The sequence below is a fragment of the Ceratotherium simum genome, chromosome 7, assembly GCF_057802395.1.
Source record: "Ceratotherium simum simum isolate JZ-2026a chromosome 7, ASM5780239v1, whole genome shotgun sequence".
Taxonomy (NCBI): Eukaryota; Metazoa; Chordata; class Mammalia; order Perissodactyla; family Rhinocerotidae; genus Ceratotherium; species Ceratotherium simum.
In genome coordinates this window covers 16,768,087-16,821,559 of record NC_141906.1, presented here as the reverse complement: position 1 = coordinate 16,821,559, position 53,473 = coordinate 16,768,087, and the positions used below count along the sequence as shown (strand labels likewise).

At 44.7% G+C, this 53,473-nt stretch overlaps 1 long non-coding RNA gene across 1 annotated transcript; it reads right to left on the bottom strand.

Annotated features, from left to right (window-relative positions):
- Positions 1–11,647: 11,647 nt before the first annotated feature.
- On the bottom strand, positions 11,648–53,248 carry LOC147916555 (uncharacterized). The gene is made up of 4 exons (XR_015552785.1): positions 53,155–53,248; positions 16,329–17,387; positions 14,916–14,969; positions 11,648–11,937 (listed from the first exon to the last, which is right to left on the bottom strand). It is a non-coding gene; the product is annotated as an uncharacterized LOC147916555 (long non-coding RNA).
- Between the last annotated feature and the right edge of the window lie 225 nt (positions 53,249–53,473).

Sequence of the window (53,473 nt, the reverse complement as noted above, 5' to 3'; positions counted from 1 at the left end):
TTTTTTCTTCCCATTACATATATGAAGTTCTTAATGTAATGACTAGCACATAATAAACATCCAATGTATAGGAAAGGAAGACCTGAGATCAGGAAACTGGAAAAATAAGACTAAAGATCTGGGGCCAGAATCAGCTGATGAAGCTTAAGAAGGAAGGAATGGGGCTGTAAAGAGGGGGGAAAGGATTGGGGTTAGCAAGTAATAATAACGTGTCTGCCTCTCCTGAAATCCAGGAAAAAAGTAAAAAGTAACTCCTTTTGTCCATCCTCCTCTGTTGATGAGGGGTGAAAAGTCCCAGGAACTGTGTGACACTGCAGCTATTGCTTAAAACTGCCAGATTCTGGAAAGGCACATTCTACTTCATTGCTTTGCATGCAAAGTGTGCGCAAGCCCCAGAGCTCCATCTCTCCCCACTGCCTGGCCTTTCCTGTTCTCAGGCTGGATTGGCTCCATTTTGAAAAAGACTCTGCTTGTGCACCCCGGCGTCCATGCTCCCCTCTTCCTCCTGCGCACACACCTACACTGTGCTTCTCTTGCAGTTAAATGAAGACCTGTGACTTGGACTCTGGACAATGGAACATGAGCAGAAGTGATGGAGACCACTTACAGGTCGACCCATAATAAATCCCCCACCTGACACTCTCTCCATCTGCTGGCTGCACAGAGAGGACGCCAGGGACCCTATCAGGCTGAAGCCTCAGGATGAAATAGCCTGAATAATGCTGGAGGTCCCTCACCCTGCCTATCTCTAAGTGAGAAATAGACTTACGCATCATGTTAAAAGTTTGGGGCTGTCTTGTTGCAGTTAGCTTCTCCTGACTAATTTAGAGACTGCGGTTTCCTGACCCTGCAATCTCTCTTCCCGATCTCTCAGGACCATTTCTCCTCACACAGCTGTCTCGTGGCCCACAGCCTCCCCCATCTAAGGCGGCTTGACTTTAGAAGAACTCCAGGAGCCCTCATTACATCTCCCTTTTTCCTTCTATCCCATTCCAGTAACTAATCAGCCATAAACCAGAGGGGTTAGGTGACATGAGAGTGGAAATCCATTCCAGACATGTCAATTAAGCTTCCTGGCCTAGAAATTCCACTCGTGGGGATTTATCCTGAGGAGATTAATCAACAGAAGCAAAAGGATGTTCATTAAAGCATTAAGCATACTAACAAAATAATTAGAATCTGCCCAAATAATCAGCCATGGGGGAAAAGATTAGCAAATTATGATCAATTCACTCATCTAAATATTAGGAAGTAATTAAACATGACAATTAGGAAGTTTATATAACAAGATGGAAATTTTATTAATGTACTGTTAAGTGCAAAAAGCAGATTATAAAATTGTGTTTTCACAATAGTTAGCACTATGTAAAATTACATCTGCATGTGGATAAGATAAGCAGGCCACAGAAAAATCAAAACTTGATTTTTCAGGGTGCTTAAAATAGGGGTGTGCTTTTTCTTTCATTCCGATAACTGGTAATGCATCTGTAATGCTCTTCATGTATTAAATTAAATTAAGCTTTTTCCTGAAATGATATCATTGTGAGTTAGACAACATGATTATCAAATCAAAATAATTCTTGGGGCATTAGTTTCCTGGTAGGTATTTATGTTTTTTAAGGGTGTTTCAAATTGATAGAAAGCATGGGGATATATCTTTAGGCAGGGAGACCTGTTCTTTCTGTTTTTACTTCCTGGAAATAAAGAACAGTTTTGAGTCATAGGGGCAGAAATAAGACCCCAGGATCCTTAATTTGCCTGGACTACTTCAGCAAGCATTCAATAATGCAGGAAAAAGACAAAGTTCTAAGTTCTCAGTCCAGCGCATAGGACAAAGCCAGGCATCTTCGACTGGTCGGGAAAACAGAGATACCGTCCTAGACATTTTAAGCAGAAAGAGATTTAGTCCAGGGAATTTGATGCTTGTGAACAATTGAAGGGGTTGAAGAGACAAAGCTCAGGGAAGGCCATGGCTGGCTCTCAGACTTACTCCTAGGTCTCAGCAGCAGGAAATCACAGCAGCCAGAGGAAACAAGCAGTGATCGTGGCTGCCTGTGCCCCAGGGTCGGTGATTCACAGAGGAGAGCCTGGACCTCTGCAACACTCACATCTGCTAAAGCCACATGTCTGTCATCACTGCCAGAGGAGCAACACAACGGCCTCCACCTGTTTTCTGCATTCCAAATCTTGCTCAAGTACCTCTGATGAGTGGAATCTAACACAGAATTGTGGCAAGGGATTCTGGAATATTCTAGCACTCAGGTTCCAGCCCTCACAGTACATGGGACAGTAGATTAGTGGGGGATGATGTTGAGCTGCCAATAGACAGTCCAGCATAACTGTCCTGGCAGTAGGAGGAACGCATCTTCAACCTCTCAACCCAAGAGTAGTTCAGAGAAAGCTTTCCTGACATTCAAGACCTTAAAATAAAAGCTCTTTGCTTAGATCTAGTTCTCAGACAGGAAATACGGTAAACCCTCCCACTCTCTTCCTCTCCTATTAGTGCACGGGCAAACTTATGTTAGCACTTCCATGACTGTTGGATCTTCTCATGCAGAAAAGACTGGATGCAATGGCAGATGTTCTTCTCTGGACCCATCCCGGCTGGCTGGTCCTGATGGGGTCACTTTCACTAACTCAGAACTTGAATGGAGTAGCAGGGTTCATTCCGACCCATTGTCTCTCAGGCAGTTGAGAGATGACAACCACTCTTGATTCGAACAACTGGCTATTCCTTTGAACCTGCACATTTTAAAATCAGAAATGAGGTTGGGAGTATGTCAGGTTCGTCATTGCACAGCCCAGGTTGTGCTCAGTGATGAGGGGCCCTGCCCCAAATTGTCAGTTTATCTTTGATCCATTCTTAGAAAGACTCAGATGCTTTATCAATAAAAATAAAACTATAGCATCATAGCTAATATTTCTGAGAGCTTACCAGGCACAGTGCTAAGTTTTTTATGTGTATTTCATTAATTTTGGAAACAACCTTAAGATAGGCACCATTGTCACACCTGTTTGAGAAAATAAAGACTTTAGTAATTTGCCCAAGATCCTACCGCAAGTAGCAGAAGGACCACTTTGGAACTTCATTGATCTTCTTCTAGTTTGTGCAACAGGACTTTTGATTCTCTTTTCACTTCCCCACATACATTTGCCTGACTGAGGGCGTTCCAAAGCATAATACAATGGGATCTTAATGTTCACTAACACTATCCAGCAATACACTCAGGAAAAAATTAATGATAGGTTATTCCCATGAGATGCATTTCTGTGTGCTGTGAGGGAGGAGTGGTTCCTATGTTCACTGCATCTTATTCTAGACTAGGAGCTCCAGGAAGTAGACAAGAACCTGGCCTCCATCCAGCCAAGGTTAAATACAAGGACAACTGTGATAAATTTCACGCCCTTGAGTCCATCTACACTCAATAGAATTTGAGAAGTATTCCTAGTGGACTGTAAATGGAGGCGTTGGATCACAGAGTCTGGTCAACACAGTCCTTGATGCCCCAAAGCCTTCCGTTGGCACCATCAGGAGGGTGTGTGTGGTGCCGCTGTATTCCTGTGCTCCTCTCCCCACTCCAACCACAAGCACACACATTTGTATCTCCTCAGCCTTGAAGGGGACCTGCCCCAGAGCTTGGGGTGAAGGGCCCCACATTGCATAACTCCAGGAGGGGACATTCACATCCTAGTCCACATGCACGGCATCCCTGTGAGTTGTGCGGTCCATTGCTGGGCCCTGCCAGGATGGATTCATTCCGTGAGGCATCCAGATGGCCAGCCAGACCACAGCCACAAACAAGCATCTGTCCTTCTCAGCTGTCCGGGACAGTTCCTTGTAGATGGGTCCATACTCCTTCCTGGACCTGCACCCACAGAGCACAGTGCCATTCCAAGGAAGAGCCCTGGGCCAGCAAGGAGAACTCTGTGGAGGAGTAGCTGACTGATTTGATGTGCCAGGAGAAATGATGAAAGGCAACTTGGTATTCTCCACTAACCAAAGGTGGAAGAACACAAAGTCACATCCCTCCCTCAGGTACAGCGGGGACCCAATGGAAACCACGTGTGCGCGATGGCCTGTGTCTTTCCCTCGCAGATCAATAATAGGCCAGAAAGGGCATTTGCTCTGTCTCCCCTGAAAACGACGAGGCCTTTCCTGTATCAAAGGTCCAGGAACCAAGCTACGCCCCCAGGACATAGCCTTGGAGAGGCGATCAGTGCTGTGCACAACAGAGACCCCTCCTCCTGGCTGCCCTGGAGTGAGGTTCATATTTGGATCAGGGCGAAACCAGAATTAAGTTCTGTGCCTACCTAGGGTTGCACCAAAGACCAGACCAAGGGGAAGTATTTATGCCGAGAGTCCAGAGGCAGTGGAACATCTTTGCAAAGGAAGCAAAAGATGAGGGACTGACTGTCAGGTGTGACAGAGGAAGAAGACAACTCACGGGGTGAGACGGCAGGGGATTAGGAGGAAGGTGGGGAGCAGAGACAGGGCAGACAGGAGGCTCAGGCCTGGAGCTGTGAGCACAGCAAGAAGGGGAGCGGGCAGCGGGCAGTGGGTGCTTCCAGGAGGTGTGAATTCTGTGGTGCAGGGCCGGGCTTGGCCACTGGAGAGGCATGCGGATGTGGACACTTGCCTCATTAGCCTCACACCCCATCCTCCCTGCGCATAGCCTGCACCCCAGTCTGAACACACACGCCATCTCCTGCCTCTGCCCCTTGTCTGCCTGCTGAGCTGCTTCCAGCTCTGTGAGCGTTCCCCAATGTTCCCTCCACCCAGCCTAGCCCAGTCAGGGACGTCCTGCACTGGGTCCCCACAGTACCATCCACAGACCTCGCTAGAGCAGCTATCACAGAGCTGTAATGATTTTAAATGCCTGTCTTCCCTGCTAATCCAACAGCTCCCTGGGGCAAGGGCCATATTCTATTCATCTTTTCACCCCTTGCATGGGGCCTGATATATAATAGGCATTCAAAAAGTCAAGTGAATGAATTAAAAAAAAAAATTTCCTTGGGTTCCACTGAAAAGGCAATTGCTTTAATTTGAATTGTGCAGTTCCCATTTCGTTGTCTTTGAAAAACAGTTCCACTTTCCTCCTACTCCAGATGACTCATTCCTGGGGCAGATAATGCTTTTCTGAGGCACAGAACTTCACTACATAAAGTCTTTTGAAAATCTGTTTGTGAGTGTTCTTGTCTAAAGAGAAAAACACGACGAGCTTTCGTAATCCCTCAACTCGGTGTCGAGTGATGGGTACTAGAGATCTTTTGGAACCCCTCTGATCACTGCCAAGCATCCAGACAGGAATGCTGGGTGAATAATAAAAATAACAATACTAACATTGGCCACATGAACTGAGTGCTTAATAGATGGTAGTGAACGTCGGACATTTGGTAAGTGATTGGTGTCCCTGATCTCAGTCAATCCATATATAGAAGCTTAGGAGGTGGGCGGGATTGTCTCCACACAGGTGAGAAAACTGAGACTCAGAAAATGTTGGTAACTTGCAGCAAGGTGGCAGAGACGGGATTTGAACTCAGGTCTGTCTGATTCCCATGTGGTGCTGTTTACAACGATGCCCGTATTTCTTCCGGACTGAGGAGAGAAGGCACACACTGAAGTTGGATGCTGATTTTTGACAAGACAGTGTGAGGGCAGGAACCCGGCACAGCACTCCCACCCATGCATTCCTGGGCATAAGTGGTTTCAAGCGGACAGAGGGGAAGACAAACATCTTACCCATGAAACTCACATGCTAACCAGCCAGCTCCACCCAGCTGCCCCTCTCTGTCCGCCCGCACATAAGGGCATAAAGACCCTTTTCTGCCAGGAGCAAAGATTCTAGCTCACTGCTTAATTACAATGTGCTGCTCCCTGTCCCAGCAGTACCATGGCAACAAGTAGCACTGGTACAAGAACCAAAAGGGAGAAGTGTTGCCTAGCAACAGAGTAGTAGAAAGAGCTTTAGGATTCTGGAGGCCTGAGTTCTGGGTCTATTCTGACTACCTGGAGCACTGTGGATAAGACCCAACTCTTCTGAGCCTCAGTTTATTGTCATCTGTAAAACGGGGTAATACCAACAGTCTCAGAGTGTTGTTGCAATGACTATATGAAAAACAAATCACATGTAGGATTCCCACAAATGCATGTAGGATTACTGTCAGAATCATTATTCTTGAGAGAAAAACATTATGCACGTGGACAGGACTTACTGTCCATGTAAAATAAGTCTATGACTTATTTTAGCCACTCTATAAGGATAAATATAAACGTCAGTCACAATTTAAATGTGGGTCCCCTTTGACTCAGCAACTTCCCTTCTAGGAAATACCTGCACACGTTCATAAAGATGGGTATACAAGGCAAAAAACTGGGAACCACCTGAAACGTCCGCTAAAGAGGGACCATGATAGGCCAACACAACAGACACCGTGCGGAATTAAAAGAATGAGGCAGGTCCTGATTCACCAACATGGAGAGATTTCTAAAATATAATGGTTAGTGAAATGAAAGGAAGTCACAGACACACACGTGCTTCCATCTACAAATATACACACAAAAATGCATCTCAAATGTCTGAAAGGATCTATAACAAACAACAGTAGTTACCAACATCTTGCTGCTCCCAGAACAGGCTGTGGATGTTTTTGGCCTCCGTGCTTTTGCATATGCCGTTCTATCTGCCTAAAATGGTAGTCCTCCTTCCACCTGTGAGCCCCTGCTGGTCCCTCAGAGCATAGGGAAGCATCCCCCTCTCTCTGAAGCCCTCCAGGTTCCCACCCCTGGACTTCACGTTTCCCTCCAGGTCTGTATTGTCTCTATCGTGACATTGGCATTTTAATTATTTGTCTGTCTTACTCCCCCACTAGACCATGAGATCCTTGGGGAGAAGAATCACCTCTCACTCATCTTTGTTACTCCAGGGCCTACTTGGGGCCTGATAGTGCATTGAATTGAAACAAGCAGCTAAAATATTGCCAGAAATAAGAAATACAGGTGGAAGCTCTGAGCCCCAGTTGTCCAAAGTCACCCTCCCAGGCGATGCCTTTGTGTCCATTCATAGCTCAGGAGGTGTGCTGGAGGAGGAAAGGAGAAGAAAGTCAGAAATATGGAAAGAGCTGGGTAGAAATTGCTTGAAACAAACAAAAATCTGGAGACATTGACGTCGGCAAGCCATTCCCCAATCTGGACAGCAGGTGGCGGAAGTGACCTAGATTTCATCTTTCTTAGCCAAAGGAAGTCACAAGGTAAGGTTTTGGAAAAATCGGGAAGGTGGGAGCAACATCTTGAGCCTGTCTTTTCCATGCCCTATTGTGGTACAAGACATAAAGGCAGATATCAGTGTTCTCCCCTAGGATTTCAGCTCCTAGATATCTGGCTTTCCAGCCTCTGTGCTCTACCCCCTTCAATCCGCCCTTACTATGGCCAGTTTTGGTTTTTGAAAGCCTACCTTCCTTTTTGAGGGGAAATGAGTGCTTCTATTTCCACCAGTGGTTGTGAATATTAGTAAAACCCCTTTGAAGGGCAATTTGGCAGTGTCTGTGAAAAGAAGACCACTTAGCCTAGAGGAGACAGGCAATATAACTCAAGAGTTACTTAAAAGATTGCACTGCAATTACAGATGAGATGTTTATCACTATTTGAATTTCCTCTTCTGGGGGCAATTGATTAGTCAATTATTTTAATGGTAGATAAGCAAACAAACAAGTTACTGCTGATTATAGTGAATGTTCAATTTTATATATTAATTAGGGTAAGGTAGTTATTTTGGTAAATTTGGTAGTTATTGTTATAATTTTATGTAATGGATTTATTTATGGCAAATACAGGCATGCAAGTACATAATAGCTAGATGGGTTAATTAAATACCATACTCTTGCTGGGGAGAGTTGTTATGTTATTGCACAAAATACATTTCCAGTAGTCCCCGCTTATCCATGGTTTCACTTTCCATGGTTTCAGTTTCCTGCAGACAACCTCGGTCCAAAAATATTAAATGGAAAATTCCAGAAATAAACAATTCATAACTTTTAAATTTCATGCCTTTCTGAATAACATGATGAAATCTCGCACTGTCCAGCTCTGTCACAAGCCCAAAGGGATGTGAATCATCCCTTTGTCCACTGGATCCACACTGTATATGTTAGTCACTTAGTAGCCATCAGGGTTATCAGATCCACTGTTGGGTATTGCAATGCTTGTGTTCAGGTAACCCTTATTTGATTTAATAATGTCCTCAAAGTGCAAGAGTAGTGAAGCTGGGGACCGGCCCAGTGGCGCAGTAGTTAAGTGCACGCACTTCGCTTCGGTGGCCCAGGGTTCGCGGGTTTGGATCCCAGGCGTGCACCAACACACCACTTGTCAAGCCATGCTGTGGTGGCGTGCCATATAAAGTAGCGGAAGATGGGCATGGATGTTAGCCCAGGGCCAGTCTTCCTCAGCAAAAAGAAAAAAAAAAAGAGTAGTGATGCTGGCAATTTGGATATTCTCTTACTGTGCCTAATTTCTAAATTAAATTTTATCATAGGTAAGTATATATAAGAAAAAACATAGTATATGTAGGGTTCTGTACCATCCCACAGTTTCAGGCATCCACTGGGAGTCTGGGAACATATCCCCTGTAGATAAGGGGGGACTACTGTATTCTTTCAACAAATATTTATTAAACACTATTTATGCAAAAACTACTTATGGGGTGACTACCACATGCTAGGCACTGTTTTAGTTACTAAGAATAAAATACATTGGTGACAAATTCTCTGCCATTGTGGAACTTTCAATCTAGTGAGGGAGATAAGTAAACACATCTATGGTGATTGGCTATAACTGCTATGAAAAAGAATAAAGCTGTAAAAAATAAAGAGTGATAGAAGCTGTTATTTTAAATTGGGTGCTCAAGTTCTATATTATATGTTGGAGATTCAATGTTGATCAAAATCAGACATGATTCCTGCCCCCCATAGAACTCCCATGTCAGTGAGAGGGAAAACCACCACTCAAATAATGACATGTATAATTGTCTATTGCTATTACTGCTGTGAAGAAGTACATGTATGGCCTTATGGAACCTTATTAACGGGAAATTTGACCTCTTTGGGGAGGTCAGGAAAGATTGCCCTGAGAAAGTGATGCTTGCACTGATATGTGATGTATAAGTAGAAGTTAACTAAGCCAGGGGTATGGAGAATATTCCAGGCAGAGGGAACTGCCATGCAAAGGCCCTGGGGCAAGGAGGGCAACAAAAGAGAATGGGGAAGGGAAAGATGGCAGTGTAGCTAACGAGGGGAGAATGAGATAAGGGAAAAGATGAGAGAAAACCTATAGGTCTTGTGAAGGGTTTTGTCATTGTCCTAAAAAAATGAAAAGTCATCATGGGTTTTAAGCATAGGATGATATAATTAGAGGACCACTTTAAAAAGATGCATACAGGTGCTCCACGAAGACTGGACTGGAGGGACTCAGATTAAGTATGGCATAGCCCAAACTATAGCAATAGTCTTTGCAAATGATAATGTTGACTTGGACGAGGTCATTGAGTTGGAGATCAAGAGCAGTAGGTGGATTTGAGAAAGTTTTAGGAGGGAAAAGAAACAGTCCTTGGTGATAAATTGAATATAGGGTATGCAAGATAAGGAGATACCAAGGACGACTCTTAGATTTCTGGCCTGTGCCACTCGGTGGACAATGGTGCCATCCTCTGAGACAGAGAACACTGAGAGAGGACCAGGTGTGTGAGGGAAGATTGTGGGCTTGGTTTGGAGCCTGTTGAGTTTGAGCTGCATGGAAATATCAAGTCAAGAGCTAGATCTATGGGTCTGGAACTCAGAAAAGAGGTTGGATCTGGAGATGTAAATTTCCACATTCTCTACAGAGAACTGAAGCTGTGAGTAAGGATGTGGTCACCTAGGAAGAGACTACAGAGGGAGAAGAGGAGAGGGACATTGGCATTTGATGGTGAGAATGAGGAGCATAGACCTGCAAAGGATACAGGGAAACCAAGGAAGATACTAGGAGAATATTTTGTCTCTAAAGCCAAGAGGAGAGTGTTTCCAGAAGGAGTGGATGGTCAACAGTGTCAGTCACTGCTGAGAGGGCAAGTAAGACAAGGCTGGGAAAATGTCACTTGAATTTGATGATACAGAGGTGATCGTGACCTAAGTTGGTGGCATGCAGGGCCAGCATCCTGCTTAGAGTGGCTGAGGGGAGAGTTGGGGAGTAAGGAAAATGAGACAGTAAGTAGAGACAACTCTCTGGAGGAGCTTAACTGGGAAGGAGAAGGAAGAAATGGATGGGGCCACAGTGTTGGATGAGCCATCCACGCAGACACTGAAGTCAACCAGGTTAAAAGCAGAGATGGGAGCATAAAGGGAGATGACCACTCAGGTGCTTAACCTTCAGTGGATGAAAGGTCATGATGGTGGGCTGAAGATGATGGTGACACGGAGAGGAAAAGAGAAGTGGAGCTGAACAGTATGGCCCTCAAAGGGTAGAGAAACAACACTGTGGAAGCAGCGTTTGGGAACAGGGACAGCAGCAACACCTTCCAACTCTAAGACTGTGGGTGTGGAGGATGAACAGCCATGACCAGAGAGGGGTGCAGGGTGTGTGGTGGTGTCCTCAGGACAAGCCAGCCTTCATTACGAGTAAGGAGTGGGAAGGAGCACTCACAGAAAGAGTTGAAGATCTCGGGGGGTTCGCCGGTTGTAGAATAAGCAATTCCAAAGAGCTCAGTCATAAGAGTTTGGGAGATCAGGGCCTAGGTCAAAGGCAAGGAGGTCCAGGGCATGATGGAAAGGATGGAACATCAGCAAAGTGATGGCTGGGATGACTTATACTTGCGTTATTGACTGATGAAAACAGGGATGACCTGGAGGATTTTGTATCAACTACCCGTTTGACGAGGGTGGGTACCAGATCTATACTGGCTGCGGATGGGGTGGTCTGCTACCCCCTGAAACTCCAGGAACATCAGGCTAGACAGATGGGCTGATAGCAGCTACAGGATTGCTGACCACATGCTGTCCAGCCTGGGTGATGGTAGACCCAGGAGAGGGATCTCCAAGATAGAGATACTGCTCAAACCATCGTTAAAAAAACTCACCTGAAACCTCACCATCTCACAAATCAGAGCTTTTTTGTTTCTTAGCTTGCCTTCCTTCCAGATTTGCATTGACTCTTTATGTGCTTATAATGTACACATAGCTTGGGATTTTGTCTTTTTTTCCTCTTAACATTACATCAAGTATTTTCCACTTTGTTCCATCTTTATCACAGTTAACCTTCAATATGGTGGAAATAATCATCACTCTCCCCAGGGATATTTTATTTAACGTGAATATATAAAGCGCCTCTGCCCATAACACACGCACGCACACACACCACATGCACAGACACACACAAATAATAAATTCCCCATGCAGACATGCACCCCTGCCTGCATCATGGATTATCCACAGCTCACCAATGTGTCTCAAGATGTGTTGATCCCTTAATCTTTTTTCTTTAACATTTGGAACAATTGTCAGCAAGCTAGCTGCAGGCCTATCCCTTTCTCGCCTACTCGGGAAAACACACAAGTGAGTTGAAAATGACATTATTATAAGAATAACCTTGAATCTACTCCAATGTATAACAAAAGCCGCTCATTCGAAAACTTTGGTGCTTTTACTATTAGTAGTGCAAATTACTTGCCACACAATCCAGGCCCAAGTGTAACACGCCGGTGAATCCTGCCACTGTGTTGAGGGCTGCTGGCTGACTGGGGAAGATAGACGTTAATGCAGGGGGCCAGGAGCGTGGGCAGCACCCCACAGTGGGTTATGGAGAGCACATGTCTTCTCAGAGGAAGTGACCTCAATGCATATTCCTCTCCTGCCATCATCCAACGTGGCCCTGGAAGGGTTAACAGCACAGACCCAATAGTCACCAAGCAGGAGCTGCAAAAACAAAGGATGTGGAGGGAGAAGCTGGTGGGTGTACTTCCAGGCAGAGAGGGAGGTAGGATGAGATGCTACCCATTAAAGCTGACTAATTCCACTGGAATTATGTGTAGGACAAAGGAGGTTCATTCAATGAAATCTCTGGAGTGCTTCAAAGAAACGCTATGTGTGCAGCGAGTCCCATTCCAAAGCTGGGCTGCCTCCTCTGGCAGGGGCGGGATGGCAGTGGCTGTGACATGGGGCTTCTTAACAATGCCCTGAATTCTAGTCAACATGAGCTGCTTCCCCTGGCACCAAGGGGAGGGAAGCCGGCCGCGGGCCTGGGCAGGGCAGGCTTCCCCGCCACCCTCCAGCTGCAGGCTGCAGTGCTGGGTTTGGGGAGGCTCCGGAGACTCCGTGGCCGGCTGGATCGAGTGACAGCCCACGGCTGACTCATGGCCGAAGAGGCTGGCAGCTAGCTCGCAGCAGACCGGCGGGCGGCCCAAGGGTGAGCTCATTAACCACAGGGATCTGAGCAATGCCGTGTCACCAAGGCCTGCTCAGTCTGTGGGGCAGAGCCCCCATCCCCACGACCGCACCCTGCTCTCCTTAAAGACCACTGGCTCTGGGGGTCCAAGGACCACTTGTCCCTATATCGCTGGGTGTTCCCAACCTTCTGCCATTTTACCTTCCATAAAGGCAATTCATAAAATGGCTAATGACAGGTGACGTCATTTTGCACCTTGGCGAGAAGATCACATGGCCACATTCATAAAGCAGAACTCAGTGCTCGGTCAGACACCGTGCCCCATTTGGGGTTTGGAAAACATGGTTACCGTCAATACGCTAAACTAAGGCCTTCCTGTCTGTGGTAGAAAAACCCACCAGGCATGGCTTGATTAACCGAAGAAAAGTACCTCCAGCGGTCCTGCCTCGCCTGCAGAAATTCTGCCCCTTCCTGAGGCAGACAGCAACCGAGAAACACTCACTGAACACATGCACACAGAGTATCTATAACACCAAAAACATCCTCCTGAAGAAAAGGAAACCATCTGAGTTTTCGTTCATCTTGGTTGGTCAATTTGGGTCACAGACTAATGGAGGAGATTAATGATAGCATTCCCAAACACCCTTCAGAAGAAGGCGCCTGTTGGATGTGGGTGATTTTTAAGTAACCAACCCTCATTATGACTTGCTGTTCAGGGGAAGTGTGTCAGGACTCAGGTGACTAAATCTGTTGCTGGCTTATATACCTGGGCTCTAGAAGCTTTTCTTACTCCCAAGGGTTTCCCCGTCAGCTCGTGATGTTCTGGAGTTTCCCATTAGTGAGGCTTCCTTACATTCAAGGTTTGACTCCCAGAGCCCCCTTTCAAAACATTTACATAATGTAATATTTCCATTACCAGTGCTGAGCGAGTTGAAAAGACAGCTGAATACTATATCCTGCTGGATTTCTCCTCCTTTATTTCCTTCATTCCTTTTTTTCCTCTCTTCCCCTCTTCCTCCATCCCTCCCTCCCTCCTTCTTTCGCTCCTTCCCTCCTTCCTCTATTTCATCCGTTTATTTATTCCAGAAGTATCTAATGAGCACATACCATGTGCGGGAAGGGTGTGTGGAGCCATGTCTAAGAGTCTGGGGACATGGGTCCAGGTCCTTTGCTTTCCTCCTCTACGATGTAGACATGGCTTAAGACTCAGTTTCCTTATCAGCCAAAAGGGAACCATAATGAGACCTGCTTCCTAAGGTTGTTGAGAGATGACATGACCTATAATATGTAAACACTTTGCTCCGTCCCTGGTTCTTCCCACATGTTGCCCCAATGTTATCATCATTGTTAAAATAATACAGAGTACAGGCTCTGTAGTTGAACTTCTCAGGTTCAAATCTTGGCCCCTACCTGCCAGTAACATGACCCTGGGCAAGTAATTTCTCTGTGCCCTAGTCTCTTCATCTGTAAAATGGGGCTAATAATAGATGTCTACTTCACAGCAATATTGAAAGGATTTACTGGGATAATATTTGTAAGGTACACGAAACAGTGCCTGGCACTCAAAAAGACTAGCTATTATTGTTGCTGCTATTATTATTGGCGATTTCAGAAACATGAAAATGAGAAATAAGAAAAAAAACCCTAGTAAGGAAAGCCAGGCGTGTAAATGAATAATGGCAACACGGTGGGATGAGTAGAAAAGCAGAAGTTTATACAAAGCACAGGAGTGAGGTTTAACTTTTGGAGAGAAGGATAAAGAAGGCTTTGGGAGGTGCCCAAACAGGACTTAATAGGACACATGTAAAAATTCATTAGGAACCACTTCGTTTTCTTCATCTTTCCTAATTTATTCATGAGTCTCATCTCAAGTCCAAATATCTCTGGGCAGCTTTGAAAGCTGTCTATAGTCTGGTCCAACTCTATTTTCCTGCACATTCTGACAAGTCAGCCTGCCCTGCCGTTGAATGTGTCCCTCAATCTGACCTTCTGACCTTTCAGCCAGCAGTTCCCATGTTCTAGAATGCCTTCCCTCTTATGTCCACCCATATACAAACCCTACTTGACCTTCAAAATCCTGCAAAAATCCACCTGCTCTTTGAAACCTCAACTCCACAGTGCTCTGCTCCTCCTCTGCCCGCTTTGCACTCTTCAGAAGCCTACACCTGGCCTTGTCCCATCCCTCCGTTGTGTTTCTCAGCCGGGCTCCTCATTGGTCTTCCGTAACTGACTCTCTATTCTTGGGGTCCCCATTTCTGACATTTTATACACCCCCTGCTCCTCACTTCCAATCAACCCCTCGTCCTGCCCTTTCCTCCCCCACTGTGACATCACACCAGCTCCCTCGCTCCTTCCCAACGGCCAGCACTCCCTCCTCACACCCTCCCGGGCTCTCACGCTGGCCTCTGAGCTGAGCGTCTGACTCCATCTCCCTGTCCCAGTCTCTCCCACACACTGTCGCCGCCCCAGAGATTAGTCGAGGCCCAGAAGAGGTAAAAAAAAGACTTACCTTTCACTGTCCACTCTGAGATCTTTCAAGTTTTGCATCATGTGCATGGATAATCTGTTCATAAAAAAGGAAAGAAATTTCAAAATAAATGAATCCATTGAAATAAAGCCTATATTCCTTATCCATTTTGTCCCATCTGAGTCGGCAACTCTCGGGACTCTCCCCAACCTAGGGTCCAGAATCTCGTGGCTCTGCCATAGAATGTGCTCCTTCTCATGGGGCACAGACAAGATGGCTCCTTGGCCACCTCACGCGGGTCCACGTGCTCTTCCCAGAGAAAGGCTGCGATATGCTTTGAGAGAAGAGAACTGGTGACGTCAGCAAATCCTCTGTTTGAAGTCCCTCCTTGTTTAGAAATCCTGTTTCCTTGACTTTTAAGTTCTTGAGAAATAGGAAGAAACTTTTTCATCCTTATCCAGATAGGGCAAGAGAAAGTTGTGTCACTACGCGCTTGTAATTTCCTCTCTTCCCCGAAGAAGCCCTGCCAGGTCTGGGGTCCAAGCTAGGGGCAGGAAGCAGTGTGGGTAAGGCTGGCGAGTAGTCGGCATTGCTTTCGATAGGAAACCAAGAGAGTGTGAGGCCTTTGACCCATCTGCTCCTTGATATTCACAAATTCCTATTTCTTTGTGATCCAAAGGCTCCTAAGAGTGTGGAGGCAGCCACAGTTTAGTAGGTCCTAACACAGCTGACTAAAGAGATCACATAATTGCCAGATCTTTATAAAAGATCTGCACAATATTAAACACAAACAGACTAAACAGCAGTGCGTCTCAGATCCCACTGCTGAGTATGGAGATGTTGAACGGCATCCTGTGGGCAGTGCCCTGGTGCTGGCATGGGGGATACGGGACTGCCTTCTGCTCCTGACCGAAGCCCAGCTCTTCCCAGACCCAGCTTTCTGCCTCCAGCCACAGTGGAGCCCCAGGGCCCACCTCTAACCCTAGTGTTCGGAAAACAGAGGTCTGCTAGCGCCAAACTACGAGCCGAGAGGCTAAACAGGGTGCAGGATGGAGTCACGGGAGACGACAGAAAGAGGTCAGCGGTGGGACACAGGTTAGAGGTGGGATCAGGGCCTGGAAAAGGTCCATAAGAGAGTGATCTGAGCTGAAATCAGCAAGAAACTGTTCTAGCAACCTCCCTCCCCTCTGCCTCCTAATCCTTTGCAGGTGCCGGTTTATCTCCAGTCTTCTCGCTGAGTTGCCACCTGACGTTTGTCAATCCAATTCTGGGTCATAGACTTTAGCCAGTTACAAGCAATTATCCCTGCATTGAGGGAAGATTTGATCCAATTAATGGGTCATTTAAAGGGGCTCTTTGGCTTCCAAACAAGGTTTTCATCTCCCATTGCTGAATGCTTAAAATAATTTTTTGAAACCAGTCAAAGTAGCAGCTCCCGTGGGAGTGCTGACTGACCTGAAGAGGGTGGAGGGAGGGCTGCCCTCGGTCCTGAGACCGTGTGCGCATCGCACATCCGGGAACTGAGGGATCAAATGGCAGGAGCGCAGCTATTTCAGTGATGTGAAGATATAGCTTCTACCCAGATCTTCTTTACTAAGGCAAAAAAATTCAAATTAGTGTTTGTTTTCTTTCTCAATCAAGGACTTTGCATTTTCTAGTGAAGTGCTTTCTACCAGGAGGAATTTTATAATCCAATTCAAGGGGATTTCAGCACATGAAAGAGGATTAGGAGCCATTGGGTAAATGACAAGTGCCAGCATAGTTCTTATCAAGAGCCTCTTAAGGTTTTTTCCCCTGTCTGGGAGCTCTGCTCTCTTTCCTGTAAGAAGCTCGGAAGAGACACGTTAGAGACTCAGGTAGGCCTCTCTTCTGAGTGCCCCCACCGCCTTCTCTTGCTCTTTGCCGCACATCATTTTAAAAGTCCTTGTTGCCTCTTCACACTTTGAGGCAAAATGAAGTTGTCTGGAAAATGAACGCCAAATTATAACCAGTCCTCGGGCCCCTGGGCACAGGTAGTAAAATGAACAGGATCTGAATTTAATCTGTTTCTGATTGCTATGTCTCCACTGGGCCAGCCACCTCATCCCAGAAAAGGGTGAGATGAGAACATTCTTTCTCCACAAAGAGCAGCAGTGTTCCACGCTAGCTTCTCAAGCAGGAACTACCAACCGAGGTGCAGAGACGCCTTCAGCAGGACCCAGGCAGCCAGAGCCCAGCTCCCCGGCGGCTGCCCGCCCAAACCTGGCTCTACCCCAGGGCTGGGGCTCCCATGGCAGTCTTCTGAGAGACGTGTAAGCTGGGAGGCAGGGTGAGAAGACAGCCCTTTCCAACCTCTGTCTGACTCACAGGACAAAGGAGGGCTAATTGTTTCTCTCTTGGATGAGCATGAAGACAGTTAAAGAGGCCGCCTAGTGAATAGGAGAACTTGGACTTGGAGTCAGTCGCATCCGGGGTCCAGTTCTTGCTCTGCCACTTTCTAGCAGCGAGCACTTCTCCAAGCCTCATATTCTTCACCTGTAAAGGGGAAGAGGGATAATAGCAACTTAATGGATCATTAGCAGGATTAAAGGAAATATGGTACAGGCAGGGCCAGACTCAATAAATGTTTGCTCAATTGGAATCACCAGTTATGTTCAGTGGGCAGATTCAGGAATTACAAGCCTAATTTGCATAATTCAGAGCTGCATTTATTTTACTTTATTTTTATGGTTCCTAACTCCTTTGTTAAAAGGAGTTAAAAGAAGATGGAGACTTCCTTCTAGATTTCTTCAACTTCTAAATAAGGCTCCTGTTAAACTCACAAGGAGAAAGGCCATTGTCTAGACAATATCCTCTTGGCACCCTCTAGAAGGCCACTCGATTCGTATGATCAAATTATCCTCACATCCAGGTTAATCTTCTGGCTCCCAAGAGCCAGGGTGATCATTTCAAACTGCCCTGCCCTGAGTTGAGGTGAGATGTTCATGTTTTGGTCCCCAATCCCATCAGGCCTTTCTCTGTCATCCCCCAACCCCACCCCAGATGGGCTCTGAGCTGAGGATGCTCCTTTGAGTCTAGGATGTTCAGGATAAAGTGCTCCCTGCCTCCCAGTGCCTGCTCTGGGGCTCAGCTACAGCCAGGACCCAGAACCTCCCTCTTCTTGGGCAGAGATTCTGAAGCAAGCCACCCCCCTGCCTGCAGCTGAGGTGGAAAATGTCCCACCGTTACCAGCAGAGTGATCATATTTTTACTCCCTTGTTTTCCTCCCTGGCGTATCTCCACCAACGCTTTCTGAAAGGAACATTTTAAAAAATGCTTTTCTGCTGTAACTCCCTTGCCTCGTTTTTCCTTTCCCTTTCCCTCTAGCGTTTTTGTTTGGTCGTTTGGTTTGGTGACTATTATAGAGCAGTAGTAGCCTAGTCACTAGTAGGGGTATCGAAGGGACACCTTCCCTGCTGCAGGATAAATGAAGAGTTAGAATAAAGAAGCCGCGGTTTTTCACTCGAGCATTCCGGCACGTGCACTGAGCAGCGTCTGTCTTCAGGTTACTCTGCTGAGGAAGATGAATATGGCGGGGTCACTCCAAGGAGCCCAAAGGTTAGGGCAGGGACTCTGACCCCAGGACTCTGGTAGGATTCAGAAAGTCCATGATCCTCTGAAATTACAGACAAAATCATGTGTGTATATGCAATGGTGAATTGTTTCAGGAAGAAAAGCCATAGCTCTCATCAGATTCTCAAAGGTTTCCAGAATTTAAGAAAAGTGGGGTCGGGGCGGGGTGGTTAAGAACCACAGATCTAGAAGGAGATAGTGACATGTGAACAAATTGTTAAGACGCAGTTTCTAGCAGTCACCTTTGATTAACTGAATCTCTCTCTCCCCACATCCAATCTGTCAGGAAATCCTACTGGCTTTACCTTGAAAATACATCACGAAGTCATCCTCTCCTCGCCTCTGCCACTGCTACCACCCTGGTCCGTGCCATCGTGCCTGCCTGGAGTACTGCTGCTACCCTCGTCCCTGCAGCCTTTCCTCAACACGGAAGCCAGCCTGATGCTTTGAAAGAACAAAGCAGACTCTGTCACTCCTCTGTACAAAATGCATCAAACACTTCACTGCTCCTGCAGAATAACCCCAAAGGCCTTATTCTGTTCCAGAAGGACTAACATGCTACGCCCCCACCTCTGCTCCTTCTCTGACCTTGACTCCGACGTGTTCCCTCTCACTCACTCCTCTTCAGCCTCAGCCACTTCTGGCTGTTCCTCATACATCCCTCATAAATGCCACAGGGCATTTGCATGCCATTTCCTCTGCCTGCAACACTCCTCCCCCAGATGTCAGCTTGGCTTACTCCCCCACTTCATGCAAATCTCTGCTCAAAGGTCACTTGACCAAAAATGTCTTTCATGACCAACATAGCCAAAACAGCACCCCACTTTCTCTCAACCTTTATTTTCTCTTTCATCTGACATTAAATTATTTATTTGTTTGTTTGCATATTATGCACACCCACACCCACACACACAAGAATGTAAGCTCCTTGAGAGCAGGGACTTTGTCCAGTTGGTTCATCACTCTATGTCCAACCCCTGGAACAGTGCCTGCTGCATAGAAGCTGCTCGATAAACATTTGCTAAATGAACAAATGAATGGATCGTGCATAAGTGGAAAGGCAGTGATGTAAGTAATAATAGCTTTATCTGTAGAACGCTATGGAAGCACATGGAAGAAGAAGCCACTAAAGCTGATTTGGGAAGGTGAAGGAGAGAAACTTACCAGGTAAGAAAAGCTTCCAGAGGAGGTGATACATGGTGTCATCATGTTAAAGGATGAGGCGGGGCAGCCAGGGCTGTGAAGGGCATATCAGGCGCGGGAAATTTCATGGCTAAAACCTGGAGGGTGTGGAAAAGCACGGCCTGTTGGGAACTGCAAGGAGCTCCGTGTGCCTGGAATATTTACCTAAGGAGGAAGTCAGGGAGTGACAGGGAATGAGATAGAACAATGGACAGAGACTAGATCATCAGGGTCTAGGATGTCTTGCTGAAAACTCTAAATTTTATCCTGTAAGTGGTGGGGAGCCAGTGGACGATTATCAGCAGTGTAGGGATATGCTCAGAAAAATTGCTCTGTGGGCAAGACAGATTAGATCTGAGCGAGCCTGCAGGCAGGGAGCCCAGTGACACAGCTAGGTCAGAGACAAGGAGACCAGAACTAAGATGGGACAGTAGAGATGGTGAGAAAGAAATCACAACTAGGGAGACAAGACTCTGTGACCCATTGCATTTGAAAGGTGAGAGAAAAGACAAGCGTCCAGGTAAGTGTAAGGCTCGGCTAGCAAACACATGCCCTAGCGATCCCAGCCCCCTTCCCTTGCTCGTTGCAAGGATCACTAACCAATGCAATCCTTCTCCTGAGACATGACTTGGCCTCAGAATCCTCCTCAACACAGTGTACCAAGCAGCCATCACAAACTGATTGGAGTTGATAGTCAAGTGTAAATCTGTTTGTCATTTCTGATGTGAGGTTTCTGGTTTGAGTGACTCTATGGCGCTATCGTGAATTGAAATAGAAAGTATAAAAAAAGGAGAAGGATTTGGCAGGGAAGATTTAAGTTAAATTTGACCGTGTGGGGTATAAAGATGTGGGGATCTAGATGGAGACGTTCAGCCTGATGGAGGACAGTGGGGAAGACAGCTAAACAGCTCCCACACGTACCCTAACTCAGCTGCCCCACAGCTCCTTCCTGACCTCTGTCATCCTCCAGTCTGAGGACTGAGAACCCAAACTTGTCAGCCTCCAACAGGCCTCCAGACCTCCAGCCTCAGGCCCACCAGGCCTCTCTCTCTTTCTCTTTCTCTCTTTCTCTATCCCCATCATGTTATTCCTTTCCCCTGGAATATTCTTCCCCTTATTTCCACTCCTCTAGCTTGGTCCAGTTAATGCCTATTCATCCTTCTTCTGCCAGTTTAGATGTTGCTTCCTCTGGGAAGCCCTCCCTAACACTGTCCTGGGCGCTCTTAACTTCCCTACCTTGGCACCACTCTAACCCATGGTGTTGCAATTGCCTGGTGATTTGTCTGTCTCCTCCAATAGCCTTCAATAATCTGTAAACCCCACGAAGGCAGGGGCCATGCATCTCATGCATCTGGTTACAGAGTAGTCATCTCTGCATACCTGTGGTTTCTTCCTCCACCTTCCTAGCAAGTGCTTTGCCCACCCTTGAAGGTTAGTGTCACTTCCCCACATGCAGTTTGGTAGACATGTCCCCATCAGCCTGCCTCCCCACCAGGCACCCTTTGGTCCCTCATGTCCCAGCCTCAACTAAGGTGGAAGGAGATGAGGGGAGGGGGGCAATCCTAAACAGCTTCTGAGTCACCAAACTTAAGGGGTCTGACGCTTAGAGCTGCTGCTCCACTTCCCAAGGGGAATGAGAGCATACTGGCAGCTGTTAGGTCCCTCTGATTTTACTTCCGTGAATTGGATTGATCACTCTTTGGTAGAGCAGAATTCATAGGGTCTAAAATATGAAGCAGAGTTTGGTTCTGCTTGGTTGCTTGGGAGAGATTTGTTTCTTCAGGTGCCTTTCCAGACCTGAGATGACAGCATCTTCCATTTCATTCTTCCCCGGTAAGTCGCTAAGGGTGTCTATTGGGAGAACAGACAACCAAGAGCACAATTTCTAGAAACTGCAGAGAACATCCACCTCTAATTTCTGCAGGGAGGCATTTCACCAAGAAGGGCCTGCAGGGAAAAAAGACACAAGAAACCTAGGGGTGCCAGTACCTAGTGCATTTGGACACTCATTACATTTTAGTAGAAGATAGTAACATAGGAGGATGCTGCTTTGGGCTGGGGAGGATATTTGTGGAGGAACTAGGGGGAGTAGGAGGGAACGCAGAGACAATGACACAGAAGGTAAAGAAAAAGGAACTGGGTGGGGTCCTAAGAATCTAGCTGATATTCACCTTTTGTATGCCTGTCTTGGGTTAGACATTCATTCAACAAACATTACCTGAATACCACCAATGTGCTACACACTGTGCCAGGCACTAACGAGAGGCGATGGCAGCATCTGTGGCTGGAGATGCTTAAGGTACAGGCTGAGCACAGTACTTCCTGCTCAAGGCTCTGGTTAACGAACACGGATGTTGCAATATCTTAGATACTGGTTCAAATCACAGCTCTGCCACTTGCTGGCTATGTGGTTTTGAGCCAGTTGGCAATCCCAGGTTCCGAATTTGTAAAATGGAAATGATAATACTGATCTCAGAATGTTGCTGTGAAGAATAAGCAAGGTGAGAGTACACAGGAGGCCTGCCACAAATGCTTACTTTCATTGTTTATTCATTTTTTCATTCAATAAATATTTATTGAGGACTCTGTGTTTATTACTCTCATTCTGGTCCACACTCTTGCTTGCTCTCTAAACTCCATCATCCTTCCTCTCCATTATTTCAACATCTCTATGAAGACAGGAAGGGACAGGAGGACATTGGCAATTTGGAAAAACAGCATATACTGACTTGTCTAAATAGGCATCCTACCTGCCAAATAGTTTGATTTTTTTCCCCAAGAAGGATGAAATCTATCTCTCATTAAATCATTGGGCAGGATGCCTTCTTCCTCAATCAACAGCTGATGTTGCTGGCAGGACTTCTGTGTGAGCGTCTGGCAGGTGACCACTGAAGGCGGCCTCAGAGTTGGTTAGTGCGGCCCTGACATGAATGGCTGGGCAGACTTGGCAGGTGCCACCTGCTTGGAACCCTCTGCTGCTGGCAGAGGCCACCAGGCTGGGCCAGATCACACGTCTGGACAAGGCTCAGGTGTGTCCCATTGTCACCCAAGGCCCAGAGAGCCACAACACTGATCTGGAAAAGGATGCTCAGGGATAACCATAACACACACTTTAGGTATGCACGTGTACACACACACACACACACACACACACACAATCAGAGCCAGGATGGTTGTTTCTAAGCAAAGGCATTCTGCAATAAACTAGAGTGGATCCTGGCTAAAAAATAAGCAAGCTATAAAAGACATTCCTGGCATCTGGAAAGTTTGACTATAAGTAGAATGTTAGATGATATTATAGAATTAAGATTAACCTGCTTAGGTGCAAGAAGGGTATTGTGCATGTGGGAGCTTGGTCCATTTGGGAAATGTATACTGAAGTGCTTAGGAGTAAAGTGTCATGGGGTCTACAAATTAATTTCAAATAATATAGCAAGATAGATAGATGGATGGATGGATAGATAGATGTTAGATAGACCAACAGATAATACAGATATGGCAAATATTTACAATGGTTGAATCCAAGTCTAAGGTGTATTTGCCTATTCTTTCAACTTTATGTTTGAAAATTTTCATAATAAGAAATAGAGGTAAAAGGTATTTTTAGCCACAAAAATATTCAAAAGCAGAAGTTTTTCATAACAGTGCTGATTCATCTGAGTTGTAACAGGTTATTAACATGAATATGGATAAGAAGAGTAGAGAAATATGGCGGGGGGGCATTCTGCAGACAATAGGGGAAGTGGCAGAGCCACATAAAACAATATGACGAACCTCTCTAAAGAACTTTGTCCTGTTCAGCTCCTCCTCTTACAGATTGTCACTCAGGCTTTACAAAGGGCCCAATGAATGAAGCAGGTGTTATATACTCTGGTTTTTATAGTTAAGGGAACTACAACTCAGAGAGATAGAGGTTAGTTACCTATAGTCACATGGCATGTGACAGAGCCAGGACAAAGCTCAGGTCTCCTACTCTTAAATCTTGTGCCCTTTTCTCAACATCGTATACCTTACTGTGGGTTCTCCCAGAAGTAGACCTTGGGACAGGGGTTCAAGTGCACTGGGTCTATTTGGGAGGCTCCAGGACCGCTATGCGGGAATGGAAAGTGATACGGCAAGAAGGCAGCCTGTCGGGAGCACATCGAGCCCGAGACCACAGTGGGCAACGGGAGCTTAATCCCACAGGAAACATCCAGGAACAATACAAAACACGTGCCTCGTCATTATCCCACCAAAGGGTGAGTGAGCTGGGATATTCATGCCCCAGGTACCAAGAATCTTTGCTTGAGGGCAGCTCCCAGGAGTGTTAATTCTCAGGACTTTCAGCCTGTGCAGTTCTGAAAAATAGCCCTGAGACCCAGGGACACAGAGAAGTTGGCCGGTGCACCTGGCTAAGTTAGGCTGGAGGGCTGTGAGTAGCAGACTGACAGTGTCTGCTACTCTATGCTTTAGGGGAGCCCAGGCTCAGCTGCTGCGTTCCTCTCCTTACCAGCCAAGCACAAGAAGTAGAGATCATCTCAGACTTCAACACCATCCCGGGAGATCCAGCTCCTGTTTAGGATGAAGTAAGACTTAAAGGCACCCATTCATTCACAGGAGCCACATCTGGGAATCACATCCTAAGAGCAGCAGAAGCAGCTCCTGACCCGAGGGGCGTGGCTGTGCAGACGCGTGTACACAGCATTGCTGGTTTTGAAGTTACTCCAAGCCATATGAGCCTAAGCATAAACCACCGAGGGAGAAGTTCAACAGCTGTTTACCAGAGTGCAAAAGCAAATGAATGGGACTCATCATACATTCAGACACCACATCAAGTCCCTCATTACGCTCACTTAGGGTTTGAAGACAACCCAGAGATGGTAACAGGCTGGAATGAAGGGGGACATGGTGACATGATCCAGGAGCCTTCTCACATCTCATTATTCATGCTGCATGCAGTGCTCCGAACAATCAGACACATCCAACCGAAAATCGCTTGCAACTGGGAAAATACTGGGCAACAATGATTTATTTAAAATCTGTTTTTAAAATGTTACGGTCATTATAGCTCCAGTAACAGAACTCAAAATATTTCACCCACAATTCTGCAACCATCGATTATTCAGGCTGCTGTCATTTTTCCATGTTTCCTTCCAGAGAAATAGAAGTCTCTCGGGGAACTGAACTGTAAATATAACACATGTTAGAATGGGGCAGAGAGAGGCAGGTCACCCAAAGGAGATGGGATGGTTGCATGCTTTGGAGAGGAACTGGTCAGCCTTGGAAGTGCTGACAAAGGACAGGCAAGAGCCCATCCCCAACTACCCTGACCAGTACCGTCTTAGGAGACACTGAGTTTTAGTTGATGGGATTTGAGTGTTTCCAATTCTGCTGGCAAGACAATCCTTGTGATAAAATCAGGCAGTCTTAGCTGGAGACTATTAGATACACAATTTCTCTAACTTCTTTCTTCTGGTTCCATGCTTGCAAGTACCCTTATAGATCTGCCGCACAAAGATGATGTGCGGCAGTCCCACTGACTTGGAGTATTTCTGATCCCCATCTCAACAATCTCTCACGAGAAATCAAGAAAGTAACTTTTTTTTGCTAGCAATTATATTGGACTCACTATGTGCCCAGAATTGTTTAAGTATTTTACATAGATCTTCATATTTTAATCCTCATGACGACTCTAGGAAGTAGATATTATTGTGGCCTCCATTTTGCAGATGGGTAACAGAGAGCATAAGTAATTCGCCCAGTGACACATGGCTAGTACAGAGATGGAGCCAGAGCATGAACCTAGACAGCCTGGCGTCAGAGCCCATGCTTTTAACCACCATGCTGCCCCGCCTCTCTCGTTAGGTTTTGGGGTTTTTGTTTGGATTTTTTAGTGATAAAATATATGTAACATAAAATTTACCATCTTAACCCTTTTTTAGTGTACAGTTCAGTGGCATTAAGTGCATTCACATTGCTGTGCAACCATCTCCACCATCTATCTCCAGAGCTTGACCACCATCCCAAACTGAAACTCCGTACCCGTTAAACAATAACTCCCATTCCCTCTCCCCTAGCCCCTAGTAACTTCTATTCTACTTTCTGTCTCTATAAATTTGTACCTATTCTAAGCACCTTTTGTTTCTGTCTTATTTAACTCTGCATAATGTTTTCAAGGTTGATCCGTGTTGTAGCATGCTCAGAATTCCATTTCTTTTTAAGGCTGAATAGTATTCCATTGCATGAACATACCACAGTTTGTTTGTCCGTTCATCCATTGGTGGACATTGAGCTCTCTCATTGGGGTTTGATGCTCCCTATAATTTTATCCTGTACTGTAGCTTCTGCTTCTGCTTTGGCTCCCTCTGCTCCTTGCCTCTAGGGAGAGAAAGCATCACAGTGCTGGGACGGGTATCTCTGTTTCACACGATATTTATATTTCTCCTAGCAAGTCAATACATTGGCACTCTAGTGTCTCCTCAGGCTTTTGTTCACTTAGAGTAAGGACAGACTCTCAGGGCCTGATACCCCTGGGCATTGACAAGACTGAGTCTCCAGGTCTTGAAACGGGATCCACAAAGTCCACACTGAGGCTAAAAGATATACAGTTCTAGATGCAGGGGTTCCCCATGATTGACAGGTGCATGTATGCTTCTGTGGGCAACTTTTTGTTTATATCACATTCATTTCCATAAGTGCAATGTATTCTTTGTATTCTTATCTGCTATTTATTCAAAATTTATCATGTGTTGGGTACCGTGCTAGGTGCTTTTCAAATATTATCTCATTTAATCCGGACAACAAGCCTGCAAGAATAAATATCATTACCCCCATTTAATAGATAAGAGAGGTTAAATAATTTGCCCAAGATCACAGAGCTAGTAAGTATAAGATGGCTACATGCTATTCTATCAGGTAAGTGCACCATAATTAACTGTTAACTATTTTCATTGAGTACAAGTTTCTGTTACTTTAAGTAACTCTGTAAGGAACATCTTTGTGCACATAGCTTTACCTTTCTTTGTTGTTTGCTCCTAAGTATATATTTCCAGAAGTACTATTACTGAATCAAATAGTCTGAATATTTTTGCGGCTCTTCATTGGAGCCACAAAAAAATATTTTCCAAAAGGCCAACAAAATGGCCATTCCAAGATTCCATGCCAAGAGTCCAGTGCTGGTGAAATTGCAAATCAGGGAGGCAAATATTGAAAGCTTCCCATCTCTGCTCTCTGGGTTTTTGTTTGTTTTGTTTGTGTTTTAGTCTTTTTAAATGCAACCTCCTCAGTCTGACCCTAGAATTCCCAGCTAGTCCCATGGCACCAAGTCATACCTTCCTTGGGAATGTCTTACACTCCAAGAAATTCTTCTTTCTGTCCCCCTCTTCTCCCAAACACCCACCCACCCTCACCCCCAACACACCTCCTTTTTTGTCAGGGATCATAACTGTTACAAAGAAAGGAGCCTTTGAACGAATTCACACCAAGCTATTAAGGAGTGATTACAACACCCAGTGGTAATTTGTAATTTGTTTTTAAGGTAGGGTGCCTGGGGAATTTGTTGTAAGAAATAATGGGACAGGTGCTGAGAGTTGTGCGTATGAGAATGTTCCTGGAGGTGTTGTTAACAACAGCTGGTTAGGCAACTTAATGTCCAACAACACTGGATTGTTAAATAAATCACAATAAGCTGTACAACAGAATACCATAGAACTATTAAAAATTGTGATGGAGGGGACGGTCCAGTGGTGTAGTGGTTAAGTTCGTGCACTGCTTCGGCGGCCTGGGGTTCGGATCATGGGCACGGACCTATGCACCGCTCATGCTGTGACGGCATCCCACATACAAAATAGAGGAGGATGGGCGTGGATGTTAGCTCAGAGCCAATCTTATCCTCAAGAAGAGGAAGATTGGCAACAGAAGTTAGCTCAGGGCCAAACTTCCTCCTCTAAAAAAAAAAATGATGATGGAGATGTGTACTATTGACTTGAAATGATAGTATTAAACGAGGTGGGAGAGCAAATTACAAAACATTTAATATAATCACAATTTGGTAAAGGAAGCACTTACATAGATGGATGTGTGTATATATACACGTATATCTATGTGTGTGTATATAATGTCATACATACCAAAAAATTAAAGGATAGACACCCAAAAGTTTTCTTTAGGAAAGTGGGAGTAAGGACATTTTTTCCCTTAAATCTATTCTCTAATTAACATGTATTTCTTATGTCATATTTTAAAAAAAGTTTTTGGAGAGGTGCTTAGGGTTGGCGCTTCCTTGGAGAGAATGAGCGTGTAAGGGCATATTCCAAACGATGTGGCAGGTAGGTGAGAGAGATAGTGGGCGCTGGGCACTTGGGACACCCCCCCACACACAGCACTGATATTGGCTACTCCTGCTCCTCAGCCCGGCCCCTCCTCAGTCTGTGCCAAAAGAAAAAAGGGCTCGTACTAATTTGCCCCTCTCCGAACGGCTATAAAAAGCAAGTTGATTTAGGATTCCATGAATCCCTACCTACTCTAACATATGCTGAACATTTCTGTTGTGTGCTTTTGTTAAAAATGCTTTTTAAATGAGCTGGTGCCCATATGCCCCAGGAACCTAAAATGTGGCTAGGTAGCTTGGCACAAGTCGTGTTTCCTTAATTCACTTCCGTGGGTTTCTAATGAGCTCAGCTAACTACAGCAGAGTCTCCAGTCCCAATCACACTGCAAGCCAGAGAATGATGATCTTCGCTTCTCTCCCCTAGACCCCCAGAGGAGGAAAGGAAGAAAGATGGGGGAGCCTTACAGAGCTCATCAATTTACTAAGCACTTGTTTTAAACACGGTGTTGTTCTTTGTTTTTGCTTTTTTGTGTGTGTCGTTTTTTTGTTGTTTTTTCTTTTTTTAGCATTCTAGAGCAGGACTTGGTGCAGGCAATGGTGCAGGGGGCATTTGGCATAGTATTAAGAACATGGGCCCAAAGTTAGACAAGGCTGGGTTTGATTCTCAGTCTTGAAACTCACTAGCTGGGTGATCTTGGACAATTTTACTAAATCTATTCTGTCCTGTTGCCTCATCTGTAAAATAGGAATAATAAAACCTTATCTCATAGAGTCATTGTGAGCACTGAATAAGATAGTGCCTGAAACCACCCAGCATGGTCCCTAACACATAGTAGGAGCTCAGTAAATATTGCTGTTCTTGCTCTGGTTATTGACATACCAACAAGGAATTGCACCAGAATGAGATGAGTGCGTGACGGAGGAAGGCCAGGGTCTTGTAGGAAGACATGCCAGGGGCAGCTCCCACAGATATGGGGGAGTCAGGGATCACTTGCAGGAAAAAGTAACATCAAAGTTGGGATCTGAAGAACCAGTAGAAGTCAGGGGATGGAGAAGGGGCAAGAGGAGGAGAAAGGGTAAAGGTCACAGAAGCATAAATGTTCAGACAGTGGGAAATGCATGTTCCTGAACTTACATTCATTTACATTCTGGCAACAACCCTATCAAGCAGACCTTATTATTATCCCCATTTTACCAAGGAGAATACAGACACAGAGAGGCTAATTCCTTTTCCCATTATCACACAGCTAGTAAGTGATGGCACCACTCTGCCTTAGTATGAAGAAACCCTCCAGCACCTCTTCAGACCAAGTATAGCCCTGTAGCATCCCACAGGTGGTGGCCCTTGCTCATCAATCTTCTTCCATTAAGAAGCACAGACTGGAGCTGGCCCCGTGGCTTAGCGGTTGAGTGCACGTGCTCCGCTGCTGGCGACCCGGGTTCGGATCCCGGGCTCACACCGACGCACCGCTTCTCCGGCCACGCTGAGGCTGCGTCCCACATACAGCAACTAGAAGGATGAGGCAACTATGACATACAACTATCTACTGGGGCTTTGGGGAAAATAAAAGGAGGAGGATTGGCAATAGATGTTAGCTCAGAGCCAGTCTTGCTCAGCAAAAAGAGGAGGATTAGCATGATGTTAGTTCAGGCTGATCTTCCTCAAAAAAAAAAAAAAGAAGCACAGACTGGGTTAGCCTCTGAGGACACAAAGATGATTAAGATATGGCCACTGTCCTCAGGGAGCCCACAGCCTGACAAAGGAGAAAAAAATCTGATAAGCCATAACGCCAGACAGACTCTGATGAGTTATAAGCAGAATTGGGAAAGTCTTCACAGACTTCAAGTCTCATGGATTTCAAGTGTGAACCCACTTGAGGGGGAAGGAAGATTTTGAGAGTTGGAGAGTGAGTCAGCAGGAGCAATCTGAGAAGAATACACAGGACAAGAACGTGGAGTTGGGTACGCACGTGGTGTGATGTGGACATGATGACTACATTATGGCTGGACACTGGGAAGGGACAAACAGAGCAAAACAAGAGGCTAGAAAGACAGCATGGAGCCACCTCTTGGAGGGTCCCAAATGCCAGGCTAAGGCAGTGAGACTTTCTTCCGAAGCCAATGGGGAGCCTTTAAAGGTTGCTGAGGAAGCGAGGGACCTGATTTGTCCTGGATGTTAGGAAGGCCTAAAAACAGAGGGCTTGAGCTAATGAGCGGAATGTGGAGGGCAGGTAGAAAAGATGTTACCAAGGTACGATGGTTAGGACTCGGGATTAGATGTGGAAGCGAGGGAGGAAGAGCCGAGGTGAGTCTCAGCCTCTACTCTCTCTGCCTTCATAGCGTGGCACCTGAACTCCCTTTGTGTTCCAGGGGTAGATGCTCAATGGGCCTTCGGGAATGCTGCTCTGGATGCCAGGCAAGAGGGATCAGGCCAGGAGTGAACAGGAATACAGGAAAAGAGCCACAGTGTTCTCCTTGCCACCCACCTAATCCCCTGTGCCCAAGTCCTGTCATCTCGGCTTCTTTACTCTCATCACTGTGCTTAGTTTTTGTGGAACAGAGAGCAGGTGGAAAGTGATTCATAATTACATACTATTTTCTGCCCCAGGAGAATTACTCCCTTTGTACTCCAAGACATATGGCAACTTTCCAATAAATACTTTTTAATGGTTTGATTGATTGGGTTGTTGGCTGGTGGAAGGGACTAGCAAACAATTTATTAGACTCCTATGAATTTTTGAGGTTCTGGAATATTAACCTGTTTAATATTCCTGTCTTAAAAACAAGTTTCCCTTATCATCATTATAATGGCATAAGAACACTCACATGTTATGCTGTGTGTTCCCAGGCCAAGACTGTCAGATAAATGGAGAGGTTCTGATGATCTACCCAAGATCATAAAGTGAATCAATGGACAAATCTGAGACAAAGGCTCAGGTCTACCACACTTTAACGATGAGACCCCTTTCCTAGAAACCCTGTGAACATCCTTGAAACAGAAATTCTGCCTCTACACTTCAGCTAACTTCTTAGATCACTCAGTGGTTCTTTCATTCCAAGTTTCTTTAACAGGCACCCAGACAAGTTTTAAAACGTTCACTTCTTGATTAAATTTAACAATAGCCATCAATTCATTCTAGGAATGGTAATTTTTGAAGCCAGACAGAAGTATCTCCCCACCATCTTTCAGAGTGTTTATGTTATATCCTTCGGCAAGATACATAGAGGAGGGCTTCTTAAATATTATGTGCCTGGGAGTCTCATTAAAAAGCAAATTCGAATTCAGTAGGTCTGGGTTGGGGCCAGAGACTCTGCATTTCTAACAAGCCCCCAGGTGATGCCAATGCTGCTGGTCCATGGACCATACTTTGAGTTGCAGGTACAGAAGATACAGAGCAAATCACGAGTTAATTCCACATTCTACTTAAAGCCTTCTGGGGAGGCAGCTCGGTGTGGGGGAAAGCACAAGAGCTTTATAGTTGGAAAGATTCAGGTTTGAATCTCAGTTTCTCCATTCACTAGCTTCTCTGAGTCTCAGTTTCATTCTTTTGGAATGAAATTAGACAATGCACACAAAGAACATAGTACAGTGCCTAACACAGAGAAATTGTTGAATGAACGGTAGCTAGCAATATTGCTTTTGAAAAAAACAACAATAGGAAGATAAGTTGTTATTTTTCCATTTACTCCACTACAGAATTTTGAGGGAAGGAGTATTCGTGCTTGCAGTGTGCCCACTCTGATCTATTGAGCCCCTGCTCTGGCATCCTGGAGCCCACACTCCTCTGTCCTCACTGCCCCGACAACGCCTTGCCCCAGAGCTTGCTGCTCAATAGCCCACTTTATCTCTACTTTCTCTAGAGCAGCAATGTGTGCTACCAAAACCCTGAGCCCAAAAGAGAGCAACCCAAATATTGCAGGGGAGAGAATAGAGGCCTGGCAGGAACTGTCAGTGCTTAAGGCTCCATCACTCTGCTCAAACCTTCCCCAAATGCCTGCCGTGGACATGTCTCATGCTGTTGTGATCTGGGGAGGAACAGAAACCACGCTCCCGGTTGTCCTTGCGTTCTGCCTTGTTCCTTGACCTCCATCCCATCCAGTGAAGACAAATTTTTCACCATGTCACAGAATTGATCTGTGTTTTTTGTCCACTAGAATGTAAGCTCCTTAAAGGTAGGAAGTTTTGCATATTCTTTCCACTGCTGTATCATCAGAGCCTCACATAGCACCTGGTACATAGTAGGTGCTCGGTAAATCGTTTTTGAATGAATGAGTGTGTTCTGCAGAGGCAGCTGTGATGAAACAGCAGGAACATTGAATATGGGATCAGAATGGTTTGCATCCCACCCCCCCACCCTCAACTGATGTGACTTGCGTGTGTGTGTGTGTGTGTGTGTGTGTGTGTGTGAGTATGACTTGGAGCAAGTAGCTCATCTTGTTGAGCCTCAGTTTCCCTTTCTGTAGACTGAGAATAATGCATACTCATCCCACAGTTAAGTCAAATATTGTATATAGAAGTGTCTGACACATGGCGCATGATCAGTTGTTGGAAGCTGAATATTCAGACCCCGCTGTACCATTTGATATTACCATATTTTTAAATCACACAAACATTTAAAAATAGATGAAATGCAAAGATCTTTTGGACTATCTCCAAGTTAGAAAAATAGCCTTTGTTCGCCGGAGTTTTAAATTATGCCTATATATGTATAGAGACCTAAGAACGCATATGAATCTGACACTGACAAATGCGGAGCATGTGGAAATGCCAACTACTCGGTAATAAATCTGCTCTGGAGGAGGAGAACGACGTTGCCTGGAGATTTTTATCCATTTGAAAATGTTCCATTCACCCGGGGAAAGCTGGAGAATGGCAGTGGGACAGTTGGATCCAAGTGCTCTGACATTTCATCATCAACTGACACCGTCAGTGAATTTAGAAACCAGAAGAGATGGCCACGTTGCTTCATACAGTGTTGAATTAAGAAAATGGCATATTACAAAGAGAAGGAGAGAGCTGTCAAAGCCTAGGTTTTCGATAGTTTTCTTTTGTCACAGACTGTTCCAGAATAAAGATTAAGTATGCAAATGTCAGGGGCTAGGAACTTTAGTTGAGAAGAACCCAAGGGCCCACTTTACAATAATAGCTCAATACCCATTGAGTACTTTTCGTGTGCCAAGCATTGGGCTAAGCACACTACTTGGAAAGTTTTACTGAATCCCCACAAAATCCCTACAAGACATGGAAGCCTCCACAGATGAGCAGATCGAGTTGTAGAGAGGTGACATGACTTGCTCAGGTCACACAGCCAGGGAGTGGCAGAGCCAGGGCTCCAATCCAGGCCTATGTGATGGCAGAGCCCACCCTGACGTCACTGGAAGGTTGAGTAGTGGGGCTGGAGTGGCAGGAGGAGAATGGAAGACTGCTGGACTTGGGGGCTCTACAGAGTGAAGAGCTTCAGAGTCAGATAACAGGTGATGTCTGCCACTTAGTAACTACATGGCTTTAGGCATGTTATTTAGCTTTCTTCATCTGAAACATGAGGGACTTGATAGTAATAATAATAGTAACAACTAACTTTATATTCTGTGTCAGGCACTCACTGTTAAGTATTTGATACATAGTATCTCTTAAAGTACTCACAACTCTTATAAAGGAGGCGCTATTATTATTCCCATTTTCCAGAGACAGAAACTAATCATGATGAGGCACAGGGCCCAGCATACAGTAAGTGCTCAAAAAATGATGGCTATTACCAGGATGCAGCACTGCCTTCTTGCTCCCTCTTTGCAAGCTCTCGTCCATCAGGACCATACCTCCTGAACCCCCATCTCCTCCTCCCCTTCCTTCAGTCCATCCCTCTCCCACTGCAGCACCTGTCTGGCCCAAATGTCTGAGATAAAATTTTGCCAATACTCCCTCTAGTGGTCGTCCAATGGCCCCCTTTCCCAACTCCCTATTTTATTTTTCTATGAAATACCTAAATTTAATTCCTTAGCATTTAAGCTCTAGAGGAAAGATTCAACCAATTGATGAGTAAAATATACATGCTGAGTGTAAAATAAGGACAATCGTAAGAGTTGGTTTGGGGACACTGAAAGCATTCCAAGAAAGTTTCATGGATTACCACTAACAGGGAACAGTTACTGAGAGCTTGCAATGTGCCAGACACCATACTTAGTCTGACGTTTTTAATCACCACGCTCAATCTTGAATTAGACACAGTTATTGTCCTCACTTGACTGGTGTGGAAACTGAGACAGGGAGTGTAAGAGACTTGCTCAAGGTCACAGCGTCAGAGGCTGGCAGAGCCAATGCTGTGACTCAGCACTCTGACTCCAGAGCCTGGGCTCCGGAGATTTGTGCTCAAATAACCTCGACTCAAGCAAGACGTCTGGGTTCCAAGCCTGTTTTCAGCACTCTGGACTTACATTCCTCGTCTGTAAAATAAGACGGTGAAATTAATGATCTCCGAGAATCACAGGTCTTTAAGGAAGTGGATTCTCTTACTTAATCCTCTGTACCCATGAGGTTGGGATTATGATCTCCAGTTTACAAATATGGAAACAAAGGTGCAGTTCCCCAAGGTGGTAGGAGGCAGAATTGTTTTCTCTGACCCCAAACTCATGCCCTCTCCTCTGAAGAAGCTGCCTCTCCACATTCAGGATCACGGCCATCTGTGGTTCAAGTCGTCCTTCTTTATCTAACCCAGCCATTTCTGGAACCATTTTCGATTCTGGATGGAATCTGGATTCCATTCTGGAATCATTTTTGTGATTCCAGTCATCCTTCTTTATCTAACTCATCCATTGCTCTCCTTCTCTACTTCTGAACTAGACATGTTAATGAAAATGGAAATCAAAATTTCTATATTTTTCTGAAGTAAGTAGGATTATATTCATTAGTTTTTTTGTCTCTAGAAATCCACAGAAAAATTGGATATCTTTGGGTCAGCTTTCAGTATAGCTCATAGGTCAAAGAAAAGAAATATAATATATAAAAATGTATATTAAATATATTACAAAGTATGAACAATAGTCCTAACATCATTGTCCAGATAATCTATTATTCAAAGGTTTGTGAATGATTTTTCTAGCAACTCAACTCTTTTAAGAACATTAACATAAACAAACAAAAAAGACCAGCAATCTCAAATTCCAAATTCTATATCAGGAGAATACCAAAATATGGATAAACCTATATGATAAATAGTATGTAAAATTTACTACGATATATGGTTTATAAAAATGTAAAAAATTGAATCTCAAATATTTGTTATTATATGAAAGACTCCTTCCTTGTCCTTTTTCTGTTTAGAAATGTTTCTTAATAGAAATAAATGTTGAGTGCATATTTAAATGAAAAGAAAATTTGGCAAAGAAATCAACCTTAAATTCCAGCATGCTAACACAACTATTTTAATGTTTACACATTCTCTTTCATCCATGGTGTGCATATAGACAGATTTTAAATATCTACTAACCTAATATTTTGTATTCTTAGGTTTTTTTTACTTAACAAAGCATACACATTTCATATATTTCTTTATGGCTTTTATTATTACTATTGGTAATGACTTATACAATTTCAGAGACTGATATACCATAATTTTCTCAACCATTCTCCTCACCATTGGATGTTATGGTCCATTTCCCCTTTTCTGCTGTTCTAGATCTGTGCTGTCCAATATGGTAGCCACTAGCCATATGTGGCTATTGAGTACTTGAAATGTGTCGTCTGGATTGAGATGTAATTTGAGTATAAAATATTCACCAGATTTCTAAGACTTAATATAAAAAATAATAAATGTGTTTATATGATTATTGATGCTGAAATTATAATATTTGGATATATTGGGTTAAATAAAATAAATTATTAAAATTAATTTTACATGTTTCTTTTTATCTCTTTTAATATGGTTCCTAGAAAATTTTAAATTACATATGTGGTTTGTATTATATTTATAGTGGACAGGCCTGGTCTAGATAACAATTCAGTGAACAATTGCCTACATATAGATTTCTGCCTCTGTTGAATCATTTCCCCACTCTACACTCCAGTGAGTGAGCTTACTAGAGCAAAAAGTATATTTCTATGGCTGCTGCTACTTATCACTATATTGCTTTTAAAAAAGTTGTGCCAATTTATAAAGACACAAGCACTGGGTCTCAAGAACCTTACTAACGCTGAATAGTCTACTTTTAAGTAATTTTATTTTGTTATTTTGCTAATTTTGTAATATGGATGTAAGAGCCAGACTAGATTTAATCTCAGCTGTACCCTAACTAGTTGTCTAAGTTGAGCAAGTTACTAAACCTCACCAGGCCTCAGTTTCCTCACCTATGAAATGGAAATAGCACCACCTCCTAAGGTGCATTTCAGGATTAAATGAATTTATATATGTTAAGCACTTAGTAAGTATTAAGAACTATAAAACTATTGTATGTTATGATGATGACAAAGATTATTTTAAACTGTAATTCTTTGATTACTATTCAGGAGAAATGTTTCCCAGGATAAGTGTTTAATATTTGTATTTTGTTCTGTGTAAATTTTTTCTTCGTGTCCTCAGGTCACTATCTATTGAGATCTTGGGTTTTTTTCTTTTAAAATTTGAATTACTTCTTCACATATATATATCATGTAGTTGAATACTTAATCATCTTTAGTACAAATATTTTGTCGTTTGTTACTTACCTTTTAATTTCACATCAGTTTTACATTTTAAATGTTTCACACTCAATATAGTCCATAATTTTTAAAAATTTAATTCCTCCTTGACTTCAAAGCTGTGAATGTTATCCCTCAGTAAGTAATACTCATATATTCTGTTTCTACAATTTGAGGCTGGCTAGGTGAGGTTGGATTTTGCTAAAGTCTTAGACTTTGACACGGCGGAGGATAAAACAGAAACCCTTCCATTTCTGGTGCATGGAGATGTCAGGAGCATTCCCAAGAATGTTACCGTGACTTCCTTTGAAACGATGGGGTCCTGTGAAGGCAGAATTGTTCTCCCCTATAATCAAATCAGATGGATCGGGTCTAAGCCCTTGCTGCATGGGAAAGAGCCTGCAGGTAAAACCAGGCAGCGCTGGGTTCAAATCCTCACTACCTACCAACTCTGTGATTGGAGGCAAATCACTTAACCATCTGGGAGCCTCATTTTGTTTTACTGGTGATTAAATGCAGATGAAAATGCTCAGCATAGAGCAGCCAAAAATCAAACTCAACTTTTCAATTCTTTATTTAAATGCGATATTCAAGATTATATCATTTTCTTAGTGAGTCAGAAAAGGGAGTGGTTCCATATTAAATTTTTCCCTGTTAATCACATTTGGCTAGATATACCAGAAATGAGCTACCCCACAAAAGATGACTAGACTACGTCTGCCGTGTGTTTAGGACAGAGGAGTGGCTTTCATCCTATTCCGCTCCTCTTGTTAGGTTTTCGCGTGCTATTGCTCCTTAAAACAAACCCGTGAGGTAAACAGAGCAGTTTACTCTTCTCTTCTCTTGGAAAAGAAAACTAGGGCCCAAGAAGGTTTAGTGACTTGCCCAGTGTCATGCAGCTGTGCCTCTGTTGAAACAAAAGCAGTCTCTTAGTCGTATGTACTTTCCAAATGCAAGTTGCTCCCTCTAGGAACACAATTAGTTGAAATGAATAACCTCTGGTCCCTTCTATACCAGAAGGGACCTAGTTATTGACCTAATTATTAAGATCTCGGGCTCTGGATTCCAAGAGACCTAGCTGGGAGCAAATCCCAACTGCTCTGCTTACAAGCTGTGTGATCTTATACCAGTCAATTAACCTCTCTCGACTTCAATTTCCTCATCTGTCACGTGGAGCTAATAATTTTACCAAACTTAGGTTTCAGGGAGGACGAAAGAAATGGTGTGAGTAAAGCACTTACACAGCATCTGGCAGGTAGTAACTGCTCAAAGCTAGATAGCTGCAAATGGATAAACTTAACCATGTCTAGAAATAGTTGAGTTTAGAGGTCTGAATTCAGATTTGAGTTAGGGCATCCAAGTACTTGATCCGTTAACTAGTGCATAATATCATAGAAGCTTCTGGAGGTTTTCCAGGACTGTGTCTTTTGGCCCTCTTTGGCATTTCAGGCACACAGGGCCATCCACGCCAACTCTGTGGGCAGGTGCCATGTTCCTTACCTGTCCCAGCTGGAAACAGCATACTTGGATGTAACATGACAGATGATGGTAACTTCCCTGAGGCATGCAGTGTTGAGCGTTAGATAGTTTATCTAATACTGACACTCCTCAGTGGCAGCTGCAAGACACTAGAACTTGACTCTACTGTACTGTTTAACTACACATTTAGCAATCGCAATATATTGATCCTCTCCAGCTTCTCCCAAGTCTGCTTTTGCTTCTTTTGCCTCAGTGTACCCAAAGTGTCTTTCTTATCGAACCTCTCACACTGGGTTGTAATTATCTGTAACCCAGATGTGGCTGGCCTCCTGGTGGCACCACTGCTCTCACCAACTACTTTGAGCCCAGACTTCACATTATCCCAAAAGGAAGCCAACTCCAACAGCAAAGAGAATGAAGGGGACTCCACTGAGGACCTCATGGGAAGGCCTCACACATCACACAGAAAAGTAGATCGAAAGGTTGGCTGTAACTTTCCTGGGGCCAGCCCTGTGACGTAGTGATTAAGTCCAGCACGTTCCCCTTTGGTGGCCCGGGTCCATGGGTTCAGATCCTGGGCTTGGACCTACACCACTAGTCAAGCCATGTTGTGGCAGCAACCCACATACAAAATAGAGGAAAACTGGCACAGATGTTAGCTCAGGGCGAATCTTCCTCAAGCAAAAGAAGAGGAAGATTGGCAATGGATGTTAGCTCAGAGTGAGTCTTCCTAACCAAAAAAACTCACTTTCCTTGCCAAAGCCTTTTCCTTGGGTGCCAACTGCCTGATCTCCTGTCTTTCCTTTCTCACAGATCCCCCATTCCTCTCTGATGTTTCCAGCAATTTGACTCTAGCCATTGCCTTGAATATCCCACAAAAACTTAAAAGCTAGCTAGTCCGGGGCCCGCTAAAAAAACATTTCAACCACCACATCTATTGTCCCCAACCATGCCTCTGGCATCAAAGCCCCACCCTTGAGCATCTCATCAAAGAGTTTACCCAACAGATCTAGAGCCTTTCTGCAGGTATGCATGCAGAGTCTGTTAAGAAAATAGTATTATCTCAAAGATGACTCTTGATCTTCATGTATCTTCAAGCTTGCTTGACTGTGAGTTCTTTGATAATAGCTGACATTTATCCCGTGCTCACCATGCCAGGCACGCCTCTAAGTGCTAGACAAGGATTTTCTCATTCATTCTCAGGACAAACCTTTACCACGAAGGATCATCATTACCCTGGTTTTACAGATGAAAACCCGAGGTACAATAAAGTTAAGTACCTTGTCTACAGTCACACAGCAAGTGGCAGACCTGGCACTCCAACCCGGTTGGCTCCAAAGCCCCCAATCTTAAGCAACATACCACAAGGGCAAAGGCCGAGTGGCTCTCAGGGCACAATCCCCAGCGCCTTGCACAAAGAAGCCCCTCACAATACAGAGGTGTTGACTGTTCGCTGAGGAGCCAGATTTGGTTGGTCTTATTTCCTGTCTTCAATTTCAGATCACGTATTCTCCTCCCTTCCATTTCATCATTCAATTTAACTCAAAAAAAGTCACATATGGACTTGCTGGGCACTGTGTGTGGCAGTGGAAAAACAGGGAAATAGAAGGCAGAGTCCATGCCCTTGTGTGTAAAGGTTATTACAGGTAACAAAGACACAGTATCCAATAAAGTATAACACAATATTGAGAATGTCCCACTGCAGACATTAGAATACAGAGGTGACCCTGCAGCTGAGGGAGTGGCTAGCCCTCTGGACGGAGAGGCAAGGGAACGATACCTGGAAGAAGTGATAACCAGGCTGGATTCTGAAGGAAATGGGGATGGAAAAGAAAATAGCTCTCAGCCAGAAAGTCACAGTATCGTTCCCCAGTTCTGCCCTGCTTAATAATAGAGACTGTCCACACCATAGCCTGCAGACACATTAGGAGGCTTAGAACGGTCCAGAAGAGGAAGAGATGATGGTCTGGATTCAAGAGGGGAAAGCAAGTGTTTGCAGGTGTCTCAATGAGATGTGGAAGTCTTGACAGCATCGATTCCGCTCTTTTAGTTTTGGTAATAGCATTGTTGTTTAACTTTAATGATATAGTTTTTCTGGGTTAATTCTCTAAATTCTCTTGACTTGAGGTGAGATACCTTGATTTAACAAATTAAGGAATCCACTGTACTCTGGGTGTATTTCCTAACGTCCAATCAAGAGTAAGACGCCAGCATTGCCCATCAGCCATTTCTTTTCATCTACCTTTTTCTGACTTCTTTCTCAGAAAGGCAGAGTTAGGATCTCTGATCTCAGATTCACAATTCTTGCTGAGATTTTAGGAAATGGAGCTTGATAAAGGGTAGTACAGTGCAGTAATGTTCCAGCAGGACTGTCTTCACTGGAACACAGTGAATGTCCTGCTAATGACCGTCCACGAAGGCTGGGAATGAGTCACACTGACGAATGGGAAGCTTCAGCGATGCATGGGCACCAGGAGGGGATGGCATCATTGTTTCTTCAAGTCCTGATCTATAAAACCACACAGATGGGAGAGTGGGCAATTGTATGCCCAATACCCACACAACCCATTATTGGTTGACGCTCAATAAATGTTGGCTAGATGAACGAATGAAAAAATAAAATGGAGAACAGGAGTGAGACAGCTTGTATGTGGCCAAATAAACTTGAACTTGCTTGAATTGTATACCTTCGAACTGGTCTCTCACATTGAGGAAACTGAGGCAGCTAAGCCAGTTCATTATCTAGCCTTCATAGAGAGGTCCAGGTATTGGAACCACAGGCTATAACCTTGAGTCTGGTACCTGGTAATGAGAATGTAAATCCCTGAAACTGAAGCTATTAAAATCCAACATTTACAGATCAAGACTAGCAAAGCAACCCATCCTGAGATGAGTTTTCTTTCTGCCTCCAGTCTCCCCCTAGAACGATCCATTGGAGGTACTGTTCTAAGATAGAAATCAGAAGGAAACTCTGCCCTGCTGGAAACAACTCCCGTAGAGGGAGAATCGACACTCCCTGAGAGCCGACCGCACGCTGTGACTGCGCTAGGAGTTCATACTTCACCTTGTTGCATCCTAATAAGACTCAGAGAGGTGCAGCAATTTGTCCTCAGTCACACAGCCAATAAGTAATGGAACTCAGATTCAAAACTGGGTTTTATTCATTCCAAACCCCTAGGATGTTTCTTCTCATACTGCACTGCCAGGAATCCTTTCCATTACACTACACCATCCAGAAGCCTCTGTATGGCTGCAGGCCCTTTATGAGCTGACTCCAGGCCACATTTCCAGCCTCATCTCCCTCTCTCCAGGCTCCTCTCTCTCTAACCTCAGGCCACCACCAGCCATGAAGCATTTCAGGAGGATGCCATGTCCTCCCAGGTCACAGAACTTTTGCAGTGCTGTTGTTCTCTCTTGTCTATATACCTTCCCCTTTCTTCACCTGGCAAACTCCTATTCGTTCCTCAAAATCCAGTTCAAATATCCCCTCCCTGTGAAAGTTTCTCTGATCACTCTCCCCCAACAAGGCAGGTGGTGGCCCCGCCCAGGGTTCCCATTGCCCTTGGACCTACCTCCATCACTCCAAGCATCTCTCCGTCTCGTCCTGTCTGGCCTCTCTTTAGCTATGTTTCCATGTTTAAGAATCCATTGCAGGCAGATTCTGTGTGCTGCCAGCCCTCCAGCTAGGCAGAGGCCACCCCCTCTCTGTCGAAAACACTCACACAGCATTCCCTACAATGAAATCAGGCAATTGATTTCAAAGGAAATCCTTCCCGGGTAGAATTAACCATCAGGTGAGCTGTGGTTTTATTCGCAGTGCAACATGTGAGTATGTGGTGACTTTTCTGGTTTTGCACAAGGCACTACATTCATCTTTTTTTTAAATTATGACTAAGTGGAATCTATGAAATGCATGGGCTCTGGAACCTTGACATTAAAGTAGCCTCACACTGTCCCTGCCCCTCCCACTCCTGTTCTAGGAATAGCAGACGGTGCAGAGAGCAGAACAAATGAATCAAAAGTGACACTGCCTTCCCAGGGAGGCTAAAGCTCAGGATTATGGAATCACTGGCTGAGGGGTTGTGATCCACACACAAGCCACTGCAGCGCTCATTTTCTGCTGATCTTGTTCTCTTGGCTAGAATATTGTATTGCTATCTGCACACTTGATTGAGCTGGTCATGAAGATAATAACTATGATTACTAATAAAATAATAAACAGCTGTCATGGATTGCTTACTGTGTTCCAGGCAATTTCATATGCCTTGTCATGCTACCCTCACCACAAGCCTGCAAGTATAATGGCTTTGTGGTTAAAAACAGGTTCTGGAGTCAGACAGATGTGGGCTTAAATCCTGACTCTCCACTTCATGACTGTGTGACCCTGGGCAGGTCACTCAACCTCTCTAAGCCACATAATCACACACAATGTGTGTAAAATGAGGGTCATAAATATGTACATCTGTGAGTTGTTGTGAGATCTACATTCATCACAGTTTGGAAGGACTAGTAACTATTTATCATCTTACTCTTCCTATTATTCAGGATGAAGAAACTAGCTCAGAGAGGTTAAGTAGCATGCCAGTGGTTACACAGCTAGTAGGTGGTAAAGCTGAGATCTGAGCCCAGATCTGTCTCTTTCCAATGCGGCACAGCACTACTGCCCAGTGCTTAAGAGTACAGCTGCCTGGGTTCAAATTCTGGCTCTGCTGCTCACCAAGCTTTGTGACCTTGGGCAAGTTACTTATTCTCTTCTCTGTGTCTCAGTCTCCCCATTAGTAAAAGAGGTGTGATGAGTTTGTTGTGACAACTAAATGTGTTGGCATATGTACAGCTCTCAGGATAGTGCCTGAAATACAGTAAATGCTATATAAGTGTTGTGAAGACTTTCTTAATTTTCCCAGCATTGGGTCTGGTTGGACTCCTCTCGCAATAGTTAGTGTGAGTGATGGTGGAAATTTGGACAGTTGCTCTGGACAGTTCAGTTCTTCCTGCTTTTCTGTTTCTCAGGTCCCTAAATCTCCTCCAGGATAAACATTCCCAGTTCCTTCAGCTGCTCCTAATGACACTGTTGTACAGACTGTCTGCACCACTAACCGTGCTCTGGTTTCTTCACTCCCAGGGCAGGGTTTCTCAAGCTTGGCACGATTGACATTGGATCTGGATGATTTTTTGTTGTGGGGCGTGGGGCGCTGTCCTGTGCAGTGTAGGATGTTTAGCAGAATCTCTAGATTCCATCCACTAGGTGTCAGTAGCGTGCCCTCCCAATGTGACAGCCAAAAATGTCTCCAGACATCACCAAATGTCCCCTAAAGGTCAAAGTCACCTCCAGTTGTGAACTGCTGGTCTAGAGCATGGCCCCCAAAACTGAAAAAATTCTCGGGATGTAATCTAGAGCTGGGTGGGCAATGCTGACCACCTTTTAAGGCAGCTGGGGATTACTTTATCTCCTTTCAGCGTTAAGCAGCTCCGTTCTCTCATTGCACTTGCCAACTGCTAAGACTCCTAAGTCTTTTTCAGGGTGCTGCTGCCTATGCAGATGGATTTTTGGCCTTAAGTGAATTTCTCCCCCAGAAATGTGTTACAGACTGCTCAATGGTCCAGCCTGTATATGATTACCAGAGTAATCCTTTCTAAAACCACCTTCCCCCAGGCCGAGAAGTGGCCACTGTGTTCCCTTCCATCCTCACTTGTCTGCAAGACCTGATTCAAATGCCACAGCCTAAAGAAGGACTCCCCATCCTTCTCTAAAACTCTTCTCTCCCAGCTCCGTCTCCCCTGCTTTCTTTGCATCCTATGGACTGTTTCTCACAAAAGATGGTCAGCTCTTTGAGAGCAAGGACTTCCTCAGGGAATCTTCTGGTTTCATTCATCTGCTCGGTGCAAAATCTGTCCCAATGGATGTGCTTTGAATGGAGTTATGTCCTGACCTACTCAAAATTTGTCCACATCTCCTTGTGTCCCAGTACAACAGCACTCAACAATTCTCGTTGGCATTCAACGTCTTCCACACGCTGTCTCCACATACCCACCCAACTAGTCTCCAGATACATTCTCCTATTTAGTCAGCTCGCTGCTTCTGCTCAGGAACAAGTCTGCCTTATAGCCCACAAATAGCTGCTTTCCTACCCTGAAACACCTACCTCATCTTCAAATCCTAGTCATCTTTTCAGGCATAGCTCAGCTCATATTTAGCTGCTTCAAATCCATTTTGGAATGAGACAGGAAATAAAATGCAAACCCTATTTTCACAGCAAAGTCTTTCCTTTGTTCTCAAAGGCAGAATACTGGAGTGATTGCTATAGGCTAACCAGTCAGACAGGCATGGGTTCAGACCCCACGCATGTAGATTTTATAACACTGTGACTTCGTGGAAATTACTGCACCTTGCTACCTCAGTTTCCTCATCTGTAGATGAGGCACTTATTTACATGTAAGCGCCTGTAGGAGGGGGTAGACAAGAAGAGTGAGATAATGCATATAAATCGTTCAGCCTAGAGCCCAGCACATGGTAAGCAGTCCAGAAACACCAGCTGTTATCAGCTCTTCCCTGACCAGCCCAGCCCCTACTGATCTCCCTTCTGATTTCCTGTGGTCCATAGACTATGTGCCACCTACGGTTTCCCTCCATTATACACTGTCTTATGTTATTCGCTTGCATGGTTTAGGACTTGGTTGTGTCTCTCCAAATAGACTGTTTAAATGCTTAGGGTCAGCAACTCATTCATCTGAAAAACATCTCTGATGCGCTCACTATGAGCACTGGGCTAGGCCCTGTGGATGGAAAGTGCACACATAGATCAAGCTTGGACTCTGACCTCGAGGAATTTACAATTGAGAAAGAGAATATGTGTATGATAAAGAGTTATAACCACGTAGAAGATTATTCGTGTCATTGGAAGGGTATAAAAGTCCAAAGGTAAGAAGAATCCCTTCTGCCTGGGATAGGAAAGATTTGGGAAATCTGGGACTTTTAGAGATGGAGGATGGTGAGAGAATGCTTTGTGGGAAGATGGAACAGGTTGGGCAAAAGCTTGGAGGCGTGAAGGCAAGAAGCTTATAGGGGAAACTGAGTAGTTGCGTGTGTCTTTAGCTTGGGGTATGTGGAAAGTAGCAGTGGGAGATAAAGTTGGAAGGCAGGAGGGGCCTTGAATACAAAGCTAAAGAAGTTGTACTTTGGGCCAGCCCCGTGGCTTAGCAGTTAAGTGCGCGCGCTCCGCTGCTGGCGGCCCAGGTTCGGATCCCGGGCGTGCACCAACGCACCGCTTCTCCAGCCACGCTGAAGCCGCGTCCCGCATACAGCAACTAGAAGGATGTGCAGCTATGACATACAACTATCTACTGGGGCTTTGGGGGAAAAATAAATAAATAAATAAATAAATAAATAAATAAATAAGAAGTTGTACTTTAATTATATGGAGTGGGGAGCAACTGAAGGCTTGAGCAAGGGAATGGCTTGCTCAAATTTGGGCAACTAGAAAATAAATCCAGAAGGATACAGGAAGATCATTTATGAGACCACAATAATAATTCAGGTATGAGATGGAGGGCGTTAACTTAGGGCAATAGCTGTGAGGAGGGGAGAGAGGGACGGATGTGGGCAAGACCCGGCAAATGTGGAGAGGACGTGGACTACTGTGTGGTCTTCACTTTGCCTCGACAATCTATTCTTCACGCAGCAGCCAGAGGGACCCTTTGATCTTTGTATATCAAATCACGTGACTTTTCTAATCAAAACCCTCCAAAGGCTTCTCATCACACTTAGAATTAAATTCCAAACCCCTTTCCATATCTGACAGCACAGTCTGTAGGTGCTGCTTCTCTGGCCTCATCTCTTTACTTTCAACCTGTCACTTGATGCATTCCAGCTACTTTTTGATCTTTTTGCTGCTCCTCAAACATGCTCACACCCCTGGGCCTTTGCATTTGCTGTTCCCTCTGCCTGGTACATTCTTTCCCCAAATACTCACATGGCTTGAGCCTTCATCTCCTTCTGGCCTCTGCTCAAATTTAACTCCTCAAAGAGACCTTCTCTGATTAAAGCTAGCAGCATCCACAACCCCAGCTTTCTATCTGCTTTATTTTTATTAATAGCACTTATCATTTACTGATATCCATTGATGTGTTTACTGTTAGGCATCCTCAATAGAATGCAAGTTCCATCAGTTTTGATTCCTGCTGTATCCTCAGAATAAATGAATGAGTAAATAAATGGAAAAGTCAAGGAGACACCAGCATTTCCAATCTAGGAAAATGGCAGGCCAGTGGAGCTGCCATTGACCAAAAAGGGAAATACAGGAGAAGGAAGGAAGAAAGGGAAGATGGGGTTGGTTTCTAACATTTATGTCTGAGATACCAGCAAGAAACCCCAGTAGGTAATCCTAGTAGGTAGCTGGGAAAAGGAGTCAGGAGGGTATTAGGATTCAGGAACCAACCTTCGAGATAGGATCATGCAGCCACGAGACTGCATGGCCAAGTGGAGGCAGAGCACCAAAGACCCATCTATAAGGCACATCCAAAACGGGGAAACAAGCATGGGAAAAGAGGTTTTCAATAGCTGCCCATTGCTCTTGGGAGTAAATCCCAAACCCTGTCCATGTCCCACAAGACCCCTCATGATCTGCCCTCTGTTCACGACTCCGACCTCATCTCCCACCACCTGGTTCCCTGCACTCCAGCTACACTGGCCTTCTTTCAGTTTCTTGAATTTGCCAGGCTTCTTTTCACCTCAGAGCCTTCACAGTTCTCCTTCCGTTTGCTGGAAGCCACCCCTCCCAACTCTCCACTCCTCACCTTATTCATCCTACAGATCTCAGCTTAAGTATCACTTCCTCAAATTGTCCTTCCTTGACTTCCCCTCCCTCATTCTTCCTCCCTCTTAGATGCTTTCACAACACTGTGTACGCATGTAAACACACACACAGCAGGTGCCGATACAGAGAATATATATGACTGCCTGTCTGATGTCTGTCCTCTTAGGCCACACACTTCAGGGGCCAGTGGGCCAGTGATGATGCCTGTGTTGTTCACCACTGTACCCCCAGCACCTAGCACAGTCGTGGTATATAGTAGATGCTCCATAACACGTTCAGTGAATGAACTGAAGGAGTAGCGAGAGAAGGAGGAGAATCAAAACTGTACAGTGACATGAGGTCAAGGAGGATGTTTCCAGCAGAAGCAGGGCATTGGCACTGTACAATGCTTCAGCTGAGTATGGCAGGCTAAAGACCAAGGAAAACCAAGAATCCAAGTCCTAGATTATGGCAGCTTTAGGAACCCAATTTAAATATGGTGATGGAGGAAAGAGAAGAGGTGGGGAGGCTTGACAGCAAAGAGTGAAGGAGAGAGTGGGTGGCAGAGAAACAGAATTGGCTAGCGTAGACTATTCTTTCAAGGGATTTGGCCATAAAATTAAGAATAGGAGGAGGTTGGAGGCTGAAATTGTTAGCAGAGTCACAAAAAGGAATTCTTGGGGTAGCGGAGGATTTCACATTTTTATAAGTCAAGAGAAAATGTTTCATCAAAGGGAAAGACAAAATATTCATAAACAAGTGGGAGATAATTGATGGGACAAAGATCCTGAAGGGAAAGGGAATAGGACTGGGGACTCAAGTGGGGAGGTTGGAGGTGGGAGTGGTGGGAAGAACACTAGGAAATTCTAGGCAGATGCCTCATGCCACATGTGCATCAGGCTGTTTGAGCCTCTCTACAAATCCCTTTGAGGCAGGTCCTGCTATCACTCTCACCAATAGGTGAAGAAATTAAAGCTTGAAACATTAAACAAACTATTCTAGGACACAAAATGCCTGAGCTGGAATTCAAGCCCAAGGTTGTCAGTTTCCAAAGCTCATTTTTTCCCATTACACTTCACAAGCACTCCAAAGGACAAAAGAGAAGAGAAACACTCTCCACTTTAAGATGGGAAGGAAGGGCATGTGGAGGAGGGCAGGAGAGTTGAGAGAGCTCAAGTGAAGTGGCCCCTCCTCCACAGTCAAGAAGGAGACAGAGGCGTCTTTGGGAAGTGGAGTTTGGCTCCAGGAGATTGAAAGGTTTAGAAGAGATGCTACAAAGTGGAGGAGGAAGTGAGTTGGAGGTGATGAGAGGGTGGCCAAGCAGCAGAGAGGGTCCTTCTAAAGCTGAACCAGATGAATTCGAAACAGATCCAAATACCCTGGTTTCCTGAACCTCCCCAGCAATGTGGAGGAGTAGAGACAACAGAAAGGGTTTGTCCAGGCCTAGAAATTGGCAAGGAGGGCCCGGAGGCTGCAGCAGAAAGACAAGAGAGACTGACAAGGAAGGAGAATCTTTGCAACGACTGAATTTGGGGTCAGAACTGGGCTGATGTCAGAAACATTAAGAGGAAGAAGGATATTAGATCATGAAAATGGAGGTTTTGAGGCCAGGGCATTGGCAAATTTATCAATATGAGAGTGGTAGTCCTTAAGGGAGTTGATGGGAGCTGGAGAGGTGAAGACTGTGAACCTGATGCTAAAATTCTTAAGGAAGGAGAGAGATTTGCCCAGAGATCAGTAAGTCTCTCAGGGATGGCATGGAGGGAGTACTGAACGGATGGAGTGGACTTCAGAAGAGCAAAGGCCGTTGCAGGACAATGATAGAATTGTGGTCTATGAGCCAGCAAGGAAGCCACATGCTTATTGCTCCTCCAAGAAGAGGAGAAGCGTGAGTGGCCCCAACGGAGAACTCTGTGACAGGAGCAATGTCTTGACAAGGCAGCCAGATTACCTTTAGACCGTGGCAGTAACCCTCGAGGAGATCACTGACCACCCTGGGAACCTTATTCCCAGTGAAAAAGCAGCAGCCCTTTGCGTTTAGAAGGAAGATCAGGACTGAATTCGTGGAGAAGTGAGATGATGGAAGAAGAGATAGCAACAGCAGTATCTGAGGTTGTGCGCAGGATATTGAGTTTAAGTAATGGGAATTAATTCACTCCAAAAATACCTGTTGAGGACCCATGCACTAGAGTTGGAATACAGATAAGACACAGCTCACACTCTCGAGGAACACCACTGAACAGAGAAAATGGATTCATAGCTTTGTCGTTAGAGTGTAGTCAGATGGCTTGGATTCAAATCATAGCTTTGCCACTTGGAGTAGACAAGATATTTAAACTCTCTAAGCCTCAATTTTCTCATCATGAAATGAAGATAACAATAGGACCCACTCATCAACTTGTTATGCAGATTAAATGAGAAAATACATGAAGAGAACTTAGCACAGTGCCTGGAAGACAGTTCTCATTAATGCTAGTTATTAGTTTTAATTAGAATACAGAAGGAGAAGTGCTGACATACTAGTATGACTAGAGTACTTTTATTACCAGCGGAAATCAGGAGAATACTTCTATCATTTTAGGGTGAGGAGGTCCTTCAAAACAAAGCATAAGACTCAAAAGTCATAAAGCAAATGATGGTCATATTTACCGACATAAAAATGTGAAGCTTAAAAAAAAATATGCATCTTCTATATGACGAGAGACATTACAAAGTTAAAAGGCAAGATAAAAATTTGGAAAAATATGTTTAATTTCTATAACAAACAAAAGTTTATATGAGTACTATTTTAAAAGCCATGACAACAGTCAAATTCATAGAGACAAAAAAGAGAATGGTGGTTGTCAGGGGCTGGGAGAGGGCGGAATGCAGAGTTAGTGTTTCATGGGTACAGAGTTTCAGTTTTGCAAGATAAAAAGAATTCTGCAGATGGATGGTGGTGATGGTTGCACAACAATGTGAATGCACTTAATGTCACAGAACCGTACACTTGAAAATGGTTACAATGGTGAATTTTACGTTATGTGTATTTTACCACAATTTTTCTAAAAAGCCTTTACAAATGAGTAAAAAGTGAAATTGAACACTCCAATAGGAAAACGAGCAATGGTTGTAAACAATAGTTTACAGACAAAGGACACAAGTGGTGATTAAATATAAAAAACTATTCAACTTCAACAAAATTGGAGACAGGAAAGTGTTTGACCAATTAGATAACAAAGATGAAATACGGTGATAATACCTAGCCATGGCTGTGAAGATTCAGACATTCTTACACGCTGTGGATGGGAGTATAACGGGGCACCGCTTTTCCAGAAGACAATCAGGCTGTAGCTATCAAAATACAAAATGGGACGCCTTTTGGTGCAACAGCTCCACTTTTAGGAATATGTCCCGGAAAAATAGCCACTCAAATGTATAAGGGGATTTATCGGAGCATTGCTTGTAATTTAAAAAAAGTAGAAACTGCCTAAATAGCCATTGAGAAACTGATGTCTTAAATGATGTACAAGCACACAATCAGCCATTGAAAAAATCACAGGTGCTCTCTATTCTAATGTGAAGAGAAAAATGAGAGACAGTAATTGAAAAATAAGTCCTAAGCAGTATTATTGTATGATCTCTTCTTTACTTTCTGGAAGTATACAGTGGTCCCTTTTTTATTTAAAAGAAAAAATTTAATGTATATTTGTAAATGCAAGGAAAAGAACTCAATGGTACCAAAGGTCCATGAGAATGGGAAGGGAGGATTTTACTTTTAGCTTTGTACACCTCTACGATGTTTGCTCGAGGTTTCCTAGGAGCGCTTTCTAATTTTTTGTAATAAAGGAAACAAATCCAGGAAAATGCAGAAGAAAATCAAAGTGTTTCAGGAGCCCAGACACAGAAGTAACTAACAGCCTGGGGAAAATGTCACAATGGAGATGACTATGAAAGGTGTTGGGGGTGGGGGGGCGGTGAGGCGCAGGAATGTGATAAGTGGAGAAGGTGATGAAAGACATTCCCAGGGTGGGGGAGGTGGGTGCCTGGGAAGCAAGATCATGGGAAGCAGAGCCAGGGAGCTGACCAGGCAGAAAAGGGACTGAGTTGACGAAATCCATTCCTCCAAGTTCCAAGTGGAAAGTTGGCTTAAAGGACTACAGGCAATCACCCAAAAGTGTTTACTGAGCACCTACTCTGTGTTGTGGATACAATAATAAATAAAACTCACGTGAATCCTCTTCCTTTCAAGTTGCTTTCAGTCTAATGGGAGAGGCAGACATAAAATAAAATTTAATAAAATAATAAAATAAATACTTAGCGAGAGGTTGGAAGAAAATACCAACAGTGCTGGAATGGAAAGTACAAGGAGGTTGGGTCTAGGCAGACCCTCTCAGGCTATCATGTTTAAGCCGATACCTGAAGAATGAAGGCACCGGCTTAATGTAGGGTTGGGGTGAAGGGCAAAGGGTTTCCTGGTGGAAAGAAGAGCACAGACAAACACTGAGGAGAGAAAAAGCTTAAGAACGGAAGACAAGTTAGCGTGACTACGTATTTTCCAAAATAACACCATGCATTAGCCTTCTCTGGTGTCCCTTTATAGAGCCTAGCCCCGCTGAGGACCTGCTGTGCCCTCCTGTAAACACCTCTGAACTAGTCAGCTTTTTCTATTAAGTGGCATTTAAATGTTTGGTTATATGCTAAATTTTGTACCTCATTCTTGTATCATTAGAAATTGATGATCCCAAATCATCAATTTCTATCTCTGTGGGGTATGCCTGTGTGTGTGTGCATGTGTGGGTGAAAGAGAGAGGGAGATTTGAGGTATAATATCAGTGTGCTATCTGGCCCTATCTTAAACAATTCAACACAGAAATCAGTGCACCCTGAAACCATTACCCTTTTGAACCCAAGTGCCGTTAGTCTTGTGGTACAAGCTGAATGTTACTGCAAGTCAGACTGAAATTGCAAAAAGGCTGCAAGGAAGGAGAGCATGAAGCCTGACTATTGTTGGGGCACAGCTTGTTTTAAGCTTCTGGCCATTATCTGAACAGCAGAGTATAATAACCGATGTGTCCAAGTCTCCTTGATGCCATCAAACATTGTCCATTTTTCCAGAGCTAAGGATGGAGCAGACACAGTGCCTGCCCTCAGGAAGCTCATAGTCTAATGGGGAAGACTGCCGCATGGAACATTCCCACACAGGTCACAACTCTTGGAAGACAGCATGCCTGTGATGCACGGAAACACAGATCAGGGAGCAACGAACTCAGCGAGGGGTGGGAAAAGGAGCCTCCTGTACCGAGAGCTGATATTGGGGGGCCGGGTAGGAGGTAGTCAGTAGGGGGATGGCACTCCAGGTAGAAGGAGCAGCACAAATAGAGAAAGCAGAGCCAAAAGTACACGATGTTTTCAGGAAATAACTAGCAGGCAAGTGTGCTGAGAGGGTCAGGGAGTGGCTGGTGAGGAAGTTGCAAGTTAGGCAGAGAGTCAAGGACTGAAGGGCCTTGAATGGCCTAGGAAGAACTTTGGAATTTCTCCTGGAGGTGTGCGTTGGGGGAGGGTTCCCTCAAAGGTTTTTAGGAGGAGGGAGTGATCAGAGCAGTGTCTAGGAGGATCAGTCTGACTGCTCTGTGGAGGACGGCCACCCCACCTTCACCCCAGCCTGGCCTCTGTACCACAATGGGTTTGACGGGGGATGGAGAGAAACACCAGTCAGCCCTAGCTCTTCCTCCTCAGTAGGGCGGACCCTGCACACACACCCTGCCATTTTCTCTAGGTATGACAGGAACCAGGTGGGCGGGACAGAGTCCTCATGCAGCCCCATGCACACCCCTAAACCCCTGCTTAGGAGATGCCTGGGGGCCGTCGCAGGCTCAGACAGCTGAGACCTAGCTTCAGACTCCTTCCTAGAGGGAGCCAAGAGGAAGCTTATCCTTTACGTGCCCAGGAGAGAATCCAGCTCGGTGCTGGGTTATTTCCTAAACTGAACTTTCTTGATTACTTTATGTTTCGATTTGGGAGAGCCTCTGTCATTTGGGAGCTATTTTTCTGGCTGCAGACTAACAGTGGCAAACATGGACACTGGAACAGGCCCAGAGTCCCGAAATGATTAATATCCTGTGTTTCAAGATGTCAAAACGCACGGATAGCCAAAGCTTTTAGAGAACCAGGCAGCGCAGTGTGATGGCAACCAGCCCCTTGAGTCACTGGGGAGAAGATGCTATCGTTCCATAAGCTATAAGTCAATGAAATCAAATAAAGGATCTGAAAACAAACCTTGGGGACATTCACCTTCAGGAAATGCTCCGAGTTGGTCTGCTGAGCTCCAGTCGTCCACGGATTCTCAGCCATTCCAGGTTGACTGTCCTCTCGCTCTAGACCCAATCACTTGCTTTGGCCAGTGGCAGCCTCTCCAGAGTGTCACATATCAATTGCTTTGTTTATCTTATTGTCGGCCTGTTTTGGAAACACTCTCCTAGACTCCTGTCTGACTCATAGGTTAAGGAGTGTGAGTAATTCTTCTGGAACTCACTTGGAATAGGAGGGAACCCTTCCCATTTGATTTCCGGTCCTAAAAAAAGACAGGATAGTTCAC